Source organism: Pteropus vampyrus, unplaced genomic scaffold (genome assembly GCF_000151845.1).
Source record: "Pteropus vampyrus isolate Shadow unplaced genomic scaffold, Pvam_2.0 Scaffold358, whole genome shotgun sequence".
In the NCBI taxonomy this organism is placed as follows: domain Eukaryota; kingdom Metazoa; phylum Chordata; class Mammalia; order Chiroptera; family Pteropodidae; genus Pteropus; species Pteropus vampyrus.
Window position 1 is genome coordinate 1,125,499 of NW_011889139.1, and position 62,376 is coordinate 1,187,874.

A 62,376-nucleotide genomic window follows, 5' to 3' on the forward strand; every position below is an offset into this window, starting at 1 on the left:
CTCCTTCCTTCCCTCCCTTCCTTCCTTCCTTCCTTCCTTCCTTCCTTCCTTCCTTCCTTCCTTCCTTCCTTTTTTTTTCCTTCTTTTTCCTTTCTCATTTCCCTCCCTTTTTTATCTTTCTTCCTTTCCTTTAAAATTTTATTAATCTTATCTCTTTTTCTCATTATTCCCTTTTCTTCCTTTTTTCCTTTTTCTCAGCCTGTACCTTCAATCAATTTCCCTTTTTAACCAAATCTTAAAAAATTCTTAAGAGGCAGGTATCTGGTGACCTCTAGCCAAGTTTTCACTTATAAAATAAAATAATAAAATAAAATAAAATAAATAAAATAAAATGAAATGAAATGTATTAGCACTTTTATGCATTCGAACAGGGGTCCCAAAGTGGAATGTACAAGGTGATATATTTTGGGTACAGGCTGAAAATATTAGGTCTTATTTTTATATTTATGTTGACTCCATGCCCTTTTTATTTTCATGTTTGCTTAATAATGAGCATAAAATATTAGGACTGCAGCACATTTAGGAAGTTAATTAATTAATACAGATAATGAGATTCAGGTGCTAAAACTTTTTTTTTAATTGAGAGGAGCGATTGGGAAAAACATTTCCAGATTCCTGCTTTAGAGAAAAGCCCCTTAAACATTGAATAACACTTTATTCAACTCATTGCTGTTTAAAGTCAGTGCCTTTGATTGCTCTCCCAGAGGATTCCGGGCGCACATAGGATCGGAGCCAGTGAGGAGGGCTGAAACTTGACACCCCAAAAAATGCTGTCACTACAGAGAAACTACACCTAGTTTGATTTTCAGCTACATGTCACTTATTTGAAAAGTCTTCCCTGGGTAAACCCTCATTTACAACAGCATCTCCCACACTCCCTTTCCGCTTTCCCTGCCCTTCTATTTTTCTCCGCCGCACACCGTCACCCGACATAGCACGGATTTACTCGTTCGTTCACTGGTTGTGCGTCTCCCACTCTTGCTAGAGTGAAAGGTCTCCCAGGGCAGGGCCTTCTGTTTTAGTCCCTGCTTCATCTCCAGAATCCAGAATCGTGCCTGACACAGATAAGCACTTGGTGAGTGAACAAACTAAGTGCTGCAAATGACTAAGTTAGACCAAACATGCCCTAAGGGGACTCCCTTAGAAATGTCACTGGATCCTCTCTCCTTTTTATTCTTAGTTTTCTGAAGGCTAATTTCACAACTGTGATGGATGCTTAATTATGCTGAGTTAAAACACTCTTTGACTCCTTGGCCAGACTGAACTCTGTGAGGGTGGGAATTGTATCCTTAACATCTTTAAATCCCCAGCGTTTCACATGTAGTAAATGCTTAATAGATGTTTGTTGAATTAATAAATGAATGTGTTCTGGGCTTTGGACATATAGAAAGGTGAATCAGCAAGGAAGTGCTTACAGAGTGCCTGCCGCATGCAGTGTACTGTTCTAAGCACCACCAAGCCACACAGAAGATTTAAAAAGTTTATTTCCTGTGCTATAGGTATTTATAATCCACCTAGAGGAGATAAACAAAGAATCATATAGCCTTAGAATAGCTAAAAGCAGTTTCGTGCTTTCAACATGTAGTGCAAAATGATAGGTTAAAATCTGAAAAGGTAAGTTTGTACACCCTGCTGGTTGGTCCAGTCAATGAATATTGAGAACCTACTATGTGCCAACACTGCCTTAGGTTCTGGCAGCACAAAGATTAATAAAAATGCAATCTTGCCTTTGAGGAGCTTCCAGTCTAGACAGGTAGTGTGGTCATTTTGACAACATGAGTAAAGAGTCAGGAGAGAGAGAAGCGTAGAAAATACTGGATGCAGAGAGAAGGAGCACATAACCCAAGGTTTCTCAGCCTGGGCACTGTTGACATTTTGGACCTGATAATTCTTTGTTTTAGATTGCGTGGTAGGCTGTTTAGAAACATCCTTGGCCTCTATGCACTTGATGCTGTATCATCCCCTAGCCATAGCAATTAAAAATGTCTCTAGACGTTAGAACCAACTACATAATTTGTGGAGCCCACTGCAAAACGAAAATGTGGGATCCCTTGTTCAAAAAGCAGGAAGAAAAAGTATCATTAAAAATACTAAAGTATAAAGATATAGTTCATGTTTTCGGTGGTCTGTTCTCTCTCGCTCTCACTCTTGCTCTTGTTCTCACTTTTTATTTGCTACTTGTTATCACATTCCCTGGGGAATGTGGATGCTAGCAGGGTTAGTGCAAACCCTCATAGGTGTCCAGGGACCCCACTCTGTAACTCCATGTGCACATGTGCATTCAGCCCACCATCTGCCAGTCTCCCCCTCTGACCAGCCATCGGACCTGTGAATTGTACTCCAGCTGAAGGCATGACAGTCAAGCCAGGCATCTACCCTTCCAGGGCTATTGCTCTACCTCACAGCGGGGGTAGTGGGAATTATTAGAAGGGACGGCAGTAGTCAGGAAAGGTTCCTGCAGCTCACAAATTTTAAAGCAAATTTGTGATAAGTTATAGAATCTGGTTTGGCTTTTAAGGCTTTGCTCAGCTTGTCTTTCTGCCTGAAATGCTCTCTGACTTATTATCAAAATCCTTCTGACCTTTCAAGAACTTTGCTGGTTCCTCTATTATTAGCATTTGCTCCTACTTATTAATTATGCCAAGTGGTTAACATATATTATCTTTCTTGCCAAATTCTACACTGTTTTCCTTTTCACAGTAGAAGAAACTGAGGTTCAGAGTGGCACCTTGCCCAAAGTCACACCTAGGAAGTGGCAGAGACAGATTTCGAACCTACATCAGCATGACTCCAAGCCCCACACTGATTCCCTTATTGCATCTGCCTCTTGGCTAGGACAGAAAATCTTTGAAGCCAGACAGAGCTGTTAGCTGCTTTTAAATCTCAACTCAGTAGGAGCAACAAGAGGCTTTCTGCAACTCAAGCTCTCTGAGCATCAGTTGAGAAAACTAAAAGAATAGTGATACTGTCTCATGGGACTGTTATGAGGAGTAAATGAGATATTTTCTGTAAAGCAATCAGCATAGTGCTTATTTTAAAGCTTGCTCCATTCTATCTACCAATAGAAGTAAATGTCTGTCTCTTTCACCGTATAACTAAGTCATTTCAGAGCAAGAATGGAATTTTGTTCATCCCACCAGCGCTGGACATCTACTACAGTGCCCAGCACATACTGGGTGCTTAATAAATGTTTGCTGCATTGACTTAGCAGCCCTGCACAGCTCTTCACCCCTAGGCCTGGAAAGAGGGTTTTTGCCTAGTCACCAGAGCATTAAAGGATATCATCCCTTAGCATGAGGCCCAGCGGTCACCCTCATGCTCAAGGTGCATGTCGTGGACAGCACTCCTGATCAGGCACAAGCAGATAGGGCAGGGGCAGGGTCCACCCTGTTCCTGCTCTATAACTACAAACTAAGATGCGAGTTGAGGAGACATTGGTAGGGGAGGCACAGTGTAATCTCAAGCGGGTAGCAGTTTCTGACTCATTGATTGGACCCAGTGCCTTTCTTGGCATCCTTTACAGCTTTTCCATCACAGAAGCATGACATTGGGAGTGGAAATGGGATCTCTTATCATGTCTTATTCTCAGGTCTTATATCTGCTCCTGGGCTGCACCTGTGAGAATGTTGTCATTATACAAACAATGTTGTAGAGAAAACAGTGGAGTCAAGATTCAGAAGACTTGGGTCAATAGATAGTGATTCTGGCATCTCCCGGGCATCATTTTTCTTCTCTGAGCCTCAGTTTCTTCATCTGTGAAATGTGCATACTAATGCCTACTTTACCTTCTTTGTGGGACTATTTTGAAGATCAAACAAAAAGAGAAAGATCTTTGCACACCATAAAACACTGAACAAATATATAGGTCTTTATGTGGCAGGTATCTTCGTAGACAGGAAAGACTTTGGTCTCTCTCTCACACACACATAATGACAAGATTTCTCTCTGTGCTGAGACTGTTCAGGGTGTTTGTATGTGCTCCCCTCTGTTTAGGTGAGCAGAGGGCTGGGAAGATGCGGAAGAGCCAGAAGGGAAGTACTCTGCATGGGACTGGGCAATCTGTAGTTCAAGGTCCCACTTAACTATTTGTGGGTCCTTGGGCTAATCCTTACCCTTTAAAGCCTCCATTTCCTCATCATTAATCTGGAGATGATACTGTCTACCTCACAGATTTGTGAGGAGGAATAAAAGAGAGAGTGTAGCAAGGGCACTTCACTAACTTATTTGAATATTAATCTGAAAACAGATTCCAAAACATTTTAGTAAAGGGCATTGCTTTTTTCCCTAAACACCATAGCCTAGCCCATATTAAGTTTTCAGTAAACATTTATGTGCTGGGCCCACTGCCAATCTCACTTTTTATGGGCGTAGAGAAGGAATAGATTATTGCTCTGGAGTGAAGGATCTCTCTGCCAGGTGTAGTATTTATTAGTTTAATATCATACTAGGTCACTAGTTTTTAATTTAATCTTTTACAAACTACTGGGAACACCCTATTTCTAAAAATGACCCAATAGAAGGATGTGAATTATTGAATCAAAATGAGAGAAATCTCCTCTACCCTTAGGAGGTTCCCTGGCAGAGATCATCTGATAGCAGCATGTTTGGGAAATAAAAGCAGAGCTGCAAGGGATTTCTAGAAAGGAAGCTGACTGCTGGTGCTTGGGATTTTCCACCCGCTTGCTATTACCTTCTAGCTTTCTGCAAAGGGCTTCACACACAGCAGACATTTGATAGTGTTTGTCAGTGAATTTATACCAGAAGCTGTGCATTTAGAAGGAAAGGAGCCCCTGAGCCATGTGGTGTGATCGAGAAAGCACTTGTGAACCCAAGCGCTGTTTGTGCCAGCCCATACAAGGCGATTTTCTCTGTTACCTAATTTAATTCTTCCAATAATCTTATGAGGTATAAATTCCATTATTATCACCATTTACATATGGTGATAATATAAAGACTCAAATTAAGTAACTTATTTCTGACTACATAGATGTTTATCCAAGGGTTGACAAACTGTGACCCATGAGCCAAATCCAGCCAGCCAATTGGTTTTATAGTTTTACTGGAATGCAGCCACGCATATTCATTTATGTATTGTCTATACTAGCAGAGTTGAGTAGTTGTGAGAAAGACTGTATGGTCCCCAAAGCCATATTTTAATATATTACTATCTGGCACTTTATAGAAAAAGTTTGCTAGCCCCTGAAATACATAGGTCTATAGTTTTAATGATGATAAACTATGCATGGTAAATGGAAAAGAATTTGAAGGTCACACATCGACAGTAGCAGTTAGGAGGGAATGAGGAGGTGATCTCCACTCTTTACATTTTGTACTTTGAAATTATTCATTTACTTTTTACTGTTATAACTTACAGCAACATATACAGATCCTAAATGTGTAGCTGATGATGTATCCACCATTCTAATCAAAATATAGAAATTTTCTAGCATGCCAGAGAGCTCTCTCCTGACCCACCCCTATGAATACATTTCCCAAAGTAACCTCAATTTTAACCTATATCACCATGGATTAGTTTTTCTTTCTTTTTAGCTTCATATAAATGGAATCACACAGTATGTATTCCTTTATGGGTGGGAATGGTGTTCTACAACTTTATTGCCAACAACTTGGAAAACAGAAGTACAAATGAGGGAAAAAAAAAAAAAAAACCCTAAAGGCAATAACCAAAAAAGAACAACTGGTCAATTAAGCAAAAAAAAATTTAATGAACAACTGCTATGTATCAGGCATTTCTCCAGGCATCGAAGAGTAAGACATGAGATGGTTCCTGCTCCTGTGGAGCTTACTGCCTATGGTGTATTTCTTCATGGGTTCATCAAAAGTACCATGTCTAGCACTACATAGAGGTCTGGCCGAGCTCTTGGACCATCTGCCCCAAAGGCCTGAAAATGGACTCCCTGGTAATTTAGGACCATTTATTTTTCAAGTCACAGGAAAGCTAAATAGTCATCCAGGCCAAATGGCCATTTTTCAAAAGATCAAAGGCCCAGAGAAGGCGCTCACCAAAGCCTTTAGGAAAGTGAAGAGTCATCCAGAAAGGAATGTTGTATCCAGAGCTAGAACTTCAGGCTACTAACCCTGCAGTCTAGAATGTTCTTCAGGCTGTGAAACTACTCTCTAACAAGAAGGCCCCTGGTCTTCTTCAGACCAGGATAGGGCAATATTTATGTTTTTCTCTAGAGATGATTTCATTTTGAGGCCTTCCAGAGACTCCATAATCAATGGGAAAGTCTTGGAGAGTGGAGTAGCAGAGGATGGAGAAGGCCAGGCACTCTTGGCTCTAAGAAAAGCAGGGTAACCATGGAAAGTAGGGGGAAGGTTGTATGCACAAGAGCAAAAAAGGAATATCACTTATGCTGCAAAGTTACAGGAGAGGTGGGTCCCCAGGAATGGTTTGTCATTCTGTGAAATTTCCAAGATGATCCTCGAAAAACCTTCATAGAGTGATGAGCCAATTGATTTTAAATTATCTTACAGCAGGGACTGCATCTCCCATAAAAAATCTTGGAATTCGAACTGCGAATTCATTGTTCGAGTAGAATAAGTTAAGGTAGTCTTTTCAAATTCAGTAACTCTTAAAAAAAAAAACAAGCTGGGAATCAAAGAGCCCAGATATCAGCTGTCTCAGTTTTTCAAGTGTTTTCATGATGTGCTTCTTCTTTCTAAACATGTGAGCCTGTCACACTCCAGGAACCTGAGGGTACTAACTCATTTAATCTTTCCCAAAATATAGTAGCGTATTATTATCATTTTCCACATGAGGAAACTGAGGGTCAGAAAGATTATGTAACATGCTCAAGTCACACAGCTGGTTAAGCATATCTCAGACCAAAATTTAGGTCTGTTTGATTCCAATATCTACCCTCTCTTCTCTGCTATAAATCCTCTGCTTTTCCTTTATAGACTCCTCGCTTTCAACTTTTTATCTCCCAAATCAGTAAAAGCTAAAAACCTTTGTCTTTCCTCCTAAAGCCCTGTTCAAAAGTCCTGAGCCCCAGTCTCGTCCCTTCAATTAACTTGCTCCAATGGCTCCAAGACACCGCCTTCAAATGTCCTACGTCTTATTTTCCCCATCTTTAAAATAGGGCTACTATATCAGTCCATCACCACTTTATCCTATGTGAAGCATAAACAAAGAGTATTTCCACTGTTTTCTTGCTTCCTCTATTTGGGAGTTTAACTAAAGGGTTTTATTTGATAAATCATTTAGTTAGCATTTTTGACTCATATCCTGAAGGACTCTCTACTGGGATGCTTATACTTTTCTTTTGAAATTTCCATAGGAAGGGGTAGGTATTGGATCTGTTCACAGATCTATAGTAGCAGTTACTTGGTGAGCACCCATATTGCACTAGGTGGTATATACAAGGCAGATCTGGGCAGGATTACAGGAAGTTGCTAAATACATATAGATCACCTGCAAGATGTACCTGGACACTCACAGGAAGTTTCCCTGTACTCTGTGAAACTTCTTGTACATTCACAGTTTATTTGAGGTACAGAGAAGAATGGGTTTGCTGACACCTGAATTTTGAGAGATAAGGAAGCTCGAGAGTCAGACTGAGCACACAACAGTTGGAACTACAAATCAAAGCTTTGTCGTTAAAAGGGAAGTGATTGCTGGTTTTTTAATGGGTTTTCCCAGCTAAACACAGAAACTGATCTTCATTACACTTGACTGCTTCTATCATGATAGCAAGTGAGAAACAGAAAAAAAAGAGGTTGTTTTCCAGTGACATTTACTCTCAGCACTTCATTATCCTGGTTGAGGGGAACTGGGGAGGAAGAGAATGTTCTCGTAGTGGGCTAAACTGTGAGGGGCAAGGACCTGCCATATGTCACAACAAACTAGAAGACAATAAGGTGAAAGGAAGGGCTCCCATTTCCATGAACTTATTACCCCTTCTCAGGGAAAGAGAGAGGTAGTGCAAACCTTCCCCAGGGCTCCAGGCACACGACCACCTCGCTATTTTCTGGCTCTCAGCATAGGTGGTCCAGACATCTGTAGCTGATTCTGTATTTGAAAGAGACGGCCTAGCTTCTTAACGACCTGACTTGAATCAATACACCTGGAGTACATCTAGATTTGATTCTGAATCAAGCAAATTGAGAGCTTGCTGACTCCTCTTCCCCCACATTGAAATTCCTCTTCCCAAAACTAAGCCCAACTTCCTCCTAATTATCTTGTAAAGGTGAGAAAGGTAGGAGAATTTGCTTAGAAGAGCCTTTGCAAATTCCCTGTGGATTCTGAATTTTTGTTTCTAATCTCCCAGTCCCTCCAAACTCCGTTCCAGATCTTCCTGGTTTTGAGAAATCTAAGCCTCCAGAGCCTAGATTTTACTACTGGGAAGTGGCTTCCTGCCTTCCTATACTGCAAAGGGTGAACGCTATTATTACACTAAGAGGTTTCACAGGTGGTCTCATTCAATGCATACAAGGCTCCTCTCCCTGTACTGTAGGTATCAGTATTTTACAGATGAGGAAACTGAGGCTTAGAGAGGGGAAAGAGGTGTCCTCTGCCCCAGGAGCTTTTGATCTGTGAGCCGGGAATCCTAAAAAGCCCCTTCCCCTATTCTTCTGCAGGTCAGGTTCAGCCTGTAGATCTGGGTGCGTCTCGGGACTCCTTCCCACACACTTTGCGCCCCAGGGAGATGCAGGTGAAACTCATAGAGTGCTGAAAAGTTCCCGGCTTCCTTCCCGGCCCAGGCCCGGGTGAAAAAAACTTTTATCCCTCAGCGGTTTTATGGGCACCTTCTCAACTTGTGCTTCTACCGCCGCTGCCACCTGCAGCCTCACGTCTGCAGGTCGCCATCCTTGGCTCCAGGAACCGCTTATGTCCTGGAGCTGCAAATAAACCAGAAATCATTGGACGTGGAGGGGACGGACACGTGGCTCCAACTGCCCATCCAGCTACTAGGCAAACTTTGCTTTCACTGCTAGAAAGGAGGCCCGGCAATTCTAGTTTTGCCCCGAAAGCGGAGGCGCTTTGATATTCCGGGTTTCAACTGGAGAGCTTGGCCCAGGCGTCCAGTTGCCCCGCGGCCTGGCCAGGCTGGGTGCTGGGGGCAGCCGGGCTGCTGCGGGAGCTCAACTTTGGCTACTCCCCCTGGCCGTAAATTAGTCTACGCCTCCTTCCCGCTCGCCTACGCTCTGGGAGCCGGCATTTCTACAAATGCGAACCGCCAGATCCGGCTGATGAGGGCCTGGGGTCTGCAGAGTGGTAACCCAGGTAGAACTAAACGGGGTCCCTGCAATCCGCACTTACCCGGCCTAACACCTCCCCTACCTCCCACTTTTCCCCAGGTCTCAGAGCCCATTCCCAATAGGTCAGTATCTCCTCTGCTCCGTTGGCTCTCCTGGCCCGCCACCTGTCTGTTGGGACACCTCGGAGGGTCTCTACTCTCCCATTCTCTTCCATCTCCTTCCAAGAACACCCCAACTTCCTCAGCTCTCACCTGAACCCCCGAGGCACAGTTTCTTCTCTCCAGACTAAATCCGGACTCGAGGCTGGTGGGAAAGCCCCGGAGTCTTCCACACTAGGCTGCAAACTACTTGCTTAACAAGTCCAAAGGTCAGCTAAAGTTTAGCTGATAAACAGAACCAGTACAAGAAGGTCTTCAGCCCCCCAGCGTGAGTACAATGGACCCTGGCAAGCCCCGCTCCCGCCGGAGTCCCCAGCTCTCCACGTCTGCCCCACAAACTCTCCCTCTCTGTCTGTTTTCCCCCCTCCCCACGACCATTTGCATCTTGCCGAAAGCCGGGCCCTCCCTGCTAATTTGCATATCTTATATGGCCTAATGGTGGCGATCATGGCAAGTTAGAAGTTTTCTGACTTCTCGGAGGAGACTCCGGGACCCCGCGGAGTAACTGGTGTCTGGAGGCTGAAGTGTGGGGGCTTCCTGGACTTGGGGTTCGCTTGTGAAACTCCCCACTTCCTTCTTCTCTTGCACCCACACACCCCCTTCTTTTTCTGTCCTTGGAAAATGGTGTCCAAGCTCACGTCGCTCCAGCAAGAACTCCTGAGCGCCCTGCTGAGCTCTGGAGTCACCAAGGAGGTGCTGGTCCAGGCCTTGGAAGAGTTACTGCCATCCCCGAGTTTCGGGGTGAAGCTGGAGACGCTGCCTCTGTCCCCCGGGAGCGGGGCCGAACCCGAGACCAAGCCGGTTTTCCATACCCTCACGAACGGCCACGCCAAGGGCCGCTTATCCGGGGACGAGGGCTCCGAGGACGGGGACGATTATGACACCCCTCCCATCCTCAAGGAACTGCAGGCGCTCAACACCGAGGAGGCGGCGGAGCAGCGGGCGGAGGTTGACCGGATGCTCAGGTGGGTGCGGACCGAGGTCGGAGGTACGCGCTCAGCCCCTTGAGAAGCGGAGCGGCCTTGCGCCTAAGCTACACAGAGCCCATGTCTCTCGCCATACCTGTTCCCCACCACAGAAGTCCCCCGGGGGGCGCTCCGCTTCTCTCCCAACACCTGGACCCCTCTCAACTCCTCAACTGGATGGCCCTGAGCCCTGAGGCTTCATCTCCCCCTGTCCAGGGCAGCGCCCGGGACCCAAGAGTCCCTCCTGGCCGGGCTGCGGAGCCCTTTGCCCGCGCAACTGAAGGTGTGAGTGGGTTCCGTGAAACAGCAGTGGTTTCCCAAGAGCAGAGGCTCGGGCCGCACAAGTCCCAGGCCACGCATTTCTCCCGGGCGCCTCCTCTCCGGTCCTGGTAAAACTCAGGCCTAGGGTACAGCGTCCTACTGTTCTTTGCAAAAGAACAGGCGTCAGCCGAGGCCGGGATGGGGGGTGGGGGAGTGGGGGGCGAATTCTCAGGTGGGCACTCCCATCTGCAGCGCCCAAGCAAGGCCCAGGATTATCCGGAATCCCCCAAACTGGTTTAGATTTGCAAAAGGAAATGTTTGCATGTTATAGGGTCAGGATAGACACTCACGGGGCAAAATTAGCCATATATCTAAACAAGCGAGGGGCAAATGCGGCTAAAATCCCAGTTCGCAGAGGACCTGGTCGCAACCTGAGAAAGGGCGTTTCCGGATCTCGCCGCTGACGCCCTGGCTTCCCGGGGGAATTCAGGCGGCTTGCCTGCAGTCTGTCTCCCGGTTCGGGATCGTTTCCTGGGCCTCTTCGATCGGCCTAGGGCTTTGACAGCTGGTTACTAATTATTCAAGGAGCCGAGCGGTTCCCTTAGATCGCAAGTCGCTCCCAGCCGCTCCGCTTTAGGACCGAACCCCCTCGCGTGGCCTCGGACACTTCAGCGCCGCGGTTTCAAGGCAGGGCCAGGACCAAAGTCGCGACCCGGACTCGGGCAGCCTCAGTTGCATGTCCATAGTGGCACTTTGGGGTGGAATATGACCTTGCATTTGAATTTGCCATCTGGGGACCTGGCGGCTTACTCTCTAGCAAAGACAATCAGGAGGGACTTGTAGCCCTAACCCCCGCCCCCGCCCCCAAATACTTAGTTACAATTCGTAGGTTTGACGTTCTTCCCTCATCATTTCTCCGAGTGGCGGCGGTTTCTCGCCCGCCGGAGTTTGTGCGCAGGAAGGTGAGAGGGTTCGGTAGGAGCGAGGGTTCGGTAGGAGCGGCCAGGGAGCCAGTCGGCCTGGAGGTTGACCAGGGCCTGGTGGACTAACGAGCTCCCGCCGCCTACCACTTGGGGCCCGCCGGGCCTAGGCCCGTCAGCCCAAGAACCCGTGAGCAGGCTCTACCGGGGTCTGGGAAGCCCAAGGCGACCAAGGGCGCCCCTCTGCACCCAGCCCAGCGCGGGGCTGGACGCAGCAGAAATGTAACATAAACTGCAGCACGTGGAGTTAGGGTGTTATTAATTTATTTCTATAAATCATCAACAGAAAGATACACAAAGAGTCGTGATTAGGTTGAAAAGAGAGGCGGGTTATTCATTGGTGAAGTTGTAAACGCGGCTTAGTAAGGGAAGGAAATCAAAACTCCGATGCGGGGTTGCTCGCCGCTCTCAGCTCGCGCGCGCTCGCGCACACACGCGCGCACACACACACACACACACACACACACAGAGCACTTCGGGGCGCTCTGGCCAAGCCCCCAGTGCGGGCACAGCCCCGGGGCCGCCAACACCTGCAGGCCCTGCCGGCAGAGAGCCGGGCTCGGCCCTGGGTCCTGGACCTCAGCCCTCTGCCCTCGGCAAAACGCCGGCTCCAACCAGGCTGCGAGCGAGGAGGCTAGGGGTTCTGAGACGCTCGCCGCGATGGGGACGCAGGAGGGACCCCGGGGTTTTCTCCCCTTCCCAAACGGGTGCTGCCTTCCTTCCCCCACCTTTGGGAGTGCTCGGACTTATAAATTTTTCAAGAAATTGCTAGCGGTCCCCAGGTCACTGCGCAGTCGGCTCCTGAGCGCCAGACGCACACTCCGTTTTTTGCCCACCCAGTTTCCCTAAGGCGGAAAGAAAAGAACAGGAAAAGTCACTTTTTGGAGCGCTCGGAAGCTCTCCATACCTCCTAGAAGAGGAAGGCGAAAAAGGAAGGTCGGGGACTGCGCGCTGCCGGGTCCCTGGGTCTGGGTGGAGCCGGCCTCACTCTCCGGTCTCTCCACCCTGGCGCGTCGGCGGCGTTTGGAAAGAAGCTGGAGTTGAGGCTTCTTAACCAACACGCGGCCAGCTGTGCTGGGGTCCAGGGTGTTTCTGGTCGTGGGCCGCAGAGGCATTGTTTGGAAAGCGGCCTGCTGGGCGGACGGTGAGCGCGCCCAGGTCCGGCGTTTGACACCTGCGCTCGGAGCACAAAGGCCGCGCGCGCTTCTCGAGATAGTGTATTTATTGGGGTCGGGGACCCCTGAACATGAGCTGTATTTCAAGTTTTCAAAAGTAACCAGGTCTCCAGGTTCTTCTCGGTGAATCTGTTGTTAATTCTGGGGTCAGAGAACTGTAAAGGTATAACTACGCCATCTTACCCGCAACTCTAGTTCTTTAATGCGGTCTTAAAAGCTTTGCTGTGGTTTATAGGGTTTTCCTGGTCTTCTTCTTTTTTTAACTTTCCCAATTGTTGAACTAATTCACTCTTTCCACAGAACCCTTAGCGCTTAGAACACTACATTATTTCTCTAGATTTTTTAGACACACAAAATGAACACAAATTAAAATTGTAAGCAAAACAAAACAAAGAATCTATTAAATAATAATTTTTAAAATCCAAATACTTTTTCTAACTTTAAAAGCTATTGTTCGTATCTGGTGAAAGTGTTTTTCCACCCTAGAAATATCTGTGGAAATATTCGCCACAAATAAGCTTTTAAATGATCCCTAGTATTTCCACGGGTACGTCCAAAATGTCACGTTATTTTTCTCTTACTCCGGGTGAATTCTCCATGTTTGAAACTGTAACGCACTTTCTCATTTTTTGTTCTTGTTGTTACTTTATTATATTGTATTACTTGGAAGTTTCTTTATAAATACTTGAGAAATTCGTTAACTTATATGTAATTAATCTTAAAAGTTTGCATTTCTCAAAAACATCTCTATCAAAACCTGGATTCTCACAAATTTAATATCAAAAATTTGCTAAAATAGTTACCCAAATGCTTACAAAATATCTCAGTTTAATTACTAGACTTTTGATTTATTAAACTATTTTATTTGACATTATAGGCACCATTTAAAAATAAATTAGGTATTTAATTTGCAACACTGTATCTGGTTTTACCTTTTTACCTCTGCTTTACACTATTTTTTATTGTTTCATCTGAAACTTTTTTCCCTTCATTTTTTCATGTTTTATTAGGCTATTATATACATCAACATATAATTTTTTTAAGTTAAATATGTGGCTACACTAAACAAATAGTATATGTGGATATACTGCTTCTTTAATACTTTTGTTCTATACTGTGCATTATTTTCTTATTTTTTTTGTTTTAAATGACATCTCTCAGTTTTGTCACCTATTCAATAAATAAGAAACAATATTGTCAAAGTTGAAAACATTTTAAATAAATAAAATCCAAAGGCATTACCACATTCTTCTAAAGAAGCTTTTTGTACATCTTAGTTTATGAGAAATGAAGAATATAAGCAAGGTCTTATGCAAGCTTGAAATTTGAGAGAAGTATATTACTTTCCAGATACTCTTCCTGATCAGAGTAGAAATGTAAAAATACAGAAAAACAAGTCATTGGGAATCGTTACTATTTGGAAATTGAAATTATTCACTCCCATTAGGTTTTATTTTGGAGGTGTGGCTGTGATGATTTTTTTTTTTTTTTTTTAACTTTACTTGCCTCACCTCAGTGGAGTGATTCTTCAGTCTCAGGGAGGAATGCCATTGTAGTTCTTAAAACTTCTAAAATTCTGAAAACCATTTAACATGTGGCTAACAAGTTATCTTTGTGTCTCAGGAGATAGACATATATCTTTTATTCCTATTTTGTAAGACAAGAAACTGAGACACGCATTCAGAAGGAAAACAATGTGAAAGAGGTCTAGGTGAATTTAGAAACTGATGCTACTACCCCGATTATTTTTGGATCAGCCAGCCCAGCCCTAAGCTAATAGCACCTCCACTTTCCAGTGGGTCTCTTGCCATTTAAGGCTCTCTCAGTCCAGGGAAATGAAGGAACTTTTCTTTCTGCTTAAGAAGAGACAGTGCTGGTAGTGCTTTCCCATTCCTGAAAATAGGAAATCATCTTCATCTTTTCTCACTTAATCTCAAACGAAAGGAGTGGAGTGTACTATCTAGGAGCATTCATCTCCCCTTTTATTTAGGTTCTATTTTGGCCTCACATCTCTCCCAAGGATGTAGTTTGGACAGGTGGAGACATAGGTGAAGATCAGAGTTTTTCACAGAGTTTAGGTAAAACACTTAGAGAATATATCTCCCCAGACGTCTTCAACCAGCATCCTAACCGTTTACTTATATGTCTAGTGAGGATCCTTGGAGGGCTGCCAAAATGATCAAAGGCTACATGCAGCAACACAACATCCCCCAGAGGGAGGTAGTCGATGTCACGGGTCTGAACCAGTCACACCTCTCCCAGCATCTCAACAAGGGCACCCCTATGAAGACCCAGAAGCGTGCCGCCCTGTATACCTGGTACGTCCGAAAGCAACGGGAGATCCTCAGACGTAAGTGTTTTAATTTTGCCTCTGCCTCAACCTGGAGTGACCTTTGCCCTAACTCTAACCCCTGTGGGATGCCTCAGTTTCCCCTTCTCCAAGAAGGTCTGCATGGCACTTGGCAAATATAAGGAAGCTGGCAGTTAGATTTGGCCTTCATAGTTGCTGTACGATGAATTGGCTTATATCATTTTCTTCTTACACAGTCCCTTACTACCCAGCCAGGCGTTCTGACAAGTCCTTCAGTGTGCACAATGGTCCCTGCTTCCAACATCTTTCTCTTTGAAACTGAATGTGTAGCAGTGGAATATTGTTCCCAAAGTAAGCCAAACAGGTCCCCTTGATACATGACCACAGATTAGAGTTGCCAAGGAAGATATTTTATAGTAAACAATAATATTGATCACTATTACTGTTATTTTCCTCCCCTCTTGGGGGGGGGAGGATTATTTTTTTAAAAAATAGGACATTTGTATATATATATAGATATATTTAAAACCTGACCCTATTATTTTGGGGAGGGGGTGGTGACTGAGTTCTGAAGAAATTTAAAGCACTTACTCACATTTACCAAAGGTGGTAGAGTTTGGGGACATCAGCTGAAGAAGCCGCTTCTGGCTAAGGCAGGATACAGTAAAAGTGTCTGCCTTTGGAACTCTGACCAATCAATTCTGGTCATTCCCATTCCCAGATTTCCTTTCTGTCCCAAATCGCTTCCACTTAATAATATCGAGAGACTTTTGTTTTGAAATCTAGGGAAGTTTGAACTTCATTTGAATGACAAGAGTAGGAAATGACATACTGTTTTTATTTTAGGAAAGCATACCTTTACATTATACTTTAATTATTTTGATCCTTTTCCTAGGAAAATTTTGTATGAGTTTTCACTCTTCAGCACACTGTCCTCTGGGCTATGGACTTCTCTGTCTTTGTCAAGAAAATTAGTTTCCATCACTTTCTGAAGTGGTTTTTTTTCCCCCTCTCACTAGATGGTCACTTTTAAAAAATTATTTTTGTTTTCTATCACACACTGCTCTGAAGTGATTGTTTCAGTATTTATTGTCTCAATGTATATGGGCTGGAAAGGCTTTCATGGTGGAAGGAAAGATTTTTTTTTAGTCATTCATCTCATATTGTGGTCATTCTCTCTTTTGTTGGAAGCATTGAAATGGATAGATTAGAAGAAGCAAAGTAAGAGCTCTTTGCTGCATAGGGTAGGAGTCTCTGGGTTGATCCACCATCTGGGGTGACTAGGTCTGCAAGAATTTGTGTTTCTGACATGAAGCAACTCTCTGTAATTCCTGAAAAGTCCATTATCAGGAGTCACAGTCTCCAAAGGCCAGAGAACCCTTGGAACCTGCCTTCACTAATCCAAGGCCCATTTGACATTTTTAGTTTGAGTTGCCTCTCTGTGTTCAATGGCAGTTCCCTCAGAAAGGAGACGGAAGTAGGAAAGACCAAATGGGAGCTTCTAAAAAGACAGGAAGCCCAGAAAATTTCTCAAGATCCTTGAGAAAGGACATTTTATAAAATAACTTATGCTATAGTCTCTGCAAGGGGTTTTTTAATTGTTATTTTTATCATTACTCAAAAATCACATGAGACATAAAGCTTAAGAAACATTTCTTCATTCTGTAAATATTATATGAGCAGCTATTAGGTGCCAAGCACTGTGCTGGGCTGTGGGATACACAGCCCAGAGTCTCACAACCTAATGGAGGGATGAAATGTGTGAATAGATAAGGCCAAATGCTTTCTAAAGCTTCTGTAAAGGTATATACAAGGGGCAGCAGAGGAATTGCTAAACTGCCCGGAGACATCATGAAAGGCTTCCTAGAGGAGGTGACATTTGAACCAAAGTCTGACAGATGACTGTAACACATACCATCATGGGGTAAAAATTAGAAGGTGAGATAAATAAAAGAGGGACACAAGTGAATGGGGTAGGAGGAAAGAGAAAGAATGGGGGAGAATTTTAAAAAGGTGTTATGTGATTACAAATTTTCTTAAAAAAAAACAAAAATAATAAATGGTAATATTCATGGGCTCATCTACATACATAGAATCTTCTTGTTCAAGTCAACTTCTGAGGCTGTAAAAAGGCTACTGAACCCAACTTCTCCAAGTTAATTTTTATGGGTGGTGAACATTTTCTTTCTCTTCCTGCCCTCACTTCCACTCTCATTAATCTGGAAAGAAGGAGAAGAGAGTTGGTGGTGGCTGGAGGACATGGGAAGTCTAGTTCTTCAAAAACTGAGGGACAAGGGCCAAGGCCCTGAGGTGGGTAGAGCCTGGATGTTTCTGGCATGCTCTAGGTTCTGCATGCCATGCAGGCTGCTGCCTCCTCAAAGGGCAGTGGACAGATAGGCAGCCCCCCACAGTATGGGTGGTTGTGAATGTGTTTCACACCCACCACAGACGAAACTTTAGGAGTCAGTTTTACTTCCACCTAAGTCAGACTTGAAGGTTTTACAGGTGTGTTATTTGCATGGTTTTGTTTGTTTTTTGGCAAGAGGTGATACAAAGGCTGCTGGTTAGGAGCCTTAGGGTCTCCAGGCTGGGTTCACATCATGGCTTCTGCCCCACATCCTTGTGACTTTCAACAAGTCACTTAACCAGTCTGAACCTCAATTCCTTCATCTATAAAATGGAGATAGCAATACTTGTTACATGGCAAGGATGTGAGAAATAGATGAAGGGACACATTTAGAGGACTTGGCCTCTATAGAAATGGTTCAATAAATGTTAATTCTTATTATATCTGTTCACATTGAGAACCTCGAATTGATCCTGGGTCCTTGGGCTTATCCATATTGGCTTTGGCTGTTATTCATGGTGATTCCTCAGGTCCACAGGGAGGAGAGAAGACACTGAGGCAGACCCCCACTGAGTAGGGCAGGGTTCCCCAACCCCCAGGCTGCAGACCGGTACCTGTCTGTGGCCTGTCAGGAACTGGGCTACACAGCAGGAGATGAGCAGCTGGGGAGCAAGCAAAGCTTCATCTGTATTTGCAGCCACTCCCCAGTGCTAACATCACTCCCTCAACTCTACCTCAGATTATCAGGATTTAGAGTCTCATAGGAGTACCGATTCCTGGTGCCAAAAAGTTGGAGACTGCTGGAGTAGGGAACTTCTCTCTATTCCTCTGATTGTCTCTAAAGTAACTGCACTTAGATGCCTGCTGTGAAGACCCAATATTATAGAAGATGTGAAAGCATTTTGAAAAGCATAACCTCCATAGGAATTTGAGTCATCATCATCATCCTGACTAGTGGTAGATGTTCTAAAGATATTTAGGACCCCTTGGGTTTACATCCAGTCCTATTCTGCAGATGGGGAAGCTGAGAGACTGGGGATTGAAGTACTTGACTGGGGCCCTACATTATCCTGTTGAGTCAGTGACTTCCTGACCGTAAACTTGGCACAGACTCTCCCACAATCTAAAGGAGTTTTGGGAACCAGTGAAAACAGAGCCCTAAGTGGCTTGAGAATCATCTAAAATGGATAGGACCCAAAACAAAGGCCCCAGTGACATGTTCAGTTCATCAACCAGGGAGACCGCTCATTGACTTGGCCAACCAGGGAGACCGCTCATTGACTTGGCCAGTCAGCAACTGATTAAACAGACCCCAATACCACCTGCAGCTGGGGTCCTAAGTCCAGGTGACCCACTGCTCCTGTGATGGACCAAAATGGAAATGAATCCCCTGAATGATAGTAAGTTCCCCATTGCTGGGGATATATAGATTGGAGGACCACATGGCAGGATGTGGTAGAGGGGATTCAAGCATTAAGTAGTGCCCTGACTTTGAACCTTGAGGATTTTGGTTCCAGTCATCTCTCACACATGTGGGAGTGACTTCAGGAACCAAGAAAGAAAAACATTAAGGTCCAGAACATGGGGACCAGCAGTTAAGAAATTGATCTGTTACGTGTCCTTGCTCAGCAGGGTGCTTGGCCTCTATGCTTATTCATCTGTAAAATGGAATCAATCACCCCGATGAACCCTGCTTCGTGCAGCTGTGAGGAAGAGAACAACAAAGCTCTCTTCCTCCATAAGCAAATATCAAATCATTCTTAAACCATATAGGCTAGGGCATCACCACTGGGCAAGCTGCTGTCTTTTTTCATTCATTCAGCCAAAATGTATTGAGGATCATGATATGCCCAGGTCCCGGGAAGGGACAGACAGGGAGCATCATTCCTTCTGCATTTATCTTTCTCCAACTCATTAAACGTCATTCTTAGAAGAGTCCTGTGTCTGCCATCTTCAGCTTGTGTGGGTGTGTCTGTAAGGCCTTTCCCTCATAAAGGGATTCCTGGACACACACACACACACACACACACACACACCCCATTGCCTTTGAAATTATCTAGATCTGAAGAGCTTCTACTCTTTCCAATATAAAACTCCAGTTATATTTATTTCAAAGCTGTGGTCAAAAAGTTTTTTGGGTTTTGGGTTTTTCTAAGAGTATAACATTATAATGTAGATTCTTAGTACACATGAGGAGAGAGGAGGGGTGGGGAGAGCTACTTTCAGTCTCTGAATATTTTGTCTAACTACAAATTGTACCTTTGAGTACTTTCCTCCTAGACCTGAGACTTGGTTGATTTCATCCCCTTGAAAAAATACAAGAGTTCAATACAGAGTATTGCTTCATGTTTGAGGCCAGTGAACCAATGGCGGGGGGGGGGGGGGGCGGAATAAATTGCTCTTAAAACAATGGTTGGCAACATTGGAGCTCCTTCAAAGGAAGGACAGGGGTGGCTTTGTGGAGTGAACTGAGGTGGGCAGTGAGGGGCCTGTCGTGAGCCTTCCCTCTGCATCCTCATATACAATAACAGCAGATCACAAAGCTTAAGGGAGAGGAATAAAAGTGTTTTTGTTCGTCTGTCTATCTGTCTGCCAAGTGAAGGCTACAGACGCTATCAAATCTACTCCTTTCTCTTTTCAGAATTCAACCAGACAGTCCAGAGTTCTGGAAATATGACAGACAAAAGCAGTCAGGATCAGCTGCTGTTTCTCTTTCCAGAGTTCAGTCAACAGAGCCAGGGGCCTGGGCAGTCCGATGACGCCTGCTCTGAGCCCGCCAACAAGAAGATGCGTCGCAACCGGTTCAAATGGGGGCCCGCATCCCAGCAAATCTTGTACCAGGCCTACGACCGGCAAAAGAACCCCAGCAAGGAAGAGAGGGAGGCCTTAGTGGAGGAATGCAACAGGTAACACCACAAGAAGCTCACCCGAGCAGGCTGGCAAGCACGTGGACCAAATATCCATCCCCTCAGTCCTGGGATATAGAGACACTGGTTATCCAGATAAGTGTGGCTAAATCAGGGCTTCCCAAAGTGTGTTCCACAGAATCCTAATTTCAAGTCGTTAATAAATAGATTTGAGGAACGTCATATGCATACTTCCTCTTAGAGAGTCATGACATACATTAATATATTAAAGGCTCTGAGGAGTTCTGCAGTCGAGAAACCCACTTAGCTTTGTTGAATTGATTGTTGACCATGAAATCTTTTTTTTTTTCAGGGAATACCCCTATGAACTATTATTCCAGGGAAGATACTCTGGAGAGGGCTGATCTAAAATATGATGCCAGCAAAATGAGAATCATGTGTTTGACTGCATATAAACCAGGGAAAAACTATCTCTTAGCCACAGACTGGCTCTGACCTCTACCAATTGTTGTACAGCCATTGGTCCAAAAGGAAATTTGGCAGGAGAGCAAGAATTGGTTAGATCTGTTCAGTCTACTCTGCCCACACTGATTAGAGTTCTTTTTGTATCTTAACAATTACATGTAATTTCAAAGAAAACTATTAGAAGTCTTTGAGATCTCTTTTTGCTTCATTCCTGCCTCATCCTCCCTGACTCCAACAGTGACTTTCTAAAATATCTGCTCTTTGCTCTGGCCAAGACCTGTGGGCTCTCTCTCTGTCTCTGGGCTGGGCTGGCTCTGGCAGTGGAAGGATGTGGCAGTGAGATCAGGCCAGAAAGTGAGGAGTCAAAGCGATCAGCTGTGCTCTGTCCCCCTGCCAATATCCAGTGTTGTCTAAGAATCTCTCTCACACCTGGAACTGGGAGTTCATCAGCAATGATAAAACTGGAGACCAACCATCTCTGCATACCCTCCTTCATACCTCACTCAGCCTGCCCTCTGGGGGAAATACCTGCCATGCAAGTAATGGATCTGTCTTCCCTGACATCCTTTTGGGGTGTCTAAACCCCAAAAGGTCAGAAGTTTTTTAGAGGGCCATGAAGGGACTCTACTCGGACAGCCTGCAAAGGACGTTGCCTTTGGTACAATGGAAGAGTAGCAACATAAGGAGATGTCAGGAAGCCCAGTCTGGACCTTCCCCCTGAATTTCCTGTCCCCAGCTTGCTCTCTTCTCACTGGAGCCACATCAGAGGCTAAGTCCCTGATTTCTAGGCAGCAGAGCTTGCTTAGTACCTGTGTTCAACCCCACTCTAGCCATCTCATCAGAGAACTACCTTTTCTCTAGACAGGCTTTCCCCCAGGCTCCTACTCTCTCCTGGGCCTCTTTGTACTCCTATCCAAGACTACTGTGATTATGTGTTTGGGACCAAGCACAGCCATCCACCTCCTGCCTGCCCTCACTCACCATCTCCCCTCTGTCCATTTTCAGGGCAGAATGTTTGCAGCGAGGGGTCTCCCCCTCCAAAGCCCACGGCCTGGGCTCCAACCTGGTCACTGAGGTCCGTGTCTACAACTGGTTTGCAAACCGCAGGAAAGAGGAAGCATTCCGGCAGAAGCTGGCCATGGATGCCTACGGCTCCAACCAGACACACAGCCTGAACCCCTTGCTCTCCCACGGCTCCCCCCACCACCAGCCCAGCGCCTCTCCTCCAAACAAGCTGTCAGGTAAGCAGGCCCCAGGCCCCACTGCCCCGGCCACCTAACCTGCCTGCTTCTCCCAAGGGTCTCATCTGGCTCAAGATTTTCCATAGGAGGAAATGCTTTGGGATGGTCCAAGAGCCTGTCCCCTCTTGCGGCCAGAATGTTCTGTGAAAATAGTGTGTGACTGTGGCCGGGGTTCCTCTGAGCCCTTTCTCAGCCTCCAGGAAGCCCTTCGCTCCATTCTTCTCTAGTCCCCTTTCTTCACCCTCTGTGGCTGCTGACTCAGTGGGTCAGTGCTACCATCAGATTAGACTGAGAAAGCTGCCTTGTTGGTGTGCCAGGTCCAAACTACAGGCAGAAGGGTGGCCTTCTTCAACCCCGTCCACATTCCACCTCAGGGCTCTGTCCAGCTCCAACAGGAGGAGCCTAGGGACCTCTGGGGAAGGGCTACTCTATGGGCATCCTCTGCTTGTTGGCTTCTGCACTCTGCCAGAGTTAGGGCAGAGTCAGTCACTTAAAACCTGTGCAGTAATAAGTTGGCCAAAATGGATTGAGTACCTTTTGTGTGCTTCTGTGTGCCTGGCCCTGGCCTGGATTAGGATGTATCTGCTGTGTGTGTGTGGCAGGAGGGAGGGCTTGTCAGGATGGAGTCCCACATCTTCGTTGTAGGAAAGGACCCCTGTGTACTGAGCGCTGCATCAGGCATAGGCCGGGGTGAGCATTTCTCCCCTTGGGGCTTAGTTCTTCCAGGAAAGCTGGCTTCCCAGAATGGGTGTGCTTATTTAGGCCGGTTTGGTGACTGTGTAGACAAAGGGTGCCATGGTCCTGCCTGCTCTTGGGAAGGGCTTGCGGAAGTGGGTGGTTGTGAAACCTGTCCCCCTCTTTGCCTGCTGGTTGCCCTTCTGCTGGGAAAGGCCTGAGATCTGGAGCTGACTTAAGTGTTGCAGGGGACAGGTTCAGAACCACCAGCTGGGCGATATCCAAGCATTTGTTCCACTATGCCCTCCCATAGCATGACCTCTTCAAGGGTCTCTGGGAGCCTGCAACTGTCCAGCATGAAGCCTGGGCCAGGGCTCGGAGCTTCTCTGCATCCTGCTTCCACAGAAGGGAAGGGCTCAGCCACCTGGGGAGCAATTTTGGTTGCGCTTAAGAGGCACAGAATCCCCTAGACCAAAACTGGCCTGACGGCAGAGAAACTTAGCCCCTTTATGGATATTAAAAGGAGGGTTCAGAGGGCAGTGGCAAACGGCTTGTGGCCGGCACTGAGCAGGACTGGAGCACTTACTTGCCACCCGCAGTGATCCATGGAGCTGGATCTGGGAGCTGCGGGGGGGCGTGGCTGGGGCAAGGGGCATTATTGAAAAGACAATGGCTATTGTGCTGGGACTTGTGATCTCCACACCAAAGTCAGGGAGCCTGCAAGCCAAACAAAGGCCCAGCAGCTTTCTGACAAGCTGGGGTTGTGGTGAGGTCACCACAGGGTCGTTAGCTTAGGCCTTCTGTGTTCTGAAAGGAGGCTGGAGGGACCACATCAGGTCCTGGAAACCGGGCAGTTCAGAGACCCCTCTGATCGGTCTGAGAAGGCACATCCCACTAGAAGCAGATTCTCTGGGACCCCCAGAAGTCTTGGCATTTTAAAAAATCATGGGCTGTTAAAACTGGGAGGGACTTTGAAGAAGGAAACTGAGGCCCAGAAAGAGGTAGTGACCCTCCAAAGTAACAGAGCAATGGGCAGCACAGGGACTAGAACTCGGGGCTGTTGGTTCCCATGCCATACTGTCCACAGCACAGGTACACAATGAGTATGTACCAAGTCCCAACATGGTGCTTGTGATGACTAAGGCACACATGCATCACCCCTTGTGAGCTTATTATGTAGTTGCGTGGAGTCCATAGAACCAGCTGGGGATTGAGGTCATCTTTGGGAGCTTCGTGCGTTTTTCTAGGGACAGTCTGCTGTTTATGGAGCCGTGTTTGTGGGACACTGTATGTTTTCAGTGGCTGCTTTTCTCTCTACGTTAATTTTCACTCAGGAGTTATCAAGCTAGTCCTGGTCCATACCAAGGAACTGGGTTCTCTGGACTGAGTTAATTCTCATAACTATAGCGTGGCCAATTCACATAACTTCTCTGAGTCTGAATTTCCTGTCTGTAAAATGGAGAAATAGTACCTACCTCCTAGAGTCTATATGAGGATTAAATGAGAGAATGTGTAAACACTGTCTTTCCCAATAAACCATAACTACTATCATTTTCATTATTCTTATTATTACAGAGGACTAAACAAATGGCAGTGGAAAAAAGACAGGCAGCAGAAAGCTATTTCCTTTTAAATTTCACATACCAGGGCCTTATTCCTAAGAGGCAGTGAGTTGTGTCCTGGCACTGGGACTGGAAGCATAGGAGGCCGCTGGACTGGTACCTGGGTTGTAGGGTGCTGGCATTTGTGCCTGTGTCCCCCTTTCAGGCTGCCAGGGCGGGAGGCACATGAGCTGTGACAGGGCTCCTAGGGAATGCACCTAGGGCTAGGCAGACAGCAGGCTGGCACCCAGTGCTCAGCAGAGCCTTGGTTTGCAGAGCCTCGTGGTACACTTCCCATCATGGTCCCACGACCAAGGTAAGATCTCTTGGTCTCTAACCTGGCCTAAAATGTAACTGGATGCAGAATACAAGAAGAGTTCTGTGGTGGCTGAGGGGAAACCAACATCCGAGTCAGCATAGGAACCTCTAATGCTGAGCTGAGGAGACAAGGCCCCAATCCCTGTGCCCCCAAACCCCCATCCCCCAAACACCAGTCTCTGAGCCTGGAGGACTGGAGGCACCTTAGAGACAAATCTTTCCCTAGAAGACTCTTTCTGGAGAGGAGAGCATCCCTGTGCTAACGGTGCCCCTTCCCTCCCAGCCACGCTTAGTGCCTTGTGGCCCACTTGCCCACGATGACCACAGTGTGACCCTGGTCCTGGAATGTCCTGCACAATAGGAGTGGCAGGAGGAGCACTTTGCCTCTGTCAGCGGCTGATTGGTTACAAGGTGCCCTACAAACACACTGTCAGCAGAATCAGCTGTTTTCAGCATTGCCCCTCCCGGCTTTACAATCACACATCAGCATGCAGCCCAGGGTTGTCATGGCTTTGTCTCCCTTATGCATGCTTAATTGACAATTAAGTTGGGGCTTTGAACCAGCCTGGCTGCTGCTGATGGGCCTTCATCTTTCCAGTGAGTGTCACAGGGGCACCCTTTGTTTGCTCTTCTTGGGGGCCTGAAGTTACTGTAGCAGGCTGCAGGCAGCCATTTATCTTCAGCCTGGAAAGCCTTTATCTGTACCCCCCTCCATTCCAACTCTCGCCAGCAGGAGCTGTCCCTGGTTATAGACCCCATGACAGCCCATTCTGAGGCCATTGAGCAGGCCCGGAGTGATGGCTCCTACCTCCATTCTGGAGCGGAATCAAGAGAAAGGCCTCCAAAAGGTCAGAGAGCAGGGCTGTGGCAAGGAAAAGGACTGGTTGGAGACTGGTGCTCATATTGATCAGCTTAAGGAGGAGGAGGAAGTTAGCGTGGGATGGAAACTGGGCTAGCCTTGACCCAAGCCAGGGATCCGGCCGTGTGATCTGTGGTGGACTTCTCTGTACCCTTTGCTCCAATCTGCGGCAAACTCACCTGGCCACCTCCAGCAAACTTGCCTGGCTGCCTTGTGACAGCAAGGGAGGAGCAGAAGGTCTTCATTAGCCTTTATTCACCTCACACGTAATGTCCTCACTCTTGTGTCACCTTTTGAGATGGAGATTAATGCTTATTAATCTCCGGAAAGAAAGTAAGGCACAGAGGTGAGCAGAAGCCCCTCCAGGGTAACTTTCAGCTACCTTGAACCATAGCCTGTTTACTTAAGAAGAGATGTTTATTTCAGTGGCTGCTTACTCCTCCCCCTCTTTGAACTCTATTCCTCTCTCCCAAGCTCAATGGACTTGATCACCCTGATGATCAGATCCGAGATTGAAAACCAGAGCGTCTTGCCTCCCCTGCCCCCCACCCCCTTTCACATCTCCCAAGTCACCTATAGAAATCGAACCCTGGGTCTTGGACAAATCAAACTCTGGGCTAGGATATCTGTGTGGTTGTTATTGTTTTCCCTAATGCTGAAATCCACAGGACCCAAGGATATCTCGAAAGTGCAGGGTTGTAACTAAATGTGAATCGTTATAAGAGCTAGTGTGGATTGAGCACTTGCTGGGTACCAGGCCCTGGGCTAAGTACCTACATGCATCATCTTCTTTAATCCCGACAACAACCTTAATGGGTAGAAACCATCTGTATCCTTATCACCATTTTGCAATCAAGGAAAGTGAGATGTTTAGAATGTTAGTAATCTGCCCAAGTTTATATAGTTAATAAGCGGCAGAGACAGGTTTTGGGCTGTTATATACTGTCCATCTCTTTTTGCTTTACACAGATGCTAAGAACTTTATACAGATGCTAAAAACATTTCAGGCATGAAAACCAACACACACATACACACAAAAAATCCCCCCTACAGGCCCTTCTTCTCTCACATTCTTACTTCTCCCCTCTGAACGACAAAGGCTTTGGGAGAGCTTTGGGAGAGCGTGGCCAAGTTGGTAGGGTAAGGGTGGGGGTCTCCCAGTTTGGCTACTTTACTGCTTCCCCTCACCCAACTATTGGGTCTCCCAGTCTGGCTACTTTACTGCTTCCCCTCACCCAACTGTTGCCCCTGACCAAGGTAGATTACGTGCGCTGCCCAAAGAAGAAATCAAAGCCCCCTCTTTCACAGCCCCATCCCCATCTGGAAGGGGATTTGAACTGCCCTTGCAGTCAGCACTGTCTGGGGCACTAAATGTCTTAACAACTTAATGGGGCTTCTTAGACAGTGCAGGAACCTCAGCTCACCTCTGGAGCTCCGCCCCCTCCCTGGGCAGCAGACAAGAGGAGGGGGTTTATGAGGGCAGTCGTAAAAATATTCATCTCAGCAACAAAAGTCTCCATAGTAAATAAGCCCCATTGTCCCTATGTAGCAGATTATTTCAGTTTGATGAGAAACAAATCCTGCCTTGGAACATCTGCTATTTTAGGAAACTCTTTTCATATGAACTGAGAGCTCAGTGGCGGACATGGCCCTAATGTTGTCCTTCATAGAGACTTTATCTGACTGTCATTTTATCTGTTAAATTTGAAGGTCATTTTATCTTGTGGTAATACCCCCACCGGCTGCCACTAGATTGGGGAAGACAATCAGGATATTAATGAGATTATGAGGTTTGGCCTTCAGAGCATTCTGCCGGCAACCTTTCCCTGATAGGGGACCAACCCTGGCCTGCATACAAAGAAACCTGGCTGCTGAGCTGGTGGGGCTACCAGCCTCTGCACAAAGGGGCCAGGAGATACTGGAGTCCTATCACTGTAGGCAGCCTATTGGCCATGCCTAATCCCCCTGAAGGACCCTTAGAGGATTCAAGGACTCCTTGTTGCCTCCAGTCAGCTCTGAGGAGGAAGGAAGCTGCCTGCAAACACATAGGCCTGGCCTGCAGGTAATGGGAGAAGGGCCCTTGGAATCTGTTTGCTGAAGTTTTGATGGGAACTGACAGGAACTTGGAAAGAATTAAACACTGAAGGTACAGAGAGAGGCAGAAATTTGTGCAAGGTTTTTTGAATCTGATTGTTTGATGGGAAGGCACAAGATCTTGCTTTATGCTTCTACTCACTTTTCAAGAAGTACAAGCACAAATGGAGAAGAAAAAAATTATATAATATATATGAAACATAGCCCCAAAATAAAATCAAAGGAAGCATACAGTTTTGGTTATCATCCTAGCTGTTTATAACAACTCTAGTATAAGGGTTGGCAAACTTTTTCTGTAAAGAGTCAGAGAGTAAATACTTTAGGCTTTTCAGGCCATACTATCTCTTCACTACTCGACCCTGTAGAGTAAAAGCAGCCATGGACCATATGTAAACAAATGAAGATGGCTGTCTTCCAAAAAAAACTTTATTTGTGAGGACTGAAATTTGTATTTCCTATAACTTTCATATATCACAAAATATTATTTTTTTGATTTTCCCCCAACCATTTAAAAATGTAAAAACCGTTTCAAGCTCATGAGTCATACAAAAACTGGCTGCTTTGGCCTGTGGACCACAGTGGGCTGACCCCCGCTCTAGGACAGTGGTTCCTAAACCTTACTGCACTTTGGAATCAACTGGGGAGCTTCTAAAAATTCCGCTGCCCAGGCTGCACCTTAGGTGCCCAACCACCAACAATCCCAACATTTAATATACACTAAAGATCCTCTGGGCAATGCTTTTACAAATCCAGTGGGTGTAGCAACAAAATCATGGGCTATAGAAGCAGACCTGAATTCCAATCTCAACTTAGCCACTTATTAGCTGTGTGACCCTGGACAAATCTCTGGGATCTCTGAGCCTGAGTTTCTCAATGCATAAACCGAGGATACTCCCTCATGCAAATGCTAGAAGGATTCAGTGAGATAATATATGTAAGGCATCCTGGATGTAGCAGGCTGTCATAAATGGTAGGTATTACTACTATTCCTTGCAGAGACTTGTTTATTTTGTTTTTGTTTTTTGTTTTTTCCTTCTCTCTCTTGGAGGTTTCTTTTAATTCTTAGAGAATTTAAGTACTTTCAACTAGATACTCATCTTGGTATTTGTAGCAGACTCAGGCTGGCTTCTTATAGCACTTGGAGTTTGAGGCAGTTTCTCATTCTTCCAAGAAGGACTGCTCTGTGACATCCATGAGGCATTTCCAGTGTCATATCCAGTGCCATAGGCATTTAGTGCAAATACACTAAACAGTGAGAGAAAGCTGGGAAGCACCACGTATTGTGGTGGGGGAAGTGGGCTCATGACCATGTAGCAGGAGGTCAGGTTCACAAGATGACCCTGAATTTCCTATACCAAACAGGGCATTTTTCTTCTTTAATTAAAGGAGGTGTGAGTACCCTGCTTGTTAGTAATTAGCCCTCGTAACCTGCTAATTGGGGGAGGGGGCGTGGTACTTTCCTGGTGGAGGACATATCTGAGAAGCTTAGTGGCCTTTGTTCTTAGGAGGGAAGCTCCCCCAAACTTCAGGCACAGAGCGGTGAGGAGGAGAGGGTGACGTAAGTCCTGTAGTGAGCACAGGAAGCCACAGGAGCTCCCAAGGGCTGATTTTCTGGAAACTGTTTCCCTCAACCTGTGAGCATACATCTGCTTAAGACACCTTTCCATTGCCTCAGCTCTGGCTTCAGCAGCTCCTACAAAAGCACACCTGTATGAGTTTAGCCACTGAGGAGCTGACCAGTGAGGCTCAGTCTCTCTAATGCTTTCAGGAGGTCAAGGGGCAAGTTTCCCAGAACCAGTACTGGGCATGTCCTTCTCAAGTTGGAGGGCACTATGCAGACGATCCTTAGCATTTAATGACTTTCCTAAGGGAAGCCTACATCTGCGGAGGCCAGGTGGTCATAGGCAGTCCCTTGTCAGGACCACGCTCGGGTGTGTCTACGTAGCAAAGTATAGTACCCCAAAAAGGCTTGGGCTTGAATTGTGGTTCTGTCACTATCTGGTGGTGTGGCCTCAAACAAGTGACTTAGCCTCAGTTTCTTCATCTATAAAACAGGGGTCACAATACCTATCTCCTTTTGGGTTGTCGTGAGGCTTAAATGTGATGAAATGTGCCCAGCACCAAGCATGATGCCTGACAGGGAAAGTGTTATTGAATTGAATCCTCAAGGCACTCAGACAGAGGAAGAGCTTTGGATCTCTCTGGATTCTTGACCAGGGTGTGGTTTGCAGTTTCTCCCTGGAAGAGTTGCCCTTTTCATGAACGCGGCTTGTCTTTTGCAACATCAGAAGCAATGAAACCCAAGTATTAACCAGGCCTGTGGTTCTCCAATCTCCTTCCCAAGCCATGGAAGGCACTTGGAGAGCTCATTAAAAGTACCCATGGCTTCCTCACCCACACCTTTTAGAATCAGAATTTGGGGCAGGGGGTCAAGCATGTGAAGTTGCAGCAAACTCCCTAGAGATTTGGATGTACAGTCAGGGCTGGACACACTAGGTTAGATGGAGCAGGAGGGTTCTGAAGGGGTTGGCGGTCATCCGGATGGCCCCTTGCTGAACTAGGAAAGGTGAGGCAGCTGGGGTGAGGGGTCCTGGACTAGGATTCAGGAGACCTGAACCGCTATGGAACAGGGGTGACCTTGGGCAAATCACTTAATATCCCAAGGATTCTGGCAAATGAAGGGATTGGGCCTTTCAGCTCTGACAGTTTAGTATATGAAGATCATATGTAACATCAAGTCATGGGGCCCAGGACTCTGCTGCTTCCAATAGCAGAGGAAAGTTTGCAATTGTGATATTTTATTGTTAAGCTCATTATCCCTCTTTCTCCCTCCTGCTCTCCCTCGATCCTTCTCCATTTCAGGAACTGTGTGCTGTTAGAAGCCTTCTACCTTTATTAGGGACCATTAGAGCTTTACAGCACCAGCAGATTGGGTGGGGCCAGTCACAATAAACAGATTTATAATGGGTATAAAGGAGACACCTATAACTGCTGAAGGTTAACACTTTCAGGGCCTTTGAGTGGCAGCTTGCCTGCCCATGCCTTCTGGCCCTGCCCACTGCAGGGTGCTTCTTCCTGGTCAGCACTTGTTGAACGGGGTTGGCAATGAAGTCCAATGAGTTCTTGCTCAGCAAGGGTGGATGCTCTCTGAACAGCATCTCTCATTTGTGTAACATCAGTTTGCACAATGGGCACAAATAGGTGCTTAATTTGTGTCAAGATGTTTTATGAATGGAGCCTTTTCCTTCTTGAGTATCCTATTGGCAGGTGAAGTGTAGGGTTTGCATTCTTCTCTGTCAAAGAAAAAGAAACACAGTGAAAATGATAGTCCCTGAAGGCTCTAAGAATCTAGCTCACTGTGCACATGTTCCAAATGGTAGAGTTGGGGGCTGTACCAGCATCTAAGCCCAAGTTGGCTTCTTTCACTCCTGTGTCTCAGGTCCATAGCCCTGTGCTTGGCACATATATTTATGGAATGGAGACATTGATTATAAGAGCTTCCCGTTCAGAAGTTTAATGCATAAATCTCATTTTATAAGCTTCAGAGTTAAACTGAGCATGGAATTAGTTTCATTTTACATAATATATGCATATATTATTATTTAAAGTATATTTTTCCTTTTCTAGAAACAATGTCATCAGCTCTACCTTCATTAATACTGCTTAACCAAAGTATACAATCCCCACCACCAAAAAAATATTAAATGCTACTGGGAAGTTTTTGAAGAACATGTTCTTATTCTTATTCTTTCTCTCTAATATTCTACTAGTTTAGTTTACTACTTTAGTCTACTAGTTTAGTTCTACTAGTTTGTTCTACTAGATTATGTTCTTTTATAATCTCTTGGTCAGGCAAAGAGCTAGAACAACTCTCGCTGACTGTCAATTGAGTGAACTGAGGGTCTAGAAAAGAAACTGGACTTTTTGCAAATCAGAGTCATTTGAAGGGACAGAAAGGAAACTGCCCAGCTCTAGGCAGCCACTAGTTTTCTGGGAGTGCTACCTGAGCACTTAACTGGTCTCCTGTTTAATGGAAGCCAGTAACCACTTACCTCCCAAAGTCTTAGTGCCCAACACCTGATACTCCCTGGGACCAGCATCCATGAGCGAGTGATCCGTGGCTATCTGTCATAATGATGGTGATGATGGTGATAATGATGCTGATGGTGCTGCCCTTAACGACAGTGATGAAGAGGCTGGGGTCTGGCCAGGGAAACCCCTATAATAAGGTAGCTCTGACACTTTCCAGGCCTCAAAGGAACTTCTCCCTTGGTGTCACTTCCCAGTAGGGTCCTGCTTATGAATAGGTTGCAGTGGAAAACCTCTCTCTTCTAAGGCAATTTTATTAGCCCTTTAGTCACAATACAGATGTCTGTTTATAGGACCTAACTTTTGTGTGGACACCCAGTGGCTCAGACTGCTGATGGCTTTATAGCCTTCCCCTGTTGCCCAGACCCACAAGAAACATCATTCTCCTCGTCAGCCAAGCCTTAGGGGCCTTTGTTGCCGCCACATTCCCCCTGCCCACAAAGGCAGCCCCTCAGAAAGAGACCCCAGGAGCCAGACTGTAGCAGGGCTCTGTCTGTCTCCATAGCCTTTAGGCCTAACAATGTCCACCATTAACCCTTCTTAGTTTTACTCTGGATTCCTTAGTTTTACTCTGGATTCCTTTGGAGAAAAAGGCATTTAAGTTACTCATGTCACCACAGTAAATTCTTACCCCAAAATCAACCCAGTGGGCCTAAAACTGGGTTCTAACATGGTGGGTCTAAATTTTGGGTCCCTGCCTGCAACCCAAAACCTTTAAAGAGATAAGCCTGTGCTAATGGAAGCACCCATTCCTATTCTCACAGCATCCTTGGTAATGGGTGCTATGCTTAGGCCTCAAGAAATAGAGAATGATCAGGTTCCTCCCAGGCATCCCATCGGCCCTTTTTTACACTAAAGCACCATCTAAAATCTCAGGTGTGAAAAGGGAGTCCTGCTGCATCATACTTACTCCTCGGTGCACCCACCTTGTATCTTCAAACGTGAACTTGCCCAAATGTATCAGTACTATCTCTTCGTTGTAGTAATATATTAATCTCCCTCTCTCCTTCTCTCTTATTCTTCCCTACCTTTCTCCTTAAAAATGCATGCCTCTCCTTAACCTCAGAAAAACTGGGAGAGTTAGAGGATAAATGTATACCACTCTCAGTTTTCTGCTGCTCAACTCAACAGAGTAAAGGTGAGGGAAGTGTGGAGCCCTTTGTTGGAGTTGAAATGTAGGTCATTTATCCATCAGTTACTCATTCAACAAATACTTATAAGAACCTAGCACGGTCTAAGTTCTGTGCAAGGTGCTGAGGAGACCATGGAGAAGACAGACAAGGCCCTGTCCTCATTGGGCTTATATTCCAATGAGAGAGACAGCCAAGAAACAAGTAAATAAACAAAATTATTTCAAACTATTGGTAGGTCATGACGGAAGGCTCAATGTATGTGGAGTCAATTGGGGGCATATGGGGAAGAGGGAGAAGAGTCAGCTTCGAAATACCACCAATTTGCTGGGAGGCCCTTAGCAAGAGATAGTGAAAATGACCTCCTTCTCTTCAAACCTCAGCTTTCCACTCTGTCGAATGGGCATCTATGACACACTGAGCAGACTTCTCAAGTTCTCGAATGCTGGCCTGGTTTCTTTTCCCTACAGCCTCCGTCTCTAGGCCAAAGTATTCACTGCAAACCGTCTGATGTTTGCCTGCAGAAACTAGCTCCCTGGTCAGGACCAGGCATGGTGGCTGGCAGGCCCTGTGGGGAGGACAGGCGGAGATGGTGTCCCTTCTACCTCCTCACATGTGCAATTTTCTCAGGTGCACCGTGTACATTAGCTTCTGTTCTCAGCCAAGATGCTTTTGATGGAAGACTTTTTTTTTTCTTGGTTACATTTGCTTTGATTTTTATAAGAAAACCAGTTCGTGGGCTTCCCTTAAGTATCACTCAACTTTTACTCCTTGAGTTCAAGAATGTTTACCGTCCCCGCAGGCCTGTCTGTGTTTCTCCTCTTATGAATTGGGCTCCTAACTAAGCCACCTCAGGTAGAAAGAGATTTGGAATTGAAGTCAGCCCAGTGTTTAAATTGCTTTCATCTTACATCAGCTTTTTCCTCCCATGCTTCCAGATTTTTAATCTCCTAAACTCTTTGCAAACATTCATCTTTATCCCCACAGAGGAGGTAATATTAATAAGAATTGGCAATAGTCCTGTCTTACCACTGAGGAAACCACGGCGGTAACGCTAACTTGTTTGAAAGCCTTATTTCTCGAGTTCCCAATTTCAAGCCAGGGAATGGTTCACATTCTTTTATCCCAAATGAGTGAGTGTCTCAGAAGTTCACTAGACAGAATCATTTGTGTCTCTACCTCTCCCCTCAAGAAAATGACTCGTCTTTGGGAAAAGAGGGACTGGGTTTCCAAGAATGCAGTGCTGGGCCCATCAAGACTGGCCTGATTCCTCCCAGTGCCCTCCCCAACTCTACATTTTGGCTTCAGAGGAAAGACAGCCCCGTCTCCCCCATGATTAATGGATGTGGTTGTTTCCTTTTGGAAGAGCTTTCTCCTTTGCACAATCCCTCCTGCTTGACTTACTCCCAGTTTCCAGACCCAACAGGGCTGGGCTGTGCTCTGCATGAGGTTAGGAACACAGGGGAAGAATGCGTGTGACAGAGCCCTGGCTAGTTGAGTAATGTTTACTCTGTTAGTGGCTGGGTGGCTTACTCTGCTGGCAGAGATCCACTAGCTAGAGGAACATTCCTGCATTATCAGGGATGGGAGATTGGTTTTGAAATGTCAAGGGTGAAAGGCATCCCACTGGATTCTGGGTGTAGCTCACAGACCCCAGAGAAAGGGACCCCCAGGCTTCAGTGCCAAAGGCCACATGGGGGCAAGCTGAGCCTCTCAGTGACCAGGAGGCCCCACCTCCCTCTTCTCTTACTAAAAGAACAATTCTGGTCATGCTTTCTGGGCTGACATTACTCTTCTGTTTGCCCGGCACTTTCTCTCCCAGAAAAACCCAGTGCTTCTCTAATCTTATTTCATTCATTCATTATTCTGGCTTCTGAGAGGAGTCTGTATATCCTTCCTATAGATGATAATAACATCAGGCCCAAAAGCTGATGATGATAACATCAGGCCCAAAAGCCCAGAATCATCAGTCAAAGCAGAGAGATAGAGAGAATATTAGTTTAAATTGTCTAGATGTTAGTGCCCAGTTGATTTCTGGAAATGTGGAATTGGGTCTTAGCTGCTTTTTGAAGCTCTTAGAAAGCTAGATTAGATGCCCAGGCTCTATGTGGTTCTAAGACTCTGAAGTACAGGTTTCTGAAAAGTCCCTGTGATTAATTACACGCTAAGCAGCTCTCCTCTGGGGTCCTCAGGTGAGGCAGTTGGTGTCTGTCTTTGAACACAGGTGCACAGTCAGTTCCATGGAACCCAATATATGCATCGTAAAAACCACCATGCTTTGCAAAGCCACACAATAAAAACCACAGGGCTTGTGGGAAAAAAATGGGGTTAAGGGTATAACACTCAAAAATTTCATCAGTAATACCTTTTAAAAAGATAAGAATCTAATAAAAAAAAATTAGCAGAGTTTTACATCTGTTAAATGGTTAGGAAATACATAAATGCTGTACAACAATAAATATGGCAGTTTGCCTTGAAAAATTCCTGAAGTTTGCCTATGGAGGTGGGCATCAGAAAGGTTGCAGTTTATGAGTTACTGTCAGATGGAGGACAGAGAGTAATCTGAAATCAGAAGGAAAGTTGTAACCCCAGATGTGGACAGATGTGGCTTATAGCACATGCAGTGAACACATGGTAGGTGGTAGATGTTTGACAGGTGCATGTGTGTGCATGTATATGCACACAAGTGCATTTAGTATATTCCTGTGTAGCTCCCTTCATCTGGGTGCAGATTGCTGAATTCCTCAAATGTGAAATTCATGTTGCATTCAAATTATTCCCTAATATATCAGTAGAATTGGAAGAGATCCACGTTCCCAGTACAAACATTACCACAGAACTGGCTGCATTTTCTCCTGCCAGAAGGATGCTCTCTTGTTGTGGGGCATGGATACTCAAAGCAGCTGAGGACTCATTCCTTCATTCAATAAATAGTCACAATTTCAAGCCCTCTACTAGGCTCTGAGAATGCAACAATAAGTAAAAAGCTGTCTTTGTTCAAAAGGGAGAGAAAAGTAGATATCATCAGAGTGTTATTGTGATGGGTAACCGACTCCTGCTGTAAGAGTCTCTACTGCATGTAAAATGCACAGGACAGAACAGATAACTACCATGATGAATCAAGGAGAGCTTCACAGAGAAGGTGACATTTAGTCCTCTTAAAGGATGTGAAGGGAAGAGCTCTTTCCAGGCAGAGGGAACAGTGTAAGCAAAGGCCCAGAGGCAGGGCCTGTGTGAGGAGTGACAGGTGCTCTGACATGGCTGTATGGGATATGGTGAGAGATGGTGCAAATAAGACAGACTAGAGTCACAAAGGCCCAACTCTGCCAGTCTTAGGTGTTTGAGCTTTTCCAGAAGGCAGTGGGGAGCCATCACAGGTTTCCAAACAGGGCAGTGACATGGTATGATTTTGCTTTAGAAAGAAATCCCAAATAAGAGCAGTGTGCAAAGTGCCCTGGAGATGCACGTGGGTGCTGAAAGGAAGAGCATGGAGATTCTGGCTTCTTGGAATAATACGCTTCTTTCATGTTTCAACACTTCTGACCAGTCACATTGGATAGAAACCAAACGATTTGTTTCTGTTCACACACTGTCAGGAATTCAGGAATAGATAGCATCATCACTAATGATGCTGAGAACTAGGAACAGGTGAAAGTAGATAACCTCAGCAGGGCCTCAGCGATGTCTCTAGATTCCAGCTGAGAGGCCCTTCGCTGATGGACATGCTTACTGTTTGGTTCATAGGGCCAGTGATGAGGACATGGCCAATTAGTGACTTGAGCCAGGAAGTGAGTAAAAGGTACACAGCCACCTTCTGGCATTGTTATTTCTCCTATGGGACCTCTAAGGCTGTTAACTTGGCATATTTGGCCAGTCAGCATTAAAACAGAGCTCTCGTTGTACTTGCAATAGCAAAGGCAGAAGGAAAGACGCCATCCCACTTCTTCACACAGGCTCCCGGCACAGTACCTGGCACATGATATGAGCTCAACAAGGTTTTGTGAAGTCAGCCTTCTGAAAAATGTCTTTTAGACAAAGACAGTCCCAGAGTTGGAGGAACTGATGTGTCTTGAGCAACTGGTATGTGCCAAGCTTGGTCTGGGTACTTTCACATCCATTAACTCATCAGTCTAAAGAGTGGATGTTGTTAACAATAAAGAAACCTAAAGGGTGGATATTGTTAACAATAAAGAAACCGAAGTTCAGCAAGGTTAAGTAACTTCCCCAAGGTCACACAGCTATTATGAGGTAAAGCCAGAACTTAAACCCAGGTCATCTGGCTCCAGAGCCTATTCTACTTTGGCTCTCACTTCAAGTGCTCTTCTGAGTTTGTGAAAAACACAGAGACCTGGTCTCTCCTCTAACAAGAGCACCAGCAGATACCTTGTGATATACCCTCCACCTCCACACCGGCTTTAAGGCAGCTGGCTAATAACAGCCACCCTCTCAGGGGCCAGAGTGATTGCCAAATTCCTGGTGAGATGAGCATCAGTGGGAAAAGCTACAGGTGAATCTGGAGCTTTTATCACAGTCTGCAGTGATAATAGCCACCTCCCCACAATGGGCAGTCCTCTGGCTTGGAGACGAGGAAGCTGGAGTTCACCCAGTACGATGATGGCAGAGCTGAGATCAAAATAGGGATCCCTAATTCCCAGCCAGACGCTATCCCTTAGCCAGAGGTCTTTAAAGGAATGTGCAGAGGTCTAGGGCCACCTGTCTTTAAACAGAGTAGCTCTACCGACATATTTCTTATATAAGGAAGTTCTCCTGGGGGAGAAAACCAGGTTTGAAAACCACAGCAGCCTTGGGCTATGCTGCCTGGATTCTAACAAATGGCTCTTGACTCTCTCTTGCCAGACTTCCTTGTAAAGAAGGCTTTTGTTTCCTATGGATATCTTTGGTTAATTATTTTTAAATAAATAATTATGTAGCCTGTGGCAGGGGAGAAGACTCCTCATGACCCATATTTGATCATCAGGGGACTGGCCCTCTTCCTTCAGCCAAATTAAATAGGCTAAACCAGAGTCTGTTTGACTTGAGACTGAATCGATGATGGGGACAGGCTGGGGGGTGAAAACACACCTGACTCCCAGTGTTATCACTACTCTCTCAAGAGCAGAGCATCTTGGGGAGGTAAATAGCTGGTCAGGGAGTCAGAGAAGGCAAGAAAAAAAAACAGGGTGAAGCCCAGTTCCTCCAAAAGGAAAGAACGAGAGGGCAGGGGCCAGGCCTCCCTCCCAAATCGTTTCCAGAGCAAAGCATCAGTGGTCCACGAGGTTAGGATGCTTTGGAAACAGTTCTCCATGGAAAGATAATTTCATTCAGTACTTAGAATCTGCCCTAAGTGGCCTAGAATTCTAGAATCCCAGGGCATATATTTTCGGGTCCAACCCTGTATCAGCTCCCTCCTCTCATCATCCCCATCTGCAGTAGTCATTTATTTGACATTGTGCTAGGAGCTTTACAGATATTATCCCTAATATAAAAATAAAGAAGCATTCTCCTCATTTTATGAGAGGAAACTAAGACACACAGAACTTCCCCAAGATCACACATCTGTTAAGAGCAAAGTCAAGATTTGAACCTGAGTTTGTCTAGCTCCAGAGCCCACAGTCTTTCCACTGTCCCTCCTTGTTAGAAAATTCTTCCTTTTATTGATTTGAAATCTGCCTCCTTCTTTTCTCTTACACCTAGCTCTGCATTCTGAGTTCACAAGTTTCAGATCTTTCTTCTTCCATCACTGTGAGATAACGTGAGTGTAGAAAAAGGACCTAATTTAATCCAATGGGATGGAGTAGAGGGTGACAAATAGGAAAACAGGGAGCTGAAGGTAGGTGCAGAGGAAGATGGACAGGACTGGGCAGGGGGTGTTGGTTTGGAGATATGGAAGCCTTTCCTCCTTTTAACTTCATGGCTTCTGTTTCCCAAAAAATGTAATGCCCCAGACCAATAGCCACCAAATTCCAGTGCTGCTCCATTACCAACACCACTCCCACTAACAGCCCTTAAATCAACGGACAGGGAAACAATTAATAGAAGAAGCCCATAGAGTGTACATTAAGCTACTTCGTAGTCAAACAAGTTGCTCTTGAAGGTTAGAGCCCTGCCTTAGCATTTGTTTGTCTTCTTCCCAGCTCTTTTAAGTTCTAGGTCATATCAGCCTTAGGTAATGTCTTTCAGAGAATCCAAGAAAAACTAGCTTGGTTCTCCTTTTGGCCAGCTTTGTCCTAGTGAATTGGAGGCTCTAGGGTTATGGTAGCTTGCTTGGCCCCTGAGGGACTTTGTAGGTTCCTCAGAAAGGAGGCAGGGCAGCAGGGGAAACAGACCAGCAGAATCAGTATATTTTATACAGTGATGATTCATCTCGGGAAACTGGGCAAAAGGAGAAGTACAGCCAAATAGTTGGCCCATCTCTCCAAATGATTTCATGCCTAGAGCATTTGTCCTCCCTCCCTTGCAGGTAGGAACAGGGTTTTCCAATCCTCTTTTGTCAAATCCAAAACGAGAACCACTCTTTCTAAGCTTTGAGCTCAGGACGAAATGCCGGGCTGTGCCAGCCTTGTTTTTGGCTGTTTTGTGGGCACATCAAGCAGGTCCTTGACTTTGCTAACTGGACCCAGGTGCTTTGCCCCACTTTCGCTTCCTTCAGTTGTCTGGTCTCTGCCCAGCACTTTCCCTTTCTTGAGCACAAACCTGAATTTGGGTTCCTGAGCAAGAGGGTGGGTCAGAGAAGTGAGGTTGTAAATGTGATTGGTGCTGTGCGTGCTGCTTGCCCTACCGCCCGACAGATGCGCTTTCCCCTGTGCCGTGGAAATCAACAAAATAGGACCCCATCAAAGGAATGTGAGTCCCAGAGGCAAAGACTCCTAGCTGCAGCCCCATCCTCATTTTGCTCCGCCTGTGTCCCCCCAGGCCTCTTGGACCCAGTGAAAACAGTGGTGCACAGAGACTGATATATTTTGCTGTGGCTCTTACAAGGGTCACTGGGCAAGTGCCTCTTTGTAAAATGGGTCAACTCATACTTTGCAGCCCTACATAGCCAAGAGATGCCGGGGAAACCTTTCTAGAAGGCATTTTGAAGAATAAAACATGCCAGCCAGGAAGAGAAGGCCTTAAATCCTAAAAGAACTATACTTACACAACAACAAGCGGAATACATTTATTCATTCATCTGATATGTATTTATTGAGTGACTACCAAGTGCCAAGGCGCTGGGGATATAGCAATGAACAAAACAAAATAGATAAAAATGTCCTGCCCTCATGGACCTTACATTCCAGAACTCAGTAGAGGCCATGCCACGTTTCCCCTAGAGAAAAAAACAGTCAATATTTCTCATAGGTAGATAGGGGAGGAGAAGGCAACTTTGTTTTCTTGTCCTCCACCCTCGAAAACAAGGGGAGGAGCAGTCAGTCAGTGTTCCCCGGCCCTGGTGACACTAATGTTCGATATTGGATCTGCCTTGTTTTGCAGGAGTGCGCTACAGCCAGCAGGGAAACAACGAGGTCACTTCCTCCTCAACAATCAGTCACCATGGCAACAGCGCCATGGTGACCAGCCAGTCCGTTTTACAGCAAGTCTCTCCAGCCAGCCTGGACCCAGGCCACAATCTCCTCTCACCTGATGGTAAAATGGTGAGTACACCTGGGCCATTGTAGCTCTGGAGCTGATAAGATAAGAGGCAAAACAAACACAACTTCTCACAAGGCCTGCCTCAAACAATGAACCATTGTAGCCCTCCAGGGAAGATGGGGGCTGTCCAGAGTTGGAACGGAAAGGTAGAACGGGTGACCCAGCCTTTGGCGGGTAGAAGAGGTGTTCAGTTTGAACCCAGCCAATAAATCTGACAGAGCTCTGCTCTCATTTTATTGATTGAATGCCTCATAAAGGAGCAAGCCGGGTGGGACACTATTTGTTTTGGGGCTGCCAATGACATTTGTGTTGATAAAATGTTCATTCACTACCACCCCCAACCAAGGCCTCCAAAGTCAGTTTTTTAACTCAGAGAGGGCCTCACTTTGAAACAAGCCCCTTCTTTCTCTTCGCCACCTCCTGGTGCCGGCAAAGAGAGTAATTAAGTCAGGATTTAGTAGTTAGTAGGAGGTGGGGAGAGGTTTCTTGATCTGGGATTCTGAAGGACATTGGATGGCATGCTAATGAAGATTATAGCACAAAATGGCAGATAGGGTGGGGTGATGCTTACAGTGTGAGTGAGAAACACCGACTTTGAAGTTACAACGACCCAGGTTCAAATCCCAGCTCCAGCACTTATTAGCTGTGTAGCTAACCTTGGGCAGGTTCCTGAGCTACCCCGCGTTTCTTTTTCTCATCTATAAAATGGGGGTCATAACAATAGGATTGTTGAGAGAACAAAGGTGATAATGAGGGAAATACTCAGCACAGTGTTTGGTAAGGTAAATATTTAAATGACAGTGTTATATTAATGTCAGTGTTGTTCGTTACCTTAAAATGAAGTTTTCTATATCCATAACCTCAGTCCACACCCTGATGTAAAGTTTAGAGCGCTTGGTGAGAAATAGGCTGCTTGAATTTGAATTCTCAAGATTCTATTCCTCTAGCAATACAAGTGCAGGGGAGAGCAGCCTATGAAAGAATACAAGCATCACGACACTAGTAAGGGTCGGGAATGGAAAACTTTAGTCTTTGGTCATGCTCTGTGTTTTGGTGGGGAGAGGGGATAGGGTGCAGGTTCCTGGCTTTCACGCTTAAGATGTCTGACCCAGAGGTGAGTAGGGGCGGAATGGGGGGAAGGGACAGGGAGCAGACGCCATTTTAGGCCTTGACGTGTATACTGTATCGGCAACACAGGAATGATGAGTCACAGGTGATTGAGTCCCTAGCTCCGTGGAGGAAAAACAAAGTGTAGTTTCTGATGGGAGAGTTGGCCCAGCCAACTCCAGTATCAGGGAACCTGAGCTGATCTTCCTGGTAGTGGTCTCTGCAAAATATATGAAAGGGTGCTCCTGTGGAAGGTGTTTTGCAGCCTCCTTGCCCTCCCCTTATCCCTTAAGCTTCTCCATGAGGAATGGTTTGTCTTGGCTACCTTGTGAGAGGCACAGACAAGTCTTTATGAGTTCTCAAGAGTCACTTTGAGATCCAAACAAGAAGGGATAAGGATTACTCAGGCTTCCTTGGAAAAGGGGCCTGTGGAAGAGGTCTTGGCTTCTCGGTGGATGGAACTCTCCGAGTCTCCACTCCTGTTTTGAAGGTCCCTGAGGTTTCCCTTTGAGCCCTCCCACTTGTTCTCCTGAGGCAAGCTGCCCCACCCAGGCCAGGGCTGCTCCAAAGGCAGCCTGTAGACACACTTTTGTCTTCCTGTTCTGCTTGGCAAGGCCCTAGTGGACAGTATATTATTGGATTGATGATTGACCAAGACAGCACACCTCAGCGTTAGCAAACACCTGGAAGCTTGTTTGCAGGGACTAGCTTTTCACTAGTCTCCAACACCCTGGCTCATATGTTAAGTCAGTGTTACTGAAAGCCCAAATTCAAGAGTCTGTTTTCTGTTAATATGTAACACATCCATTACAGATCTTGGTCCACCAAGGCAAGAGGAGAATATGGGTAAAAATGATGCAGGCAAAGGGCCCAGCATGCCCAAGTCTTGGGCTCTGTTATTTATTAGAGATAGGATGGACATTGCTTAACTTCAGTTTCCTCAACTGTAAAATGAAGGGTGATGGGTATGAGGGCTGCTTGTAGCTCTGCTGTTCTTTGATTAAGCCCTGTACAAGGAACGACGATCTCTGTGTTGAGTTTCAGTAGGACACACATTCGAGACCTTCCTTCAGATATTGGTTTTGGAAATAATACTGATCCATCTGAGCTTTCTTTTGCACTATCTGTCCCCTACCCAATGCCCAAATGGCATGCATTGACAAAGAGCTGGGCAGGTTTAGGGTCACGGTCTGCGTATGTTGAACCTTGTTTTTTTTAAAGCATGCACTGGGTATTTTCACAGTATCAAAGCAGTGTGACCTAATGGTGAAAAGCTCAGGCTTTGAGGGCAGATAGCTGCTTTCAATGCCAACTCTACCACCTGGGAACATTTCTTAACTTCTCTAACTTCAGTTTCCTTACCTGCAAAGTAGGGAGAGGAACAGCAACCTCATAGGTTGTAGGCACATAAAGCACTCAGCCTAGTGAAAGGACTGCAGATGGCAGCATTAATATAATTCGGGCTCTCCAAATAACTGTGTAAGGATCATGACTGCTATCCTCAGCAGCTCACTGGTTTCCATCCGTCCTGGAGGCAAATAGAAAATAATGATTGCATTTTATAGTGCAGGAATTGACCAAGATTACCCAAACGTAGTAAATGAATGGGATTTAAACTCCAGCAAAACTGGATTTGAATTCTGACCTCCTCACTTACTAGTTAAGTGACATAGAGCTAGTCTCTCAACTGTCCTGAGAATCGGTTTCTTAATCTGTAACAGAGGGGCAATAATCATAACGCCTTCCCTATTTGTGTCATTATCTATCAAGGACAATCAGTGAAAGCACTTTACAAACTCTAAAGCCATACACATTTAAGTTCCTTTTATAATTGGCATCTTTGTTTCTCTTTCACCATTAAAATCAAATATTGAAATGGCAGAGATTACTGTCCTCACTTCTCACTTTGTTGACTTTTTCCAAAGGACTACATTACCCAAGGGAAACCTGAAGGCAGGTTACTGATTTTTTTTTTTTTTTTTTTTTTTTATGACTCTGACATTTTGAAAAACAAGTCCAGCAAACAGGCTGGTTCTCTCTTGTTTGATGTGGCTGGAATTCCTTCTTGGTCACATGACCCCTAACTCATTTCTTGATGCTCATTTTAAAAACACAAACAAACCTGTTTGGTTTTTTTTCTTTCATTCTTTTTCAAATTAACCTTGGGAGCTATGGGGTTGACCAGAAGGGCACGGCGGGAGATAGTCTTCCCTGCGTGCTGATGTGAGACCTATAATTTGAGGAGCTCTGGGTAACAAGAGATGGAAGAAGGGAACCTGGACTACTCAGATATCTGATGTATGTATCCTAACCCTAAAGCATCTCTCAGGGTTCCTGATGCCATCAAGAATGTCTGGGTTAGTTCAGAATGAGGAGGGATGTCCTTTCTTAATAATAATTTTAAAAATTAATTGAAAACTATAAGTAGTAAACTACTTTGTCATGACAAAAATATGTGTGTGTGTGTGTGTGTGTGTGTGTGTGTGTGTAAAACTGATAGCTCCTTATAATTAATGGGCAAGCATTGGAAGTAATTCTAATAACATCAGAATCAAAGCAAGGACATATATGACAGCTGTTGTTTAATACTACTCAGAAAGTTCCAACTAATGCAATATGTCACGTATACATATTAGTACTAGCACAGAAGAGACCCTATCAGCATATATGCTCGTGACACCATTATACACTTAGAAAAATGAAGAAAATAAACATGGAAAAGATGCTGTCAAGAATAAGTAAAAGTATTCAATTCTCAATAAAAGGATTCAAAGTAGCCATATACAAAGTAAATGCATTAAAATCAGTAGCTTTCTCATACTAATCTATCATTAAAATATAATGGCGAAACAGAATGGGGGTTTCTGGGGCCCAAGGCTTATTTAGTAGCTTTATCATTAAAATATCATCTCCTTGACAACAAAAAAAATATTAATGTATAGTGGAGACTTGGGAAAAGTAAAGAAGCTTAATAATGGTTGATCTCCCCCCAACCCTTAGTAACACTTGCAGGAGTGGGGGAAAGTCCTCTACAAAAGGTAAGAACTTGACTTCTAGAGTCAGAGAGCCCTGGGTTTGAATGCCAGATGTACTATTTACTAATAGTTGGATCTTAGGCAATATACATATCTACTCTGAGCCTCAGTTTTTTAATCAGTGAAATGGGAAAGGCAGAAATATCTGCTTCATGGGACCAGTGAGGTTTGTGAGTTAATGTGTGAGCAGTGCTTGATAGACTGTAGTCAGTGAAAGCTTCCCTGAACTCCTGCCTCATCCCAAACCCGCCCCCAATGGGGACTCCCAGGACATCTCTTCGGTTATTGTTTTTAGCAATTACATGTCTTTAGCACCAATAATATGGAAGGCATAAAGCAAAACATAGGATATTTCCAATCATATAATAATACCCATGGGCAGAAGAATCTAAAGCTGGTTAGTAACGCAAAGATCGTCAACAAATGGAAACATCATAAGGGATGAGATTATTGTCTATTTTACTTACTGCTGTGTCTTCAGCACCTAGAACAGCATCTATCCCACAGTAGGTGCTTCATAATTGTTATTTAGTGAGTGAGTGAGTGAGTGAGTGAATGAATGAATGAATGAATGAATGAATTTATCCATCCATCATGAATTAACTGTGCCAAATCATTGCTAAGCAATGTCATTTTGGACACTGCTCTTTGCAGTCCCAATTTCACTTATGCGGCTCTTGTTTTTTCTCTCCAGCAGATCTCAGTCTCAGGAGGTGGTTTGCCCCCCGTCAGCACCTTGACGAACATCCACAGCCTGTCCCACCATAATCCCCAGCAATCTCAAAACCTCATCATGACACCCCTCTCTGGAGTCATGGCCATCGCACAAAGTAAGCTCTGTTCTCGGTCAGAAAATATGGGGCAGGGAGAAGCAGCATGGGAAGTGAGTCAACCTGATGAAAAGGGACTAAAGGAGACCTCCTTCAAACTCATCCACCACTTGTAGATTTGATTCATTCATCTTGTTTAGTTCTTTATCTCTCTCTCCAACCATATTTGGATCACAGCCTAAAGCAAAAGAAGAATTATGGAATGGAGTTGAATCTTGGTGACAGCTTACCAGCTCTGCATCCTGGGCCCAATCATTGAACATTTTTGAGCTTCATTTTCCTCATCTGTAGAATGGCTAACTGAGGTGATCAAATGACAGTGTGTATACACACGCTTATGAATCTATAGAGCATGAGTATGTATAACATTGTAGTTTATACTTTTGTCTAGTGTCCATTCCTATCCTTAAGTATGTAGTAGATTTTCCAAGAGGTTGTGCTGATGTTTCCTTGTGAAGATGGAGCAAATCACGATGGGCTTCCTTCTGAACAGGGAATTTTGTGTGGTCATATGAGACCTTTTTGGCCAGTGGTAAAAATACAATGAGAGGGAACTCTGAGGAAAACAGTCAAAGCATCTCCGGGGCTTTAAGGAGAAACAGGTTGTTTAAGCCCATGCCTTGAAGACAGGGAGATGGGTCAGGTCCTTCCAGCTCCAGGAGGCTCATATTCCACAGGGAGCCTGAACCCCATCCCAGATGGGCCATTTCAGAGCATGGGAAGACTGATGCGAGCTGTGTCTGTGGATACCTCTCAGAGTTTTGATGTTGATGAGTATTCAGTGTATTTTCAGCTTCATCATGACAGCTCAGGCCAAGTCATCACTGTGACCCTGGGAAGCGTTACTGAGAAGCCTCGAGAGAGATCTAAGGGTGGCACACTGCTCTTCTTTCTTTCAACATGGAACTGCCGCATTGTCCTTGTGGCCTCCCTTGTGTTGAGTGCCTACATTGACCACCTCTTCATTTGTTCCTGCCTTTTCCTCTCCTTCCTTCCCTCTCTTTCTAAATAGTTTCAGTCCAGGTAGCAACTTGGGTCACTTCCGAAGAGAATGACTTATGTGCTCTTTAAGGGCCAAACAGAGCTAGCCCCATAGGAAGCATGCAGATTTACTGAATGAGTGTGTATGGCTCTCATTCTATCCTTAGCCGCTTGGAAATTGGTACACCCCAAATTTATTTTGGCAGAGGAAAATGGAAACGGAGAAGCCCTTAGAGGACTTACAAAATAAAAAATTGTTTTAAATTTATTTCCTTTTCACTGGGCCCTCTCCAGAAATAGGGTAATCATACTAATACCATTAAAACTGAGATAGGCTATCTGAAAGCAGCTTGCTTGCCTTCTGGAAGATTTGGTTAAAAGGCCCATGGGTAAGATATCCCACTTCTTTATATCTAAAACCAAAGTGGCACACAAACCATCCCATTTACCTCCTTTCTTTCCATGTCAAGCTTGGCTGGCACACACAGTTGTATATTTTCTTAGGCACTAAAATTGTCCCTGAGGCTATTCCATATTTTTCAATTTAGTTCCTCCTAATTTTCTTCATCCATGCTTCTCTACCGTCTCACAATAATCTTAATCTCCTACTGCAGAATGGCAACATCAGAGTGTGCATTGACCTTAGTGTGTGTGTGTGTGTGTGTGTGTGTGTGTGTGTGTGTACTTGGAGTTGGGGGGGGTGGCATATGAAGAATGGAGAAGATCACAAGAAAACTTGGCTGAGACACAGTGGTCCTACCTGTGGGGTGTCAGGATGAAGTATTGGTTGCAAGCATCTTCATTTAGCCAACTCATGTTCTGTTGAGTACGCAGGCCTGGCCTCAGCACCACAGAGGCTGTGCAGAACGTGATAACAAATTGCTTGGCAGTGCCAATTCCTTGTTCTCTACTCAACTACTGGTCTGGGCAACACGCTTAAGCAGGAACCAGTGCCCAGAAAACCGATGAAAAGGCCAAGAGTCACACTCCATGGGAGCTACAATGACATCAGTGGCTCTCAATCCAGGAACTGAGGCACATCAGGGTCACAGGCTGTGTTGAAAATAAGATTCCTGGGCCTCACCTCCAAAGGTTCTAACTCATTAAGTCTCAGGTGGGGACTAGGAATGTATATTTCTTAAAGAGCTCGCCCAAATGATTCTAAAGCATAGGCAGGTTTTAGAACTATGCCCTCAAATGTCATCCACTCTAGACAGGATAATTTGCTTTTCTGGGCAGAGATTTCCTAACAAGAGCAGTGACAATGGGCTCTGGCAAAAACAACAAATCTATGGGGCTTCCTAAGAGAAGGAAGGAGACCATAAGTAGAAGGCAGGAGAGGGAAACTATATCAGGTTATCAGGTGAGACAGTGGCTTGGGGAGAAGCTGAACCCCTGTGGGGAGCTGGAGAGAGTGCTATTCTGAGGGTGATCAGAGGAGCCCACCCCCGAGCCCCACCCAGGAGAGCCAGGGGAGGAGGCTTATTCCCCCTTCGCTCACCTTTTAGGTTTCTGATAACAGTATCAGCTAAAGCTCTGAGTGGGCAATTGTTGAGGTCTTTGTGCTATCTCCATGGAAGACTTCCCACAGACCTGCTTTTTCCATTTCAGGACAGACTCTCTAGGTGTCCCTTCTGCATTTGTCTAAGAGAGACCTTTTTTCTGGATTTCCTTCTTCATTTCATTCTTTCTCCCACTTCGCAGAAAGCAAGGTCAAAGGAATATCGGTGGCCCCAGGAAAGAGGCTGGAGTGTCTTTCCCCACTCCCAACTGCCTCAGCTGTCTTCCCCAGCGTCCAGCCTAAGGAGCAGATGGAATGTGGGTACCAGGGAGCCAATCTTCGCAGTGCTGGCCCTGGTTCGAAAGAGATCTCAGAATATAGACAGTACAGAACCACAGAGGCCCTCATATCCCCCAAGACAGAAATATAGCAAGATCCACTATAACTGCCAACCTTCAACTTACTACTTCTTCCTCCCAATACCTGCTCCTTTTGATGCTACAAGCCCTGTGTTAGCTGATAAGATATGCCCACTTCATAGACTGGCTGAGTTCCAGGGTTTTTCCCCCTCTCTTCTACAGTCAAGAGAATGAGAACCTAGCCTCTCACAGGGTCTTTGCACAAGGCCACTAAATGAGTGTCTTCAGACTTCATATTCCCAGGACTGTGAAGGTTGCTTTGCTTTTTAATCAAAATGTGGGTCCCTACACACTCCTGCCCTCTGCTGGACAGACAGATCTGGGCAATAATCTGCGCCTCGGAGTAGATACCTTTAAATTAACTCTGCCCTGAGGTCACCACCAGGGCAAGCTTCTCTCAGAGACAGGCGTGGATGGAGTGGGCAAGCTTTTCCAGGGCCCTGGCAACCTCAGGGGAGCTAAGTTTGGGAGGTCAGATGACTTGAAAAGACCCTCTGGCTTCAGTCAGATCTGTCTAATGCCCATTTCCATCCACAACTCACTGTGGAATTTGAGCAAGTCCCTTCATCTCTTCAAGCCTCAGTTTCATTGTCTGTAAGATGGGCCTATAGACTTGCTTCCCACGCAATCTCTCACATAACAGCCTCAGCCCAGTGCCCGGCATACAGCAAGGGCTCATTCGATAATCACTGCCGTCCATTCACCTCTCCTCACCCCCAAAGCCACCTCTGATCTTTCCCTCTTGTTCCCACAGGCCTCAACACCTCCCAAGCACAGAGCGTCCCCGTCATCAACAGTGTGGCCGGCAGCCTGACGGCCCTGCAGCCGGTGCAGTTCTCCCAGCAGCTGCACAGTCCTCACCAGCAGCCCCTCATGCAGCAGAGCCCAGGCAGCCACATGACCCAGCAGCCCTTCATGGCCACTGTGACCCAGCTGCAGAACTCACACAGTAAGGACATGGGCGTGTTGGGGAGGAACACAGAGGGCCTTCGGCAGCCAACCTCTTCCTTCTCTGGGTCTGAATTTTCTCAGAAGTTCGTTGGTTTTGTCACTTTTCCCTGCCCATGAGCAACCAAGACAGTTTCTCAAGTGTAACTCGTGGGTGGTGCTGTGTCTTTTCAAGTCCTCTGCTTTACCCCCAAGATTCCCCGGGGGAGGTTTGAGGAGAACAATTGAGGCTGACCTGGAAGGTGCGTTAGAGAGCAGGGGTGGCATGTATGTGGAACACTTGCCACAGTTTCCCACTTTGGCGCCCATGGATGGTATCACCAGTCAGCCATAGTACCTTTCTCAGTGACCCTCAACTTACCATTTTCAGTCCGAAATTCTAAGCAGCCTTTAACAAATGATTAGAGTTAGGATATAATTTACATCCTGTTTGCCTTCTTTGAAACTGAAGAATCTTCTAGAGTCCTCATGTCCTCTAATTTATATACTCCAAACATCTCTAATCATAAACACGAATAGAGGTGGAAAATATCACCTGCATGCCATCCTGGAAAAGGAATATTAGTTTCTGCTCCCCACACAGAGGCTATTTTCCATCTCCAATTCTACTCCTACCCTAGGCCTACCTTTCAACCACTTACTTCCCACCTACCCCCCTGCTCCTGTATCTCTTGCCTCCCACATCTTGAACCCCAGGCCTGCAGTCCTCTGGCTAAATTAAGATATAGCCCCTGGCTTACTAATTTGGAGAGAAATCATTGAAAGGATAGCTACTCTGCTTCAGGCATGGTCCCACAGGAACATCAGAGAAGTCTCTGGAATAGTGTGATAGTCTTGGAGTCAGACAGACCTAGATTTAAATCCTGGCTCTGAGACTTACCAGCTATGCAGCCATTGGTACATTACTTAGCCACTCTGAGCCTCAGTTTCTTCATCGGTAAAATAGAAATGATATGCATATGGAGCGATTATAGAGATGAAATAAAAATAGATATGAACTGTGTTTGGTAAGCACCAAGAGTGATAGAAATACAAGTGACTATTTATACTAAGGGACTCCTTATAACAGGAGGAGGCAGGAATGGGGAAGAGGATTTTAGTTTCTCCCCTGGCTGCCTCTGGCGGAGCTGCAGATCTGAAGGAAACAGTCAGCCTTCCTTTATCCTCCGGCTCTATCCTCCCTCAGGCCTGTGGAGCTGGTTTCTAAGCACCATCTCACATTCCAATCACATTTTCATGGCTTTTAAAAAATCTGCCACAGCCTGTAGCAGAGTCTGGGACCACAGATGCCTACTTCTCTTCTTTTCAGGAAGAAGAGAATATGCTCTTCTTCCTGGCAATATGCTCCCCACTTGCCCCTGCCCCCTCACCTGGGCAGGCTTCTTCAGTGGCCAGGACTGGGTGGGTGGGACAGTCAGAGAGTGATCACCAGTGATCTATGAATTGCTGAGGCCCAGCTGACCTGACTGGCTACGAAGAGATAGCCCATGGGGCCTCAGACCAGGAAATAACCAGCCTTCCTCCATGGGAAGGACAAGCTGAGGTGGCAGACAATGACCTTCACCCCTGTTCCTTACTGGAGAATTTCTTGGTGGAACAGGCTAGTCCCTCCCTCAAGGCCAAGCATCCACGTGTTTTCATTAGTGGGTCATGTGACCTAGGATTTAAATAAATATTACGGATAACTAATGTGCATCAAAAGGTTCCTGAATGATGGATAAGTACTAGAAAAACTAAAAAATGAGTCACATGGTCCTAGAATTTTAATTCGAATCTAGTCTCCTTTTGTCTATCATCCTTCATATTTCTGGGGCATCATAAGGCTGTGATGTCATAAGGCATTTTAGTGCACACTGGAACAGCTCAGAATTATACAATTAATTACACTCACATCTAATTACAATTATTCATTAATCTATGATTGTTAGCATGAGATCTGGTACTTGAGTCCTGGCAGAAATGGTAAGCATGTGCTAGCCAGCTCCTTCATGTTTATCAGCTACTTAGAACTTTTTTTGACGTAAACTCCCAGATGCACCACATACACTACTTGTTGATGCCCAAGCATCTAACACTTTATTGAAGGTCAGGGGAACAGAAGTGCTGCCACCACAGAAGTGTTGTCCGCCACTATGTACTAGATACTGCAAGGCTGTCTATTTATTTGGTACAACGTGCTTTTAACATAATCTCTTCTAATCCTATAACAGATATCATTCCCATTCTACAGGTAGGAAACTGAAGTTAAGTAACTTGGTTAAGGAGTTGGGATTTAAACACATGGCCATTCTCCTTACCATATAACACTTCCTTCCCAAACATCAGCACCATCACCACCGCTGCTTTTATCTACCCAGAAACACAGGGTCTGTGGTGTGGGATGGTGTGGAATGTGCATACAGCCATGTGATCTGCATCTGGACTTTGTCTTCACTCTGTCTCTCCAGTGTACACACACAAACAAGAACCCCCCCAGTATTCCCACACCTCCCGGTTCCCATCTGCGATGGTGGTCACAGATACCAGCAGCATCAGTACGCTCACCAACATGTCGTCTAGTAAACAGGTAAGACCAGTGGGAGTAGGGGGGTGGGGAGGATGACTAAAGTCATTGATGTGAAGAGAGTGTGGCAGGCGTGGACTCAGCCATAAGTCTGGTCCTTCTGAGGCTCCCAGTTACTTGCTAAAGAAACCTATGAGGTTACAGGGTCACAGGTTAAATTAGGGGCATATTTTTCCTCCAGTGTCCCCGACAAGAACATTAAATGAGGACTGAAGTTTGATAAGTCACTGGAGCCTGAATTACACAGAGCCTTTCAGCACTGAGGTTGAATATGACCCAACAGGTTGTCGGTGATCCATAGCAAAGGTATTTCCAAGGAGGGCACAGGAAGTCAGTCCCTCTGTGGAGTTTCGTGCTTTGCAAGAGGGATCCCTAGGATTTTCCACAAGTTAGTTAATGGACAAAGTGAGTCGTAAGTCAGGGGTCCTGAGGCTGATTCCCCTAGTCCAGGATCCATGCTGGACCTAGAACATTGTAAGCTCCAGAGAATGACACAATTCTACCAACTCACAAGGACTCCATAGTAGACAGCCTGTCCTTCCAGGGGTCTGCATTCACCTGGTGTTTCATCAAGAAACTTAGAATAGACTCCCTGGTACACTGAGAGTGGGGAATCCAGAGGCTTAGTACCATTTTAGTTGATGAGTAATTCCCACCGCCACACAGAGGTGATGGTGTAGTAGAGACAACCAACAACAAGGCTCATCACTGAGCTTGGACAGCTGGACCATATTGGGGCACCAAGAGAGAGAAAATAGGACAAGATGTCTGAACACAGATGATAATTCCAGAATAATACAATAGGACCTTTTAGTAGCTGGGGTCTATGCAGTGTGGGAACTGTTTGGCCTTTATTGATTACTAGATAAGTAGGCAACAGCCTTGAACTTCATGTCAGAGGCTCTCAGCAGGGTTTGGTGTTGTTAATGGTCTTTTTTTCACCCGAGCTCTGCGAATCACACCTCATCCACTGCCACATGCTTCTGAGCAAGTTCTTTCATGAGCTCAGGGTTTTCTGCTCTTCCCTTTGCCCCCATCTCCTTCTGGGCCCGTGGTATTGTGGAGCATGTGAGTTCTATTCCTGGTTGTACCACTTGTTCGGTGACCTTGGCCTTTCCGAGCCTTTGTTTCTCCGTCTTGAAGATGAGAGTTGTAAAGTCTACTTGTTCTGAGGATTCGATGAGGTAATGCAGACAAAGTGCCTGGTACATCTTGGGTGCACGCGTGCATGCTCACACACGGCCTAGGCAGCTGAGCTCTAGAGCTGGGGGTGAGGGAGAGGTGTGTGGGACCTACTTTGCTACTCTTCTCTCACCCAATGGAAGATGAAAGGACACCCCCTGTTGCCCTGCCCTTCAACTCCCATGCGACTTCCCACTCTTTGTAGTGAGCAGGGAAAACATTTATCTGTGCTCACAAATCTCAATCAGGGGGGCAGCCAGGCGCAGCAGCCCTGCTTGGGAATACCTTCCCCTTTGAAAGGTTTATCAATCCATCTGCCGCTTGGTCAGCTCTAGACAGGACTGTGATTAATTATTCCTGTCTTTCTCAAATTGACTTTGATGCTCGCTTGTTGAAACAAGTCCTCTGAATTCAGGAAATGGTCTCTTAATCAAAATACTTCAAGATGCTCTCCAAGACTCTGTACCAGCCCCCTAAATGGCTTCTCCCCTCCACTGGACAGGGTGGCTAGCCACCCTCAAAGCTGCATTCGTGTCCCGCTAGAACTACTGTGAAGTTGTCGCCAAGTTCCCAGACATTTCAGGAGTCGAATGATAGACTCACTTCTGAGATGATAAGAATGATGATTACACTTAGTAAGGATAAAACTATTCATGTAGCACTTTACAGTTTATACTTCTCATGAACATTATGTCATCATTTTCTTTTTATTGTAACCTCTTAAGAAGTCACACAGGTACTTAAGAAGTCCAAAGAAATGAACTAAGCTCAGAGGTGGAGAGTGTTTTGCCAAAGGTCACTCAGGTGATAAATTCTAGAGCTGGGCCTCTAGACTTTGGTTTTTGACTCTAAATGCTGGACTCATCCCACTTAAACAATCTTTGCTTTCCAACATTCTTTCTTTAAAATACCCACAGTAATTGCTGCTCTCATGGTCTTTAACGCTGAGGAACAAGAGTAAACATTATGCTCACATAACTATATGCCAGTCAGGAAACTTTCTTCCTAAAAAACTGGAGGAGAAGAGGGAATGGTAAAGGCAGAAGGAAGTGCAATGAGTGTAAAGGTGCTGCCTGCTGTCAGCGGAAGGAACCCAAGCTGAAGAAAATATGTATAAACTCTGTTCTGAAGGCAAAGGGTCAGAAGCAAGTTCCAAATCTAGTGGCAATTCTGCGTTTTCTTTGTTTTAAAGTATTTTCTGAAAGGAGTTTCAAGACCATTGCCAGGAATCAGGGGCATGTGATATGAGGAGAATATGATTCCTTGGTCCAATATGTTGGGGGAATGGCTGGCCTAAGCAGTTAAACCCCACAAGGCAGGGCTTTCGGAATCTTTCATGTGCCAATGTGCTCACTGAACAGGCCATTAATGTGCACCTTGCTCCTGGATGATTGAGTCAAAGGGACACAGCCAGGGCAATGCTACTTCAGAGGCATCCTAGGATGCTGGGAAAGTGCTCTCCAGCAGACCCGAGCTAATCCCAACTCTGTGAATTCATCCCCTGCTACATGACTGGGCAGTTTACTCACCGCTGGAAGACAGTTTCTTCATCTCTAATGGGGAAAATCCCACCCCCTTTTCACAGAATATCCAAAGTGCCTGAGAGTGACCGGTACACAGTCCCCACTCAAAGTGGTAATTCCCTCCCTGTTCCTTCTCCTTTCTGTCTGTGACCCTTTAGGAGAAACTTTCCATCAACTCCTTCAATATTTAACTCATTGCTTGGTCTGCATGTGGTCAAAGGAGGTTCTGGCAATAAAATTTCTCAGGATTAGGATCACCATCTCTCAAACGCATCCCGCCTTGTGAGCCTGGGCTCCAGACCCCTGCTTCCCGTTCTCCTGGTGACACACAGACACCCTCTCACCCCCATCCAGGAAAAAGGCAAATAGGTCAAGCCCTCTCAAAGCACCCAAGCTCTTTGTGCTTAACTAAATGATTAGGCTATAGTAGGTGTTCAGTAAATATGAATGAACACATAAATGAATAAATGAATTCAGAACTAGCATTTCTTGAGTGCCTCTTATTTGTCAAGCAGCACTCAGGTAGTTTTCCATCTTACCTTTCTTGGCTTAACCTCCCACCCATCCTGCAAGGTCGATATTTTTATGCCTGGTTTACAGAGCAAAAAAAACGAGGTTCAAAGATAGGGAGGAATCTGGCCAAGTTCACACAGATGATAAATCCGAAGCTAGACTTCCAGATTTTGGTCTTCTCATTGTAAATCCATTCAGCGACATTTACCTTCTAATATCCATTTCTAAGCACCCATAAAAATGACCCAAGGTTACGCAAGTATAAGGATAAAGCCAGAATTTGAACTTTTATTTATCTGATCCCAGTATTTCCTATGCCAAGGAAGACATGCCCTTATGGGTTGTGTTTCAGGAACCTCATTCTGGGACTTTCTTACTGGGAATCCTTTTGCAGCTCCTGGCAGCTATCCTTTCCAGAGCTGATGCCTCCCCCTCCTCCTCAACCCTTGGGTGCTGGCGAGTTACCATCTGAGTGGGTCTGTGCCTGAGCCCATGCAAAACAATGCCTGCCAGTCTGGAAACAAGACCACAGCAAGCTCCTCAGTTAGAACAAGTGTGGGCAGGCTGTGAGCCGACTCATGTTTCCATAACTTTTCTACCCACTGCTTCACTTCCTAGTTTATAGCGAGGTCAGGAGAGGGCCCCCAGAGTAGTCACTAGTCAGGATTGCTGACAAGGAGATGTGCAGCCTCGTCATAAATCCCCCGCAGCTGTTCCCTACTTGCCCGACCTTCTCCATTGGTGGCGAGGCAGTATCTTCTGCTGATTGAGAGCAACAGCTTGGGAGACCCAGGCTCAAGATTCTCCCACTTTCTACCTGCGTGACCCCAGGGAAAAGTCTTAGCCTCTCTAAGCTCAATTTCCTCACCTGTAATATGAAGATAATGAGATCCTTAAAAGGACTAAATGTAGTTAAGTGTTGTAAAACACTTTGCTTGGTGCTTGACCCAAAACACCCAGTCCGTGGCAGTTGGGTCAGACTTGGCTTCCGGTGATGGCAACTGTGAGTGTCTCTCCAGCTGGAAAGGAGGATTTTAAATGCCAAGGGCATTTATTTTCCCGTTGCTGTACTCAGGAGGTCAAAAGGAGTGATCTTCCTTATGGTTTAAGTGCACAAGCTTTTCTATTGTGAGACACTGGGCAAATTATTTATAATTTCTCTAGACCTCAGTTGCCTCATCTGTAAAACTGGAATTATACTCATTACCTTAAGTATAGAGCTATAATTAATCTACCTTAAGTTAATAATAGAAGTGAGTTATCTGTATTCATTGTCCCCACTTCCTCACCCCCAATTCTCTCTTGAGAAGACTCCAGACTGGCTTTTGTCTTCATGCTTCACTGAAACCTCTCTTGTCCAGATCACCAATACCTCCATGTTGCCAAACCCAATGGTTACTTTTCTCTTTCCTTTTCATTTTCATCATTTTTTAATCTCGATCTCTGACACAACTGATCACTCCTTCCTATTTTCACTTGGATTTTGGGACATTACGCATTCTTGGTTCTCCTCCTATGGCACTCATTTCCTTAGCAGGAAACTCATCTTACTCACATTTATTCATTGACGGGCCCTGGGGCTACGTCTCTTTTCTGTTCACTCCTGGGTAATTTGCTTCTATGCCTTGACTTTGGATCAAGTATACACACCGGTGGATCTGATAATTCTGTCTCCAGCGCAGATCTCTCTCCTGAGAGCCCATTCACAAACCCAGTGCAGCTTTGCCAGGAACATATGCATGCCTAATATATCTGATGAGCCTCTCGAATTGAACCTGCCTAAACTAAGAACTCTTCCTTTTACCCCAATATCTCCCTACCCAATTTGCTTCTTCCTTGGGCTTCTCCATTTCCCACAATGGTCCCAGCTGTTCAGGTGAGGTACCTGAATTCTTGATTCTTCTCTCCACAGCCCACATTCAGTTCATCAATAAGTTCTGCTGGGGATCCTTCGAAATGTATCCTAAATATGACTACTACTCACCATGCCGTCAGTCCGGCCCCCCTGTCTCTCACTGACTTCTTGCAGTGGCCCCTAACTTCTCACTCCCACTTTCGCTCTTGCCTCACTGTGGTGGGTAGAGTCTGTTAACCACACATCAGCCAGAATTATCTCTTAAAAAGGAAATCAATCATGTTGGTTCCCATTGCAGCCAAACTGAAACGGAGACTTCCAAGGCCCTTTGTGATCAGACCACTGCCGGCCCTGCCATTCTCATCTCCTCCCTCACCTCTCTTGCTCACTCAGCTTCAGCCGAACCGAAGCTGCAGTGATGCTGCTGCAGGACATCTGCATTTGTGGTACCTTCTGCCCAGAACAGTAATGTGCGCCTGTACGTGTTCGCTCCCTCACTTTCTCTGTGAGGATGTGCACGAGGCCTTGTTCACGACTGCATCCCCAGTGCCTAAAAACATACTAAGCATGTAGAAGGCATTCAAATGTGTTAAATGAATGAATGATAATTACCTGTCTCAAAGGGTTGATGTGAGAACTCAATGCAATGATGCATGTAAAGCCCTTAACTTGGCATGGTGCCCAGCACGCAGTAGGACCTCAAGAAATGTTAGCCATTACCATTATGTAACAAATCCTCTTAGAATGAGGAAGTTTTTCACAATCGCCACAGACACCACACCTTTCAGACGGAGGGCTCCGTAGTCACTCAGGGATCCTCTGGGCAAGGCCTCCCGTGGGGTTGCATGTGCTGGGCCCCGATTCTAAAGGACCGCAGTGTACCCCTTATCAGATGTTTGTGTTTAGACTCTGAAGGGGGCAAATAACTCTAGTTCCTTTGACAACATTTAGGTCTCTGCCACCATTTTATTATGTGAGCAAACATTTGATAGCTGGGAAGCCCATCCCTAATGACAGGTCATAGAATCTCGCTGGCGTCTCCTTATCTGCCTTTCTTGTTTGCTCTTCTATTGAAACCTGCAAGGTCACAAGCCATTTTCTCTCTCCTCCACCTGAAATCTGAAAATTGGAAAAAGACTGATAGTGGGAAGTAAAGAGACTCGAGAGTGGGGGGTGGGTGAAGGGAAGAAGAGGAGGCAAAGGGTATCAGAGGACCCTGAGCAAGGCCTCAAGAATTTAAAAGGTTTAGAAACCTACCTCCTCACACGAATGCACAGCTCCATCCCACTCTGAAGGGCACTTGAGAATAGTGTGGACTGAAGCATCCTGTGCAGCAGCGCTAATAAGAACAGTTACGCCGAGCACCATTCAGAGTACTTCACACATGTCGGCTCATCTAATCCCTCAGCAATCTCTGTCTTATAGGTAAGGAAACAGGCACAGAGAGGGTAACTTGACCAAGAACACAAAGCTAGTAGAAGACTCCTAACCTCAGACTTCATAGAAAGGACACATGCTGGGAGGGCACCCAGAACGGGTTTGAATCTGACTCCACACTCTCTTAGTTCTGAAACCTTGGACAAGTCACCACCTCTCCTTGAGCTCTGTTTTTCTACTCTGTAAAATGGACATAATGGCAAATCCATCTAGAGTTATGGTTGGGAACACTGATTAATGATATGATAACGAGATAACAGGCCTGTAGTAGTAGGGGTAGCTATATGTATGTGAGTGTTTGAAAGAGATTCTTGAGAGAATAAGCCACGAAGCCAAAAGGTAGAATCTCCCCCCTGAAATGCCAATGAAAGTGAAAGAGAAGGAGGAGAAAGAAGGAAACAAAAAGGGACTCCCTGGAAGGAAAAGGAGAGGAATGTCCCACGACAGTTGAAATGTATGAAGCCCAGGGCTCTGGCAGGGAGGCTGCCTGTGATGGGGTTGTGGCTCCTCTCAGAGACTTTCCCCATCCATTCTGGGGTTTCCTGCCCCAGGCCGACTGGAAGTCTGGCATCAGAGGCCTTCAGCCCTTGGATATTTTTCCTCATTCTCCAAGTCTGAGTAACAAACCTCGGAAAGCAGTTTGCAATCTCGCACATTCCCTCCCCGATGGATCGTTGGAGTAAATGCCGGTTTTCTCATGTGCTTCGAGGCCTCATTTGTCAAAGCAGATCAGTAGCATCGGCACAACCTGGCAGCCGATTAGACATGCAGTCTTGGGCCCAGCCCGGTCCCACTGAATCAGAATCTTTATTTTGACGGGATATCTGGTACTCATAGGTCCTTTAACGTTGGAGAAGCTGTGGTCTCTAGGACCCTGCTCTTACAGATCTTAGGAAGAGACCTTTATTTCCATGAGAGGCAAGAGCTCCCGATCCAGCTGCTGTTGCAACCAAACTGAGCACCTTATAAACATCACTATCAGAGAAAGAGCCCAACTTCAGGGTAAAGTCAGCGAGTTATGACTATTTCAAGGTCTGTAGCAATTCACTTCTCTTTTCTGAAGTGGCTGGAAAAGCTGGCTGGCAGGTTTTGCTACAAGGAATGTGCTTCAGGACCAACATGGCAGAGCTGAGCAGGTCCTAGGTCCCCAGCCCTCCACCTCCAGCTCTTTGCTGGCTGAGTTGGGTCTCAGCTCCCCTGGAGAAGACGACTAACGGTGCATGCCCCTGCCAGTTGCACACAGCTGAGCTCTCTCTCTTCTCTTTCTCTCTCTCTCTCTCTCTCTTTGTCTCTCTCTCTGCAGTGTCCTCTCCAAGCCTGGTGATACCCACACGTCACTCACTTTGTGCACAGCAACAAGGATTCTGTTTTCCACACCATCACCTTCTGGGCAGCTGTCACGGAAAAGCCCAGTGACCTGACACGCACCTGCAAGAGGTCCCTGCTTACCTGACATCCTGCTGGCACCTCAGACAATCCGTTCTCAGGAGGCACAGCCTGAAGCCCAGCTTCCCTTCTATGCAGTATTGTCATGATGCCTCTCCCAAGATGTCACGTCCTCCCATCCGTTTCAGAAGTGGGAGACAAGAAATCACGGAAGAGGAAGAGAGAAAGCCGTAGCTTTTCTACATTATGCTCCTTCATCGAACAAACTGATGTGAAAACTTGAATCTGTTACTGAAATGAGGAGAGGAGGACACGTGCTATTGAACTGAGCCAAACACACTGTAAATATCAGCAAACTCCCCCCCCACCCCCATTCCAACTGATTTTGAGATTTCTTTTAAAGAAGTAAATTTGTCCAATAGGTGTAAACTATAAACTACTGTAATTAAGTGCAATTTCCCCTACACTTCCTCACCTCTCTGCCCTGTATATAATACTAAAGTGTTTTCTTTGTAAAGGTCAGAGTTGAATTTTCAAAGTGATTTGCCTCTTTCTCTTCCCCCATGGAGAAATATCCTAAATTGGAAGTGAAGCCCTTGCCCCACTCCCTCGCGCCTGGACACACACAGGGACACTGTATATTTTGGACTGACTGCCAGCTAACTCCAATCTCCTGATGTTAAGACACACCTCTAGATGCCTGGAAGGGCTGAACATAGTAGTGTCAGAGTAGCATCCTACCTTCTTGGTAGGGCTAGGGTTTCAGCCAGTGTACTCCCAAGAAACCCCAAGGCAGAGAAACTGGCTGTTTGATAGCACAAGAAAAAGTTGTCCTTTCAGAAAGCCTCCCATTAAAACTATTTTATCACTGTCCAGAGTCTCATATTTTTGTCTCTGACATTTCCCCTGCCATGGTTCTACCAAGAACTCCTGACCCCTGTCTCCTTGGAATTTTCTACTTACTCCACTAGGCTTCCTGCCACATGTGCCCGTGTCCTTGCGCCAGCCTTATTGGTAAGATAAGAAGAAGAATGCAGTCTCCCAGTCACACTCCGCGAGTCCATCAGAGGGGATCTGGCCAGGCCAGGAGCCAACACCTTTTTCTTCTCTGCAACTCATAGGAGCAAAGTGATAGAGCCAATTCTTGGTGACTGTGGTCATAGGAACAGATAAAAAGGCAGCAAGAATGGAAACCCTTTGGGTCACTTTTTCAACCACATTTTAAACATTAATTCTAGCCTTTCATCCTTTCTGTAAGACTGTCAGTCCCTAGGAGAGTGAACTCTTGGGGGTGTCACCTCCTACCTAGGTTTCCCCTTCTGATAGGGACTCTAAAGTATACAAATAGTCCAAAATGGGAACAGCCAAATCGAGGACACTCTGCCAGCAGGAGCTTTGCCATAAATAATCTGGTGTTGACTTGGGAAGAAGAAAGATGGACCTGTCCTCTTGCCGTCTCCTCTTTTATATAGCATAGCTATACCGGCATTTCTCACTTCTAATGGTTTCTTTCTTCTAGACAGAGTATTTCCCAAAGTGTAAGCAAGGAAATCGTGCTTAGCAGGCCTCGACCAAAAGAATTTTCAAAATTCCAGTGTACTGGAAGATGCAATTCTCAGTGAGCCAAGCAAATTTACTGAGTACCTGCTATGTGCCCAGGGCAGGGATGGATGGATATGGAAATGCTGACCTCCTTTGGTTCCTAGCTCCCCTGGACAATGTAATTTAGTCTGAAGTGGTCAAGTGAAAACTCGTGGTTGGCTTGAGAAAGGCTGAGGCCAAGGCCAACCACCATGTGTCAAGAGAGGCCAAAGTCATTTGTCACTAATTGAGATGTCACATTGGATGGCCCCTGTGAGTTCCAGGAAGAGGAAGGAATATAGGCCTCAGGCCCCAGCCTCAACTGGAGCTTTATGTCCAGACTCATGTTTCTGAAACAGCAAGTGTCTGCTTTTGATAGATTTTAGATCTTGCATTGTTGCAATAACCCTGTGAATCCAGAAGGTCTTATTCACTCAAGAGGTCATCTAGGCAGAGGTAGAGGTGGCAGGAAGGGAGGATGGATGGGTTGGGAAAGTCTTTAGGGGCTTTTCCTAACCAAACCCTATGCAAATCAAGACATGTAGAAGGCGACCCCATCAACTGAGAGCCCCCAAGAAGGTTAGCACCTCTTTCTAAATCAAACGGACCAATTGGTACAGCCACTATGCCAAACAGTATAGAGGTGCCTCAAAAAATTAATAATAGAACTACCTATGACCCAGCAATTCCACTTCTGGATATTTATCCAAAGAAATCCAAAACACTGATTTGAAAAGATACATGCACCCTTTTGTTCATTGCAGTATTATTTACAATAGCCAAGATATATATGCAAGCAACCTAAGTGTCCATCAGTAGATAGATAATTGGATAAAGAAGATGTGGTACATATATACAATAGAAAATGACAGCCATAAAAAAGAATGAAATCTTCACATTTATGATAACATGGATGCACCCAAAGGGTATTATGCTAAGCGAAATAAGTCAGACAGACAAATACCATGTGATCTCACTTACATGTAGAATCTAAAGAAAAAATAAATGAACATACAAAACAGAAACGGATTACGAAGAATAAACTCATGATTGCTGAGTGAGAGGAGGTTTGAGGGGCTGGGTGAAAAAGGTGAAAGGATTAATAAGTACAAATTGGCAGTT

The 62,376-nt window shown here is 45.6% G+C and overlaps 1 protein-coding gene and 1 long non-coding RNA gene across 6 annotated transcripts; one reads left to right on the top strand and one right to left on the bottom strand.

Annotated features, from left to right (window-relative positions):
* Positions 1-5,496: 5,496 nt before the first annotated feature.
* LOC111731268 lies at positions 5,497-9,735 on the bottom strand. Its single transcript, XR_002777047.1, has 2 exons — positions 9,477-9,735; positions 5,497-8,865 (listed from the first exon to the last, which is right to left on the bottom strand). It is a non-coding gene; the product is annotated as an uncharacterized LOC111731268 (long non-coding RNA).
* A 17-nt stretch (positions 9,736-9,752) lies between these two features.
* Positions 9,753-60,546, top strand: HNF1B (HNF1 homeobox B). 5 transcript variants are annotated; one of them, XM_011379375.2, is made up of 9 exons: positions 9,753-10,348; positions 14,915-15,114; positions 20,064-20,328; positions 21,760-21,995; positions 40,235-40,395; positions 45,230-45,365; positions 49,021-49,215; positions 51,662-51,780; positions 59,591-60,546. In XM_011379375.2, exons 1-9 carry the CDS (start codon positions 10,005-10,007, stop codon positions 59,609-59,611), a joined length of 1,677 nt encoding a protein of 558 aa, XP_011377677.1. In that variant the 5' UTR covers positions 9,753-10,004; the 3' UTR covers positions 59,612-60,546. The 5 variants fall into 5 exon arrangements, with proteins under 5 accessions (XP_011377677.1, XP_011377681.1, XP_011377678.1 ...); XM_011379376.2 differs by having other exon boundaries at positions 9,822-10,348; positions 45,233-45,365; positions 59,591-60,542; XM_011379378.2 differs by having other exon boundaries at positions 9,822-10,348; positions 20,142-20,328; positions 45,233-45,365; positions 59,591-60,542.
* The last annotated feature ends 1,830 nt before the right edge of the window (positions 60,547-62,376 follow it).

Bases quoted from the DNA above. Each gene is read 5' to 3' on its own strand.
- HNF1B (XM_011379375.2), top strand. From the start codon at position 10,005: ATGGTGTCCAAGCTCACGTCGCTCCAGCAAGAACTCCTGAGCGCCCTG. The intron at 10,349-14,914 runs GTGGGTGCGGAC...TTATATGTCTAG, and splicing joins GAGGTTGACCGGATGCTCAG to TGAGGATCCTTGGAGGGCTG. The intron at 21,996-40,234 runs GTAAGCAGGCCC...CTTGTTTTGCAG, and splicing joins TCCTCCAAACAAGCTGTCAG to GAGTGCGCTACAGCCAGCAG.